The 72,089-nt window shown below is 31.4% G+C and overlaps 7 protein-coding genes and 1 non-coding gene across 13 annotated transcripts; 5 read left to right on the forward strand and 3 right to left on the reverse strand.

Annotated features, from left to right (window-relative positions):
• Positions 1–4,993: 4,993 nt before the first annotated feature.
• Positions 4,994–6,440, forward strand: LOC107421210 (ethylene-responsive transcription factor SHINE 2). The gene is made up of 2 exons (XM_016030392.4): positions 4,994–5,382; positions 5,634–6,440. The coding sequence occupies exons 1-2, from the start codon at positions 5,303–5,305 to the stop codon at positions 6,247–6,249; spliced, it is 696 nt and encodes a 231-aa protein (XP_015885878.1). The 5' UTR covers positions 4,994–5,302; the 3' UTR covers positions 6,250–6,440.
• Positions 6,441–20,599: 14,159 nt separating this feature from the next.
• LOC107421211 (RNA-dependent RNA polymerase 6) lies at positions 20,600–27,999 on the reverse strand. Of its 5 annotated transcripts, none has more exons than XM_016030393.4 (3): positions 27,842–27,999; positions 22,408–25,198; positions 20,600–21,826 (listed from the first exon to the last, which is right to left on the reverse strand). In XM_016030393.4, the coding sequence occupies exons 2-3, from the start codon at positions 25,123–25,125 to the stop codon at positions 20,951–20,953; spliced, it is 3,594 nt and encodes a 1,197-aa protein (XP_015885879.3). In that variant the 5' UTR covers positions 25,126–25,198; positions 27,842–27,999; the 3' UTR covers positions 20,600–20,950. The 5 variants fall into 5 exon arrangements, with proteins under 5 accessions (XP_015885879.3, XP_015885883.3, XP_015885880.3 ...); XM_016030397.4 differs by having other exon boundaries at positions 27,814–27,964; XM_016030394.4 differs by lacking the exon at positions 27,842–27,999 and adding an exon at positions 25,684–26,268.
• A 5,455-nt stretch (positions 28,000–33,454) lies between these two features.
• Positions 33,455–37,067, forward strand: LOC107421204 (SPX domain-containing protein 2). Its single transcript, XM_016030387.4, has 3 exons — positions 33,455–34,000; positions 35,859–35,985; positions 36,370–37,067. Exons 1-3 carry the CDS (start codon positions 33,665–33,667, stop codon positions 36,807–36,809), a joined length of 903 nt encoding a protein of 300 aa, XP_015885873.3. The 5' UTR covers positions 33,455–33,664; the 3' UTR covers positions 36,810–37,067.
• Positions 37,068–37,593: 526 nt separating this feature from the next.
• On the forward strand, positions 37,594–37,666 carry TRNAR-CCU (transfer RNA arginine (anticodon CCU)). The gene has a single exon. It is a non-coding gene; the product is annotated as a tRNA-Arg (tRNA).
• Positions 37,667–38,047: 381 nt separating this feature from the next.
• LOC107421207 (probable carboxylesterase 17) lies at positions 38,048–39,492 on the forward strand. The gene has a single exon (XM_016030390.4). The coding sequence runs from the start codon at positions 38,372–38,374 to the stop codon at positions 39,302–39,304; it is 933 nt and encodes a 310-aa protein (XP_015885876.3). The 5' UTR covers positions 38,048–38,371; the 3' UTR covers positions 39,305–39,492.
• Positions 39,493–39,635: 143 nt separating this feature from the next.
• LOC125422897 (protein BUNDLE SHEATH DEFECTIVE 2, chloroplastic-like) lies at positions 39,636–40,914 on the reverse strand. The gene is made up of 5 exons (XM_048475374.2): positions 40,733–40,914; positions 40,524–40,609; positions 40,319–40,382; positions 40,095–40,191; positions 39,636–39,867 (listed from the first exon to the last, which is right to left on the reverse strand). The coding sequence occupies exons 1-5, from the start codon at positions 40,788–40,790 to the stop codon at positions 39,789–39,791; spliced, it is 384 nt and encodes a 127-aa protein (XP_048331331.2). The 5' UTR covers positions 40,791–40,914; the 3' UTR covers positions 39,636–39,788.
• A 2,047-nt stretch (positions 40,915–42,961) lies between these two features.
• On the reverse strand, positions 42,962–50,048 carry LOC107421212 (DEAD-box ATP-dependent RNA helicase 15). Of its 2 annotated transcripts, none has more exons than XM_016030399.4 (12): positions 49,856–50,048; positions 49,572–49,690; positions 49,003–49,103; positions 47,963–48,135; positions 47,604–47,835; positions 47,379–47,497; positions 46,683–46,739; positions 46,419–46,603; positions 45,370–45,514; positions 44,490–44,573; positions 44,305–44,368; positions 42,962–43,276 (listed from the first exon to the last, which is right to left on the reverse strand). In XM_016030399.4, the coding sequence occupies exons 2-12, from the start codon at positions 49,685–49,687 to the stop codon at positions 43,266–43,268; spliced, it is 1,287 nt and encodes a 428-aa protein (XP_015885885.2). In that variant the 5' UTR covers positions 49,688–49,690; positions 49,856–50,048; the 3' UTR covers positions 42,962–43,265. The 2 variants fall into 2 exon arrangements, with proteins under 2 accessions (XP_015885885.2, XP_015885884.2); XM_016030398.4 differs by having other exon boundaries at positions 49,572–49,696; positions 49,856–50,047.
• Positions 50,049–53,385: 3,337 nt separating this feature from the next.
• On the forward strand, positions 53,386–57,939 carry LOC107421196 (probable polygalacturonase At3g15720). The gene is made up of 7 exons (XM_048475643.2): positions 53,386–53,391; positions 53,434–53,547; positions 55,282–55,489; positions 56,310–56,391; positions 57,234–57,342; positions 57,447–57,566; positions 57,697–57,939. The coding sequence occupies exons 1-7, from the start codon at positions 53,386–53,388 to the stop codon at positions 57,937–57,939; spliced, it is 882 nt and encodes a 293-aa protein (XP_048331600.2).
• The last annotated feature ends 14,150 nt before the right edge of the window (positions 57,940–72,089 follow it).

Raw genomic sequence — 72,089 nt, forward strand, 5'->3', positions numbered from 1 at the left:
GCATGGATTGGTTGGCAAAGAACTACTTAGTCAAGGAAGCGACATGGGAGCCTGAAGCGCAGGTGCGTGATCAGAACCCTTGTTTGTTCCAGTGACGGGCGGAAATTTCGAGGACGAAATTTTTGTAAGGGGGGAAGGCTGTAACACCCCGTCCCAAATCGCACCGGAATCCGTGCACGTTGACCGAGGTTGACCGTTGACCGTTGACCGAAGGGGGTCAAAAGTTGACTTTTTGACTTGGTGAGAATTTTGAGTTGACTAGGGTACCGTGGCGAAGTGCACGATGCCACGAGTTCGTATACTGGTAGCACGTCGAAAACGGAGCTACGGTTTGAAAGTTATGGACGAAACAAGTTGCGGTCCAAACTGTCCAAGGGGTGCCGGAGTTGACTTTTTGTTTATGGGGAATTGAGCTTTGACTCATGTATGGTTGTGAAGTGCTCGTCGATACGAGTTCACAGACTAGCGGCACGCTCAAAACGGACATCCGGTTAAAAAGTTATGGACGTTTGAAGTTTACCGGATACCGTATTATTTTAATGTTTTTGGGTTGGTGAACAGTGAAATGCCACGTGTCAGCTTCTGAGTGGTCCACGTGGCATGAACAGTGTCACACAGGGGTTTTATTTGTTAAAACACTCGGGGAAGAGAGAGAAAGAGAGAGAGGAGAGAGAAAGAGAGAGAGGAGAGAGAGAGAGTCACCGGCCGCCGGTCATTTTCACGTTTTCCGGCCTAGTTACTGTACACGCGCCGGCCAGCCAGATTGCCCACCTCATTTCCGGCAAAACCTCCAAATTTCACGGCGAACGGCCGCCGGACGCGCCCGGATCGGACCTCCGAAGTTTGGCGGCGATTTTTCCCCTTCCACCGCCGGCCACCGCGAATCGGCACTATTCCGGCCGATATACAGTACACGCGCCGTACACCCATCATCCTCTCCTCAAGTCCGGCCTACCCACCAAAAATCACAGCCATCGGACCACCGACGCGCCGGGATCGGAGCATTTTCCGGCGAGGGGTCGGAAATCTTCAAACGGTGATTTCTCCGCCGTCCGACCTCCATTTTGCTCACCGTCGGTCCCGTTGGATTGCTCTCCTCACGATCTACAAGTCTGCAAAATTTCACAGCCAACGGCCACCGCACGCACGCGCCGCCGGCGACGGTTGCCGGTGACCGCGGCGGCCTGCTGGAAAATACTGTTCCGGCGAGTACCCGAAATTTCCGGCCGGCTCCAGTCCGCTGTGTTCGACCTCCTGAATCCGAATCCGGCTTCCGTTTCCGCCAATTCGCGACGGTTTGGGAGAATTGCAGAGCCGAAACTCGAAAAGCTTTCCGGCGAGATTCCGACCCCGTCGGGTCCGATCACCGGGAAGTAAGACCGAATCTGTGATCAGCATCACTCGAGCTTCGATTCGGTATATAACTCGTAAATTCTAGATATCGTTTGTGTTTTGACCCCCCGGGTACCGGGTATTATTTACCCGAATAAAATATTAATTTATTTGACTGTCTGTGAATTTTGTTCTAGGAGCACCGGTGAGTCGTAGAATTGATCCCGTAGTGGATCATGGGTTAATTGCGTGCTCCAGGTGAGTGACCCACCTTCAAATTAATTTTGGGAAATTAATTGGTGAATATATTATGTGTGATTTAAATATTTGGAATTTAATTCCTATGTGCCAAATATTTATTGGATTTATTGTGGAATTGTTTATGAATTTATTGGATTTAAGAAAATGTGCATTATATAAATTTATGCCATGTGAAATTATTTTATGGTTTTGAGGATTTTGAAATTGGTGTGGTTTTAATGGTAAATTGGGCACGATTTGATTTTCAAATATTTCAAGGAAAATATTTGGTTATGTTGGTGATTTCAATTTTTATAAAATATGCCCATGGAATATTATGAGATTTGATTATGATATTTCGAGAAATTATTTATGTTTGGAAAAAATGTGGATATTTGAATTGATGGATTTGGGAGTTGGTAGATTTGAAAATCATGGAATTTATGGTGTTGATTATAAAGAAATTACGGAGGATTTTCGGGTTCAAGCGGATGGATTATGCCCGCTATGCTTATGAAAAATGTGAAATTTGTTTTATAATTTAAATTTGTGGATTTTATGATTTTTAGATGCACCGTGCACGTACTGGTGTTCTGTTTATATGTGATATGGTTAGTGTGCACACGGTTGTGATTAGCGCGCAGGTGGGTGTGAGTAGCGCGCGATTGTGATTAGCGTGCAGGTGGGTGTGAGTAGCACGCGGTTGATATTATGAGGGTGTCCTGTGGATGCCATCGGAGAGGGTGGCCACCCCCCATGACCGGGACACCAGGTTAGCAGCGGCGCAGTGGGACGCCACGCGACTGTATGCCGGTTTCTTTCTATAACCTCCTGTCTGGCGGTACCTTGGGACGCTGGGTACTGTTGGCGCCACTGGTATATAGTGGGTGCATCAAATGATTTTCAGAACTGTGTTTTAAAAATAAAATGTTTGGAAACTGTATTGAAATTAAAAATATAATGATTACTGTTCGGATATTTATTTGATGTCTTGGTTTTTCGGGGAATATGAATAAAGGGTTTTGTGAAAATGTTTTAAAAGGGGAACCTTTCCAACTGAGAGAATTGTAAGGGTTTTGAGAGAAATTATTATTTCCAAATAATTATTATTTATACTTATTAATGTGATATTATATGGTATAGTAGTAGGGTCGCTCACTGAGATGATTAGCATCTCACACTCTTAAATTCCGTTCCTCTAGGTACCAGGTTGTCGGTGTTCATCCAGAGCGGACTTGATCTTCATCGCTGTTTTACTTCGTGAAGTACCCTGTTCTTCTTTATTGCAGTTGTACTATTTCTTTCACTCTTGTTGTATTTATCTTGCACTGGATTACTGTATTTTTGTTTTGAAGTGCTGAAATTTGTGGAACCAATTTGTAGTTTGTGGGAGGAATAAGGGGATATTTTTGAAGTGTGTTTTCAGTGCAGGTAAATTTGTGGTAAGTAAATCCCTTAGGGGAGGTGCTGCCGGATTTTCCGTTGGAAGGTTCGGTGGTATTTCCCTGGGATCAGGGCTGTCTAGGGTTCCGGAGGAGGATTTCTGGACGGGTCCTAACACTCTGAACATAAAACCTCATCACTCAAGTGGTTTAAGCAATCCTAGGATGTCATCACTCAGGTGGTTTAAACAATCCTAGGATGAGTAACATCCTGGGAAGCTTTGAACATAAAGAGAAGCTTTGAACATAAAACCCCATCATTTAAGTAAAGATGATTCAAAAATAATAATAGTAAATCTCATAACACCAAGGTCTTTTTAGAACGGTTAGAGATCTAGAAACCCCTAACAAATTGCACCTATTGATGTATATAATAATAGTTGTTCTAATAACATCAAAGCCTCTTATAATGTCGAGGTCTTTTTAAAACGATTGACAATCTAGAAACCCCTAACGAGGATGAGTGATCTTCTAGGAAGTAAATTGGGGATTATACCAAATGCAATGGTTAAATTATAGACAATATCACCAAAGAATAGCAAATGTTAAATAGGTAGAAACCAGAAACCCTAACACGAATTGCCATCTAAAGTTTGGAACTTGGCCACCAAAAACTGCACCTATTGATGCAATTATTAATTCCAAAACTGTGGTTTAACTAACTTTGTACTTTTTTTAAAATTTTTTGGCTAGTAATCTAACTTTGAACCTTGTTCAATAAATTATTATCTGAATGTCATGTTATGCCGGCAAATAATATTAGAAAATGTAAAAAAAATGCACTTCAAAAGCCATATAGTCTTTCCTAAGTAGAAATGGAAAACTCGGTATGCCTTGCCCCTTAAGTTAAGCTGTGACAAAGAGGGGAAAAAAAAAAAAATATATATATATATATATATCATTTTTTGTTTTCTTCCTCGGTGTTTCCTTTGGCTTTATTTGGAGCATTAACTGTGGGATAATATTAGGTAGACTGTACTAAAAAAGTATGAAAAAGAAAACTAGCAAGTACACAGCAAATTTCAAATCCAACAATAAAGTAAGAGAACAAATCCTGTAACAATTCAGAAACCACTAGCCAAGTGTGTGACCCCAGACACACGGCATATACAAGAAAAAAGTTTCTCTTTTTCTTTTTTTCTTTTTTTTTTTTTTTTTTTGGTATAATATAGAAAAATTTTAAGGAATCATTTTTCTATGCTATATACCAAATATGCTTCATAATTCATGCACCAACGTGAGGTAATATGCTGTTTGATATTTTTGTAGGGAAACATATTTCCTGATGTTAAGCTTTAAAATTATGATATATACTTTACATGCACCATAATAATAAAACTGTGATAACCAGTATCTCAAACTAAAATATTGTTACCAGTTGGAAAAAAAAAAAAAATCAAACTAGAATCATTTTGGCAAAGAACTTTCAACATATATGTACGTCTATTGTCATCCATTTTTATCTTATAAACTAAAATTTTATTTTAGATAATTTTTGTCTACAATCCTATTTAAGATAATTTTTGTTTAATTTCTTATAAAAGAACTTTCTGAAAAGCTATATGTTATTAACTTCAGTTAGAAATTTTTTTGAAGCTTGAAGCTTTTTCAGAAAACCTAGCTAAAATACTGTCAAAAGCTACTTTCCTTAAAATCCAAAAGCAGCAGTCATTGTGCCAAATGGTATCATCAAAAAATAAAAGTCATGCCAAATAGAGCTTAAAAATACTTTTTAAAAATCCTTTCAAACATGTTAATAACATAAATAACAAAGAAAAATTCCTGACTTCTCAGCTTTTGATCTTTTTATTATTTTGGTTGACAAGAGAAGGTGATCATCATGATTTGATTCATGATGCGATTATAATACAAGATATATATATAAATGCAGGTTATTTTTCTGAAATATATATATATATATATATAGACACACAAATTAATACAAAGCTGAAATTTCTTTTAAAGTGGGCATTGAAAAAGTGTGGTACGTACAGTTAACATGTGGATCATTTAATATTGAGTTGGTATGAAGTGAAAGGAGTTTTGGACATGGCTTTTTGGGAGCACTTTGAAGCAGGTGAAACTTTTATTGCAGCAAACCCAGGTAGCAATTATTCAAACCATGACTTTCCCGACCAATCCACCGACAATTCATATAAATGTTCACCACTACTCCTTCATTTCTAATTACCCTCTTTATTCACGCACCAAAAAAAAAAAAAAAAAAAAAATCTCTCTAAACCCTCACCTTGTTTCTCTTTCTCTCTCTCTCTCTCTCATATCTGATAATGGTACAATCAAAGAAGTTCAGAGGAGTCAGGCAACGCCAGTGGGGCTCCTGGGTGTCAGAAATCCGCCACCCTTTACTGTAAGTATATCTATCTTTATATCTATACGTCTACATATATATATCTTCACCCACTCACATTATTACAATATGCTTCCATACAAGAAGTTTTTATTTTTCAGTGGGCTCTGCATTCCATTACCCGTAATAGGACCTAAAAAGAACACCCATTGAAAAATGAACCATCTCGTCAAATATAGTAGTTCTGTATCCATATATATGTATTCAGAGAGTCACATTTTTGTTTTTGGGTTTTGAATGTGTATCTATAGGAAGAGGAGGGTATGGCTCGGGACATTTGAGACGGCAGAGGCGGCAGCTAGGGCATATGATCAAGCAGCTATATTGATGAACGGTCAAAATGCCAAGACCAACTTTCCGGCCACCTCCGTAAAGAATAATGCCAATCCCGTCGACGACGGTGATCAATCCCCGTTGTGTCCGAAAGCACTTTCGGAGCTGCTAAGTATGAAGCTGAGAAGGTGCTGGAAAGACCCTTCTCCTTCTCTTACTTGTCTTAGATTGGATAATGATAATTCTCATATTGGGGTTTGGCAAAAACGACCTGCCGGTTCACGAACCGGCTCCGATTGGGTGATGAGAATTGAGTTTGGGAAGAAGAAGAAGACTGCTACGACAACCTCTAAAGGTGATGAGGAGGAGGAGGAGGAGGAGGATGAGGAGTTATATGGGTCAACGGCGTCGTTGATTTCGTCATCAGGCCGGTCTTCGCCGCCGATCAGGGTCGTCGGTGACAGTGAAAGCGAAAACGGAATAATGGAGGTTGTCGAAGAAGACAAAATTGCAATGCAAATGATAGAAGAGCTATTGAACTGGAACTGTCCAACTTCTGTACCTCCAAGTAATATCCAAGAAGAAGGGAAATAAACTAATTGAACCTCTTCTCTTTTATCTGCAACTCCTTGAAACAGCATGTTAATATACATGCAATGTGTGTGTGTGTATATATATATATATATATATGTATACCTAGCTTCTTTTCTCTTTTACTGTTTTTGACTCTTTCAAAATTTGTACTTAGAAAGGAAATTATGGAAAGGGCTTTTCAAGTTCTTGTACATGAAACTTAATGGCCTGAGAAGATATATATAATCCATGGAAATTAAGGTGATAATCAATTTAATAAGGATGGTTTTGCTTATTTTCTCAGAAAATACTGCAGTCATAATCAAATAAGCCAGTGTTATTTTTCACTTTAGCAGAAGAAAAAGTAGATGTAGATGACCTTAATCGTCGTTTGATAACTGAGATCTAATATTGAAAGAGAAAGATGCTACCTGATTGTGTTTGATGTCGATCTTCGAAAATGGAAGCTGCAGTACCAAGGTACATGTTTCTTTTGTGATCAGTCAAAAGGACAAATCCTTCCTTAATTATATGCTAACTTCATGTAAAATTAATTTATTTATTTTTTAATTAGGAAACATTTATTTTTATGCATTATATTTTGGATTTACAACTTATCTGTGCTTTTGTCACTTCAAGCACCAACAAAAGACTGTTGATATGCGTCTAACAACCTGTCTGGCAATTGAAAAGAACACCCGTTGTTGTTTTAGGTGATAGTATTTTTGATAAGACACAATTTGTAATCCAAAAGAACAAAGGGATAGCGATCTATTCATGTTTAAGATTATATATGCAAATGGTAATGCTACGAGCAACAAATTTATATACAAATTTATTTATCAACTACGAACTAATGTGCAAATTTTATGGCTTTAAAAAAAAAAAGTGAATTTTTAAAGATATAAGTGAAACTCAATATGGACTAGTAAAAATAATATCACATTTTTAGTCACATTAATTAATATATGTCTTGACGCTCATAACATTGTTGTTATATAAAAGTTCTTCAATGTATTTGTTCTGGTAAGTTTTTTGGCTTTTTTTTTTTTTTTTTTGGCGATTATTTATAACTATATAGATAAACTTAATGAATTTGGTGGATGGATAAGCCTTTAATTTCCTAATATCTTATACAGCATTATTAGCTGATAAAATGTAGGTTGCCACCAGCTATATAGCTAGGTAGCTTGTACATGGAAAAGCGTCAACGACATTAAATAAATGAAATTATGGGAGTTGAAGATAGTGAATACGTTACAAAAGCATTTGCTTGAGCCTCAACTTTTGCACCGGCAAGTCATATATGTTTTTGGTCAACATTAATAGCAACTGGGGGGTCAGCTTTAGATTTTTCTATGAACTACTAGCTGTGATCATGAACCGTCCAGTAGCATGATATTGAAAATCATGATATGGATAGTTTTTCTGTCAAACAAGGGTGGTACACACACACACACACGCGCGCGCGGTACTTCTGTTAACATACTGATAATTTTAATATCATGAGTCGTCTTTGTTATTGGATCCACTTCAAAAAGTGGAATTTATATATATATATATATATCAGAGGTCTTTATAGGTCTATTAAACTACTTAAATGCCATACGAATAAGTAAATCCTATATAAACTTAACTAACCACTAATATATTTTTAAATTTAATTCTTTAATATAACATTCAAAGATAAATAAAGAAACTTGTAGTTTTTTAAGATCATAACTTAGAATTCTTTCATATTTATAATCACATTCCTATCAAAATATATACACCAATAGTAAAAACATTAAAACTTCATTTATCAATCTTTAAATTATCTTAAAATGTGAAATTTTAAAAAAAAAATATTTGTAAACTATAGGAGTCTGAAATACTAAAACTTTTGAAAGGAAATTTGAACCTTATTTGGAATCAAATGTATACATTTCCAAATCTCAATTTTTGAAATATTCTTATTGGCAAATAAAGCAGCCTTAATAGAAAACAATGAAAATGATTTTTATTTGAAAATTCCTATACATATATATATATATATAGAGAGAGAGAGAGAGAGAGAGTAAGGCTTATATTAAGTCAATATGATTGTTTATATATTAAGTCAATATGATTGTTTAACTTTTAGATTGCTTCAATAGTTGAAATTTATAAATTTATGGGTGTAGTGAAGTACTAATACCCTATATGGACAAATGATTGTTATACCCATACAGATCACTAATGTATTTTTAAATATATGTGCTTTAAACAATTTAAGAGTTAATAAAGAACATCGTGATAGTAAAACTTTAAGAACGACCTAATGTATAAGTTTGATTAAGGTTATCCAACAAAAATTTAACATTGTAAAGATTTCATGAGAATATTAAAATAAAAACATTCTGTATGATCCATATCATCTAAATAATAACATATCATTTAAATATTTTTCTATTTTTTATTTTATTTTACAAATAGTGAATGAGCAACTCATAGCATATTTGCATGGATCCATTGATAATTATTATCAATTGCTGATTGGAAGTTTTTTAAACTTGATTAAATTGATTTTTTTTTCCTATATCAACTAATATTCATGATTTGGATTTCCAACATATAATGTTTGTACCATAGGTTTTCTTTTCTTTTTCCCTTTTTTTTTTTTTGGCAGAATTCTTGCCATAACAAAATTATATATAAATATATATGCACAATAATTTTTTATCGAATCAATATGATAATATTAAATTATGGTCTCTTATCACAGCCATCAATTTTGTTTTTTTTTTTTTTGTGGATTTCTTTAATTGGGATGAGTTTATATTTTTTAAAAATTTTAGCTTATAAATAATATAAGTGTTTAGAAGAGTATTATATTATTGATTTGATTAAATATTGATTGGATATATATATATATATATATATCTAGGAGTTGTTATGTTGGGAACATATATTCAATATAAGGTATGAACATGTTGACATATCAAATATTAAGAATATCATCTCAATTTATAAGCTAATATTAATATCCTAGTTGTCATATACTAGGTGCTAAATGTAAGATGATGACTATAGTTAGAATCACATTAAATTAATATGTTGCTTTTAGCATCTAAGTTTTTTTCTTTTTTAATTAACCTTTAGATTATTTTAAAACTGGGATATAAAAATCAATTAATAGTTTAATATAGATTACAAAACATATTAAAATTCTACAGAAGAAAAGTGATCCTGATTCGCGGAATTATAAATAAATTTTTAAAACCTTTTCAACTATTTAATTATTGATAATGAAGTTTTGATGGTAAAACCATCACATCGATCTGCTCTGAGTTTGATTATATATACAATTTTTTGTTAGAGATGTTAGGGATGTTAGGGATATATGATAATACCCTTAGTTAGTTCTAATAGCACACATATTATTTGTTAAGTCTTTCAGTATATACAATTTTTCTACAAAACACATTCAATTATATGATATCAAATATGTGTATGATAAATTATATGTAGTCTGCTATCATGTTACATATGAACCGTAACAAATTATATATATTAATGTGTATGTGTTTGATATATACATATTTTGTAGCGACAACTTTTGATACATATTAATGTGTATGTGTTTGATATATACATATTTTGTAGCGAAATTAGATATATATATATATATATATATCTGACAACCCAAAAGTTAGAGATTTGAATTGGGTTGAACCTTTTATTATGATCATCATCGTGTCATCCTATAAAGAAGTCTTGATATACAGAGTCACACATAAAATACACACAAAATATATATTGACTCTTGCACCATCGGACAAGTGTGTGTACAATATATAGGCTAGCTTGTCTAGAAGGAATCAATTTACCGGCAATAATTTGAAAGAATTGGACCACAAGAAATGGTATGGTTGTCAAGTTTCCAAGGCATCGAAAGTAAATGGAAGTCCGCATATAATATATATATATATATATATACATACATACATATAAACATTTATAGTTGAGAGGATGATACTCCTGTGGTGTCAGTTGATTAGTGCAAATGCAATAGAGCTGAATCCGTACAAAATCATTAAGACAACATTGACATAATGGACATAGTATAGTGGGGGGGCCAAACTCTTTGGGGTAGTTGGCGACCATGAATACTGCTTTTAAAAGGCTACATGAGCAATGGGCAAATTAATTGCTTCAATGTTGACGTTTTGTTTCAGAGAGGGGGTTGAATTTTCAATGCAAGTATTAAAGCGAAGTTGATACTGACCCTTAATCCAATAGAATTTAGATGGGTTTCTTTCACTGATGATAAATTGCGCCAATGACCTGTGTGACTACTCTATCCCTTTCAGAGGCCCAGCCTTTTTTCATTATTTTGTTATTTTATTTTATTCATTCATATATATATATATATATATTATATTTTTTGGGGTGTTTGGAGAGCATCATTTATTACATTGACAAGCCGATCTTTTGGCAGTGCAAAATTGTTTCAGTTTAAATTCATCATCAAATGCAATGTTTTTTTCTTTCCAAAAATAATAATAATAATAATTTTTTAAGATTATATTTGGAGATATTTTATGGTGTTCTTTTTAATTTCCAAAAGTTAAATTAGCATTGTTTTAAAATGAGATAATTATTATTTTCAAATACTTTTAGAAATAAATAATACAGAATTTGTAATACACATTGTGTGTGCATGCAAATAATAAGGATGCAGAGGAGGCAAGGGGCATTGATAGTGTTGTTTGTAGGGTTATATGGTAAACATGTACAAGATTTTGACTGTTTTTGTGTTGTATGGGTTGTAACATTTTAATGGTTTATTATAGATTTAGAAAAACTTCTGTTTGAGGACTATCTCTTATTTATAATAGGTAAAATAGTAATATAACAACTTGTATGAGTAACGTTTCATTTAATTAAATTTAAAATTAAAAACTTAATTAAAAATGTGTAAACTTTTAGCACTTCATCATTAATAAATGTCTCATTATAATTTAAAAAATAATTTTCAAAAAATCAAATCTGTATACATATAAGTATTGATTTAACAATTGACAAGGAAAGCATTAACTTGACAATCGATATGATATATTGTTTTAGTAGATTAATTAATTGTCAGCTATTAATGTACTTTTAGAATATATAAACGTCTTATAGATATCTTAGAGGTAAAAACCAAGCAAAATAATACTTTTCATTTTAATTTATTCGTATTCTTTTTGACATTGTTCATTGAGCATACCTAATTTATGGCTACACCATAGATCTCTGAAGTAATGTATAAAAACTAAACACGTCAAGGTAGATCATGTGACACTTTAACTTGATTTCGTCTTTTTTGTGTTTGCATATTTGACACGTCTTTGATTGTTTGGCCAAATTTTACTAAAATTTTGATTTGTTTTTTTAACTAGCATCTTTCAAGTATAATGTTTTTTATTTTTTTTTTAAGATAAATTGTATTTTTAAGTTTCACCAAGCAAAGATTAATTGTATTGTAAAATAAACAAATAAAAACCAAGACATTCAGAGATTAGTCATATTATAAATAACGTTAAATACATTTTTACCCTATACAAATGTACTACTATTGATCTTTACCCTCTATACCACAAAACCTTTTGGATCACCCCTAAACTATTACTTTCATTTTAAAAGATAATTTTGAAATTAATTCTACTCGACTTATGTAACTTTATTTAAAAATAGTCTTATTTTATTTTATTTTACTTATAAACAATATGTATGATTGATTTGACAAATTTATTAAAGGAAATTGCTTGATTAAACTACTGGTAGAAAAATAAATGTTATGGGGCAATGTGAGGGAGTTTTGTAGCTTAGGTGGCAAAGTGCAAAAATAGTATAATTTATATATTTTTATGGTAGAAAAAAAAAATGTAGTATAATTGAAGAGGATAAAATGTAGTTACCCCATATAAATATATTCAATCCGTAATGTAATTTGATAATTTTTGTCAGTGAAAATGTGGGCTCATAAAAAAAAAAAAAAATGATTCGCAATATTAGAAAAACTTAGAAGGAAAATGGTTTCTAAATAGGTTTCACAAATTCTCATATTTTCATTTAATATATTTTTTCAATGACAACCAATTTTACCCTTCTTTCTAATACAAATAATTTTTTTAATTACATTTAAATATTTTATTTTTCTATTTTAAATAAATATTTTTTATTCTTTTCTATTATTATCCAAAGAGAAGCAAAAAGAATCTTTTTTTATTAGTTATAATAATTTTACTCTTAAAGTATCTCGAATATACAATCTCACAATATACATGTATATAAGAGGCTTACCACTAGTCTACCTCACTTTGACAAAAAAAGAGGAAATAAAAATCGATTCTTTGAAAAATTAAAATATCATAAACTAGTTCACAAGAAACAATTTTTCAAACTTTACAAGAACTTTCTCCAAAAAGAACTGTACTATAAACTAAATTGAGCGGAAGTTTATGATTGATATTGGTATTAAAAAAATAGTGAAAAAAACAAAAAAAACAAAATTTTACACGGGCCAATACTGCATTTTCTTTTATAACCCAAAAAAAAAAAAAAAAAAAAACTTTTTTTGGGGCAAGTTTACACCAATTTTAACAGATAGATACTTTTATACTTCTAAATTTCCTAATTTTTAGTACTTGAAAGTTAGGCCCAGTGATAAAACCACAGAGAATACATTTCTAGATCCGGTAATAAAATCACTAAGAATATATCTCTAGTTTCATATTCAATCGATGAATATATCTCTAGTTTCATATTCAATCGAAGTCTTGGGTAAAATCTTCCTCTGTTTAATTGATAATATATTTTAATTTAGATTTAAATATATATAGTTAAAATCATTATTTTATAGGATGTCCTAATGAGAAAACTATCCAAACCTTTATCATTAGCTTTTAAATTACTTCAATGGTTAAAATGTAAAAATGTTTTAGTGGATTAAATTAGTTGGATGATACACTTAAACTTTAAAAAAGTAAAATAAACATGTCTAAACTTATTTAAATCACAAAAATAATTTTGCATCTAAAACTTTATAGTAATTTAAGGGCTGAAAAGTGAGATCATGATGGAAAACTATCAAAATATCCTGATAAAAGAATTCTCCTATATAGTTAATTAGTGTCTCCATTTTGTAATCTAGACTTCTAGCGGGGCTTATTGTAGCTCAAAACTGGAATATAGTTTTGTGAGCAGCCAAACTGATCCGTTACATAATCGGAAGATATACGATTTCTTTTTTCAAAATTAGAAGTAAATTTTATGTTCTATGTTTATATTGGCATCTGATTACATATAATAATTTGAAAATATTTCATCCGACTTACATGTAATTGAGCACCGGTCAATACCCAACAGAATGAAATTTATATATAGTTCTCCTATATATTATGGACAAGGTCGCCCAAAATATGGTAGGTATCAACACCATATTATATGTAATTTGCAATTACATATAAATGCAGGGATACATATATGTTTATAGTGATTAAAGATGTCCCAGTTTGAGTTTTTTGCAACTTGGAAGCTTTCTACCTTTGAAGACTTGTTGATGAAAAGAATAGTTTATGCATGGTATACAAGGAAGAGACATCTTCAGCTAAAAATCTTTCTCTCCTTGATTTTCTACTCATACCTTTTCGGGCAATGAAAATACATGATTCAAAGTCAAAACATTTACCAAGAATCAAATATGAGAGTTTTGCACTGCAAAATTTTTATTGAAAAAGATTTGGTATGTCTTCCAAGTACCTGCAAAAGTACATGTTATAGCATTCATGTATAACAAAGTTATGTAAAAAATAAGAGAAAAAGAGCCGTCATTTATCATCAAAAATTGGCAAGGAAGGGTTACTTTAAGAGAACAATTTTAAAAGAAGTGACTTTATCATCCATACTTACAAATCTACAGCAGTATATCCTCTTGTTTAAGATCCTTATGTGGCAAAAGTTTATATTGTTTGCGTTCTTGGTTGTTGATAGGATCACTCTCAAGATTTCTTCTCAAACACTTGAAATAGTCACATCTAGGGAAAGATCCATTGAAATCTCTAACGAAATCTCGATAAAACTTTTTCCATAAAATCGTATAGTACCATAAAAATAATTTATATTTTAAAAAAAACACTTTTAAAATATTTCCTGATAACAATAGTAACTGCAATAATTTCAAAATCAGCACAAACAATAAAAGGGCTCTACTTATATTGGTTAATCTATTAGACTAATCTATAAGCATAAATGATCAAATGCAAAATATTGGAAGTGTTTGATATAATTTATACATTAGAATCGGCAAAATAAGAAATATAATGTCATCAAAGTCAAAGATAAAGAATAATACATCTGCATCAAAATAATATACAAATATTGAAAATGCCTAAATGTGATGTATGTAATCTGTTATTTGAGTCATATGGAATAATTAAAACTAAAATTATGAGACAAGCTTAATGAGTAAATAATATAAATATCTGAAAAATAAATATATTTAATTAAAATCATTTCCCTCAAGATCTTCTGATCCCTCTTTCAAAAAGTCTAATGTTTTGGAAAATAATTTCGCAAAATCTAAATAATATCACAAAACCCAAGTAGATCACATATCTCATAGGCAAAAATAATAATATTGGTAAATTCTAGAACTTTTTAATAAAATAAAACTTAGATTTTATATAAGTAACCATAAATATAATAATCATTTTATTTATAGTCCAAAATATTATAAATAAACATTATAACTAAAATCCAAAATATCATAAATATATTATATCCATAATCCAAAATAATTATCAACAACCTCTATACCATTTCTATTATCAAATCTTGTCATACAACCACACCTATAGTCTTAGTGTGTTGCAGAGCCATAGTGAGGGTGAAATTGTCTCATAGTCTTTTACGTCTTGAGGCACCGTAAAACTAGAATCTCACATTCAACCTCAATGAAATACATGATTAGAGCAGAGGATGACAATATATATATATATATATATATATAAGCGCAATATCATAATCATCATATCCAAATCCATGGCATGGTAATGGTATATATCAAAAAATCCATAATTCATATCTGATACCCCAAAGATATAATATCATTTCCAAAATCATAATTTAAATATATTCATAATTGTCAACATACTCAAAACACAATCATATCAAAAAATTTCTCGTGATCAATATTTTAGAAATAATAAATTCTCAAACCATGAATGCATAATATAAAACCATAAATATTTATATTTCCAAAAACATAATATAACTATGTAAATAATGCATATCACCCCAAATCATTTTTGAAAATAGAAATTCACTTACACATATAAAACCATTGAAATTCATATATATATATATATATATATAATAGCATAGACATATAATCCATAAATATATATATATATATATATATATGTGTAGTCATTTTATGATGCAGACATCTACATCTTTTTATCATGTACACGTTTGAAAAAACAATGATTTTTTAAGAAACTATCATAAATACTATTACATAAAAACAACGATTTTTTCAAAAACCGTAATCTTTGCGGATGTTCACACGATAAAAGATATGAACATCCGCAACGTAGAATATCTATATATATATATATATATATATCCCAAATCAGTTGGAAAATAAATATTTACTCATATATGTTAGCTTGAACCCGATCCAATATAGGATTGCCTTTACTATTGCTATCGATTTCTAAAATAATATCAAATACTAAATTAGTCTCAAAAACCAAAAATTCTAAAATCAAGTATCAAAAAGTCTAATTCCAACAAGATGTCCAAAATCCATAAACCTCAAAATTAGGGTTTTTTATTATTTTCATAATTCCAATCAATTAAACTTTTTGAAAGTATCTAGGAAATACATGGAACCTAACTGGTTAAGCTAATTCTTTGGAAACCACCTTGATAATTGAAATTTGGTCCACCCAGCTTGACCCGAAACCCTCAAAATTCAATTTTCTCAAAATTTAACCAAAATATGCAACATATATATATATATATAAATGAAGCTTGAGAAATGTAAAGTAAGAAACGACCTTCAAATTAACTAATAATGGCCAAAAGTTGCTTGAAAATCAAGTGTTGAAAATTAATTTTATTGTTAGAAAAAATGGAAACATTTTTAAACTTGGAAAATGCCAAAAATAAACTTAGGAGTTAAAAACATATGGAAAATGATTTTTTTTTCATTGCCAAAAGTGTTTGGGTTGTGAAGATCAAAAAATAAAATTCATAAATTTTCTAGCGAAATTCTGACAACTATCCGATTAGATTTTGATTAGGAAATGTAACTCGTGACACAAGCTTTCTAACGCCATAAACAACAAAGCAAACAAAGGTCGATAGAGTAAGCTATAAGGCTTTAATGTTATGGGTATAGAGAAAGAATTAGAGAGAGATAATAATGATAGTTGATATTTTGGGTAAAAAAAGGGAAAATGATAAGTTAATTTAACCTAATTTTCATGTCTCATAATTACAAAAATGTTACTAACTTGTTTTAACTATAACTTTCAAATCATAACTCTGATTTTGGCATTTAAGATGTTCACAAACTTTTATTGACAAGCTCTATGCATTGGTATAAAAGTTAAAATCAAATTTCATTTTCTAAAAACGAAAAATAATAATAAAACCTAGCCCCATTTAAAAAATCAAATCGCGGTCAAACTTGATAATTCTGGGCATTTTTCCATGATAGGTTATTACAATTAAGGGCCGGCTTAAGACATAGGCCACTAAAGCCCATGCTTAGGGCCCCCATTTTCTTGGGGCCCTGTAAAAAAAAAAAATTATATATATACATATATTAAATAGAATATAATTATTGATTTATTTAAAAGTATAAAAATTTTGACTTAAAAAAAATTAAATTATCTTTAATTGATTATTTGTTTTTAAATGAATTCTAATTGATTATTTATTGCAATAATCTTCTTTAACTATTTTTATTTTTGAAAAATAATACAAATTAAGTTCAATTAAATATTTTATATTCTATAATTGATTATATTTTAATAATAATAAAAAAAAACATGTTAAATATTCCTCTCATTTATGCACTTTTTCTCGTTTGTTCATGCATTTTTTCTCATCTTACTCACTCGTTTTCATCCTTTATCACTCACTCATCTTTTATATTTGTTAAATCTTGGTATCCAATCTATATCATTTGCAATTTTAATGCAAATGACTTTAAAATAAAAGATAAGTTTGTGAGTGATAATTTATTTAATGAATTTGTATTGTTCATTCTCATAATAGTTTTAATTTATATATTTTTTTTAAATTTATGATTTTAATTATTTACTAATTATTTTTACTGTTTGCAAAAAATTAGACTTTATAATTCTCTAGTTTTTGCTTTTATTTTTTTTTCTTTATATCTTAATTCAAATAAGTTAATTAAATTTATTTTGAGAACTAAAACTTAAAAAAAAGATTTAAATTCTTTTCTCTATGCATAAATTTATTATTTTTTGTTAGTGCAGCTTCAGTGGAAAATTTTTTTACAAAATTGAAATTAATAAAAGCTTATTTATATTTAATTATATATCAAAAAGATTAAATAATTAACAATTTAATCAATTGAAAAATATTTATTATTAAATCTTGTATATAAAAATTTAATTAGTAATTTTACATCTAAAATGATAAAAATATAAATAAATTTTATATAAAAAATCTATTTTATAACAAAAAAATATTTAATTATGACCCCAACTATTTTTTTTTGGGCCTAGGGCGTTAAAAATTGTTTGAGACGGCCCTGTTACTTTTTTTGCTTGGTTTTTGGAAGTACCCAATTAGATCATATTACTCTTGTCAAGTTTTTGATTTCTCTTGTGTGGCGCGGTGGGGGGAGGGTTTTAAACTTGATTATATATTGTAGAGATAATTTATTATTAATATGGTCGAAGACTTAATTGCCAAAAACAAAAACAAAAAAAAACAAAAAAAAAAAATGGTTGAAGGCTTTTGAGAATTTTACATGTTATTGATGGGCAACGGAGAAAATTCAGACTCGTAAGCATTGTTTTGAAAAATAGTGACAGTGACACTAGATTATACTCGAAAGGGATGAATTTCATATGTATGTTAATATATGTTTTTTTGTAATTCTTAAGCACTTTCTAGCATAGTTTCTTAAATGTTGTGCTTGATTTTTAAGGTTCAAAATGAGCTTTTCAAAGTGTTTTGATAGTCTTTTGAAAAAGATTTAAGCCTTCAAAAGAATTTTTTAAAAAGTTATTAAGAAGCAGAAGCAAATATTATCCCAGACATACCCTTAAATCTTCACAGATCAAAACGATTGTTAATTAATGTTCAACATCTCAAAAAGAAACATTTTTTTTTTCCATTAGTGGCCCTTTAATAAGTAGTAGTAGTAGTAGTATCTCTTCTCCATTTAATCATCCACACAAAAGAGTTAAAGAAGGAAATGTACTATTTACCACTTAGTTAAAAAGAGTTTTCAAAGTGATTTGGCTAATAATAAGATCACAATTTAAATGCATTATTTGTAATTTTTAGTCAATGTAAATTATGTAAATAAATGTTTCTGGTAAATAAGCTCCAAAGCCCTCAATGGCAGATCCAGTCTATTTAAAACAGTATGTATTGGAGAAATTAGTAATCTGCTCAAATTCATTGTTGCTCAGTTATTTGGTTTCATTTCATATTTTTATTTATTACTCATCTTTTTCTTGTTTCCAAGTTTACTGAAAACATTGAACAAGTCAAAGAGCAAAACAGAACCACGGAAAACCTACACAAAATAAATATAACTATCTATAATAATTCTCTGGAAAAAAAAAAAAAAAAAAAAGGCAAAGTCGAATATTATAAAACAACATCATTTTTACCAAACTGAAGAATGAAATGAAGACAAGAAACAGAAAAGCACAACTAATAATAATAATAAAAATAAAATAAAATAAGAGTTGGCCTGGTTGGCACAAATCTTAACTTGTGAACTTGGCTCATATGTCAAAAGCTAGCTCAAAATAAACCGAAAACTGAACCTTTTTTTTTTTTTTTTTCCAGACGTTCAAAAAGAAAATAAAAAGGCATTTAGAAGTAAGTGCATAAAAATTGCTCCACTTGTGTTACTATGCTCATTTTAGCTACCAGATGCCTCCAAGCTTCTGTTTCAGTAAAATGATCCCTATCATCCAGTCTATTTATGCTAAACCATTGTTTTTGTTTGAAATCTAACAACCTATGGGAGGTGCTCTAATTTTTTTTTTTTTTTTAAATAATAATAAGAAACAACCTTTCATTGATAGGAATTCAATACAAAAGGCTTTGAAGGTGCTCTAATGACATTTGGGCACTATTTTTACAAATTTGAATATCTAAGTATTTTCTTTTATAATGTTGGATTAACTGGATTGGATAGGATTGTTTCAAAATTTTTATTGAATTGAGCTTAAAATAGTTTAGTCTAATCCATTATAGTTCTGCATTCCAAGTGGATCTTTTATGTGAGAAATAAAGATAGAAATTTTACATCAAAAAATTGCTGTCTCCAAGATGGTTCCATCTACAAGTGCCAGAAGTTCAAAAAACCCAATCTCCCACTTTCAACTAGCAGTTACCCCATATTGTATGGAAAATTTATTTTCTTCAACAATATAAGATCTGAAGCTGACGTTTATTCTTTTTCTTTTTTTATGGCAACTTGACAAACAACAAAGAGAAAATACTAAAACAGAAGAACATGAAAACAAGATTATGAGAATGAGAGCAGAGAAACAATCCCAAAATACTCACTTAGACCATTTAATACCATGGAAGTATCAAATACTTTAGCATAATTTATAAGATCTGAAGCTAAGCAATACCTTCTCTTTCTTTCTTTTTTTTTTTTTTTTTTTTTCATGGCAATTTGACAACAAAGAAAACAAAAGAAGAGAAAATACTAAAACAGAAAAACATTAAAACAGCTTATGGGAGAGAGAAAGAGAGCATAGAAACAATCCCAAAGTGACCATCTATACCAATGATACTATGGAAGTAGAGTTAAAATGGTCGACATAGATATCCATAGAATAGGAGCTGGTATTTGAGAGGCTACTTTAAATCTTACTTTCAGAAGCAAATGAAAACAGGACAGAACACAGATAACAGGATTTGGATGATGACATGTAATGAATGGAATAGAAGTGAACAACTATGGGAATCCTACCTATCCCAAACCATAAATAGAGCACCAAGATCTAATGGAAGAAGTAGAACCATGTGTACTATAGTTATTTGACCTTATTTGCTCTAAAGCCTCTAATCGAGTAGCACGGTGATGATTTTTTAATTATTGAAACAGATGTAAAAGCTGATGTCATATCTTTCAATGCTTCAATTTATTGAACAAAAATTATGTATGCCTTCTGCAACCTTGTTCAATAAACAGAGGAAAGCAAAGGTGACAACACACACTTCACCAATCATATCACTTACATTACACACAAAAGAGAATTTTCAGAGGCATAGACAGATTTTGGAGCAAAGTAACATCTGTTTAATAACAAGTAACATACCCTTGTAGCTCTAGCTCTTATAATTCAAAAGGAATATCCAAAAATAGTAAACCAGGCTTACAAAAGCTTACCTACGAATTGGCAGAATGGCCTTGCCACCATAAAGATTGAAGCAGCAGGAGACATCTCTCTTAAAGCGAGTCAAATGCTGGTCACATCCGATCAGAAAGATACTTCCCCAGAGCGTTGATTGGCTTATCACAGTCAACATTTCCAACTCCACGGCACCTAATCTTGATCCGTGTAAGGTAATCAGCTGCAATCCATGCGAAACTTAACATCACCGCATACCTAGAACCATCTGGTTCTTGCAAGTCCAATGATTTCTTCACCCATTCAGGATGGTAAGTGACCTGGTACCATGCCGATGCCTTCTGCTCATAAATAATATTTTTCTCATCATCAGAGAGTTCCTCAAACTTTTCTTCCATCTTCTCAAAAATTTGCCTAAATTCCTTTTTCAGGGCACTGTAAGAGTGCTTCAGCCTCTCCTTAAGTTCCCCTTGCTTCCTGCTGCTGTACTTTGGCATGGACCAAATGTGCCCAGTTACAACCTCTTCTTCTCTGTTTACTTTGTATTGTCCCAGTAAACCATTCAGCTGCCCATCATAAGAGCACTTTTGCTCCCATGCATCAACGATGAAATCAGATGCTCCTGATACCTCAAGATCTATATCGTAAGGGATATCACTAGGAAGAAAATTTATCTCAGAAGATGCTGTCACATCTTCATCATAAGCATCTTTAATCTTCCGATAGAGTTTTCCCAAAATTTTATTTGACTTGTAGGACTGGTACTCATCTTTTCCCATAAAATCTGGGTATAGCTTGGGTTTAAGATTAAAAGGCATGGTAACAATTTTACCAGTTTTCGGAAAATCAACTGCTGTAGCTGCCAAGTCTGCTAGTTTTAGGCACTTCTCATCCAATGCCCCATGCTCGCTGAGATCAGCGTGAACCACATGGGCATTGCAGATGGTCCCAAGGTTCTCATTTACCATGTTTTTGGAGAAAAATTCTATTATGTCCTGAGGATAAACAGAATGACAATAAACTTACCCACATCAAACTGGGAATGTAAATAATTATAAACCACAGAGAAAGGCCTAAATTGATCTAAAATTTAAAAACTATGTTAAACCGACCAAGACAGATTACTGGCTTTGAGAAATGATTACAGTCAGACATTCTTAGAGTTAGTAGTGCCATGCCATCAACTAAATATGTGGTGCCATCTAACATGTTAAAATGAAGGTAGGAAAGAAACTTGTTTATTGTTAAATCAGGATACAAAAATGTCCTGGAAGCACAAAATTTAGATTATGCTAATTGTTCATGGACTGTAACACTAAAATTGTCAACATGTCAATGAAATTTACTTAGAATTTAGGAGTATGGCACCGGCTTATCCAATGTAATGAAATTAATCTCCCCTAAAGTCTTGATTATTGAAGCATACCTAGGTATTGAAAGGATTTGTATTTTAAGAATTTTTTATAAATTATCTAACATTCAAGAAAGATTTTATATGTACAAATTACATCATGTTCCGAAAATATTCCAGCATAGAATTTATATCTAAAACTAATGGAGGTAGGCAGATAAATACCTCTTGAGTGACTGGACGTGTCAATTGTTTGGTTTCAGCAGCATCATACTGCATCGGTATCCAGCTCTTCTTACTAGGAGGAATAAGATTTTCATCCCATGTGACAAAGTAGAGGTCACCATCAAGGTCACTTCCAGAAGCTTCATTTGTATGAGGCCTTTCACCCTTTTGAGGGAAAACAAGGCAATCATATAAATGGTGCAAGTCAGGGACATCTACTGCCTCCAAAATCCTTACATCTCCTGGGTGTAGACAAGGATTCTTTGCTATCACCACAAAACCCTTGATGACTTCAAGATTATCATTTCTCTCATTAAACCTAGAACCATGCTTTGAGAAACAATTTTCAAGCGACGGGTTAGACACTTGGATAAAGCACTGACCTTGTTCAAGTACCCCTAGCTCATCTAGACAGCCCATGAGCCATCTCCCAGAAGGAACAAAAATCCTAGCCTTTTCCCGTAGGCCCCAAAGCTGTGCAGCTCGTATGCAGGTTAACATGCCTCGTAGATGAGGTTCTTTTTGGGGGCTGAAACCTGCACTCAACATTATTGCTGCCACATTTCCTTGCTCAGCACAAGATGCTGTGAGAACATCAAAAGCTATGTCTGTGTCTATAAGCATCTGGTTTAATTTGAAAATCATAGTTTCCTGCATGTTCCAGAATATCTCATCTGAAACATTCAATGCTGACAGCAAGGTGACAATCTGCCTGTTTAGGAAACCAGGCTGAAACCTAGTCCAAGAACAAATTTCCAAAATAGTGTGATTGGACTGAAACTTGTCCATGCTAGGCCTCAAAGAAAGTCGAGCCCCATCATCATCCGTTGGTTTCCAGCAAGCAACGACCCCTTTAAAGCCAGCATATCTAATCTGATAAGCGCATGGTGGATTTCTTTCCAGCTTCAATTTCTGTGCAACTTCCAGTGCAAGATCAGGAGTAATCTTACCAATCCCATCAGAGAAAGTGTATCCATTTCTCTTAATATCAGGAAATCCACGATTGACCTGCGTTGATGGAACTTCTACAGAAGCATATGTGGACGAAAAGCACAGACCCATCCTAGCAGCACACTTTGCAACATTTCTGTTGGTGAACCTCCCCATCCAACTTTTAACTTCGAAGACATTTATGTTCTTGTCTTCAGCAAAAAACCAGACAGAGCGGTCCCTCAACTGATTGGAAGAGAATGCCAAAAAAGAGTATTTCCGACCACATAAGTAAAATCCATTGGTCAGAATGCTCTTAATCCTTTGGAATACTTTGGTTTTCTGAGGAAAGGAGTTTGATGTGATTTCCCTTACAATAGAAGCTACATGATAGGTAAGAACATTTGAATTTATCGTCTGCATGCCTTCATCCATAAAGGTAACCCTTAAAAACCGATCAGCCACTTCTTTATAGTTCCTAAGAACCCTATTGGAGAGTTCAACTTCTGGTGGAAGACAATAGGCTCTAGTTGGGGTAATTACTAACCGACGAACTTCAGCAATATCATCCAACCGTTTAGGTTTCTTGAAAAGCTTTGGATCCCTTAGCAACCATTCTTGTACAACTTTCAACCTCCTACAGGCATCAAAAACTGGGCGCTTGTAGGAAGATATGTGCTTTAGTGCAGCCACATTGACCTCCTTCATCTGGTTTCTCAATAAATTAAAGAAACCATCAGAAATCTGGTGCTGATTAAATATACCCTTGTGTATCACAGCATTCACAAGGAACATCGTCTCAAAGTCAATATCTTCTTTATAATGAATACAGAAGAAAGGATCTGACATGGGCATATCGAAATCAGGTTCTTTCTGGATCCTAAGTGGCCATCTGAGGCTGTCATGATGGACCCGTCTTTCTCGAAGATAACTTATGGCCTTCTTTAACTTTGCACCATGGCGAGGTGGGATTGAAATCCTGTATGAATTGCTACGCCCAATGGCCCCACTAGGAGTAAAATCTGTTGTTCGGATCCAAGGATCATCATCATCCAACATATCATATGGAACTGAATCATCAATATCATCATCAGCAGTTCTATACCAAATGCGGGGCGCTGAATTCAGCTGCAACAAAAGGACTAGATATGATGTATCTGTATATTGTTTGAACTCATTGATGTCTCTGACCAGGAATTCCATTTTGAAATCACATTTTATTACTGCATGATTGAGTGAACCTTTAAATGAGAAAGCAGTATCCCTTGTGAAACAAAACTTGCATGTCCCATCAAAAGGATCGACAAGAAAATCAACCCCATAAGGAGGTCCTCTCCAAGCAATAAAGAACTGATCTCGGGTTACTAAAGTTCCAATATCAACAACCACATCAGACAACTTAATTGGAGTAGTGGTTCTCCTCCTTTGGTTCAAGCGATATGGATTCTCTGGCCCCAAACTTACCTTCAATGGTCGATCATTCAGAATAAGCTCACAACGACCTGCAGCATCTAGAATCCATTTTGCTGATTCAGCCAAGGCAAAATGCACAAAAGCATGGGGCTCCACTTTTTTATAATCATCTTTTCTCTCGATAGCTGCAGTATCAATGGTATAATCTGGATAGGACTCTGGAGGTGTCGAAGAAGTTTTCAATCTACACCTGTAAACAAGCCCAATTTCATCTTCCAAGAAGTCCGAAAGATCCTTTGCTCTGACATGACGGTCAAATCCACCAAGACTAACTTGAGTTACCACCATCTGTTTTTCATTTTCCTTAGATCCCATTTTCTCCCCAAAAAAAAGTCTGCTAAGTTATTACCCTGCCACTACTCTTTTCAGAGTAAATTACGGAGCGAACCTGATATGGAAGACACAACATTCACAACACAAGTAATCCAGAAAAATAAGAAACAAATAGAAACCATTCACCTTGAATTACAAATCAGATAACTTTAACAGATTCAACTAGAATACTTATTTAAACTAGTCCTAGTCCTAACAAGCGTATATAAAACTAAAACCACACCTTTATTTTCTTACTTAGCCCTCATCCTCATAAAATAAAAGACACAACATTCACATAAGTAGTCCATAAAAGTAAGAAACAAACAGAAAACCATTCATCTTGAATTAGTAATCAAATAACTTTTAACAGATTCAACTAGAAAACTAGAACACTTATTTAACTGGTTCTGGTTCAAACAAATGTATGTAAAACTAAAACAACAACTTTATTTTCTTACTTTGCCATCATCGCAACTATTCCATTAAAAAAAAAAAAAATTACTATCATGTTATTGTATGATAGACTTCAAACAAATTTAATACCCAGACCATAGTTACCACATTCGCTCAACACCCCTGATTCGTCAATATCAACGACCCCCAATTGCCCAAAAAAATTAAAAAAAGAAGTAGAAGACTGGGATTTTGGATTAAAAGAGGGGATGGAGAGAAGTCCAATGACTAACACGCAGAGGCTCAGTCAGAGCTGTGGAGGAGCTTCTCCAAATCAAAGCATCCAAATCAGAACAGCGATGGAGGTCGTTAGGAATCGTTCACTTAAATTTGAAGTTTCCCCCAAAAAATAAAAATTGCAGTTTTGAGACGTAGGTCGCGTGAGGAAGAAGAAGTGTTGAAGTTAGAACCCTATGAATCACCTAAACAAACGATGCGTTTTGGAGGAAAAAAACAAAAAGCCAAATAGAAAATGGAAAAAAGGGTAGCATTTATAGACACTTGTATCTTTCTCCATTATTCTTTAAATATATAATTTAATTTTTAAAAAAAAAAAGCTATTAATTTTTTTATGAAAATCAAATTAGTCATGTATTTAATTTAAGGGCATTGCTCGTGAGCTTCGTTTAATTGAGGACAATGCTGGACAGCTTCAATTTATTATCACCTAAACTAATTGTTTGAAAAATTCAATTAGTTGTTAATTAAAAATAGTTGTTTCAAAATTTGTAACTAAAAATAGTGGTAAATGTATAAATTAGTTGTTTGAAAATAGTAGACATAATTTAATTTGTCGTCATTGAAAATAGTAGATATAATTTAATTACTTAATTATTTATCTTTGAAGAAATTAAGGATTTACTTTTAAACTAATCAAACAAATGAACATAATTAAAGGTGATAATATAATTACTTAAATGAGTAATCTTGGAACAAATTAAAAGTTTTTTTTTAATTATTTAATGAATAATATTCAAATAGAAACTATTTGTCTTGTGCAAAAAATCTTATGAACATAAAACTTTATGATCCTTAAGACACATAAAAATATGGAGTCTACAAGTGGAATCCACCTGATATTTTGTGTGTTTAAAAACCATAAAAATTCTAGAACCATCTAAATTTTACTGTTCATTTTGAATTACAAATCGAATAACTTTATTAGATTCAACCAGATCACTTTTATTTTCTTTCTTATCCATCCTCATAAAATAATGAACAATATTTAACAAGTATTGCATAAAAAAATTACCATGATGTGATTGTAGACTGACTTCAAAAATTATAATATACTCAGACTTCGCATTTGATGATTAGAAAATGTAGGAAAAGAATACAGGTTGTAGACCCAAAAAATTAAAGTTCCAATGCATGAAATCAGCATAATTTTGTAGTTGCAAACAAAACATTTAGAAAAAATTAATGTTGTTTGACCTCTGACCTGATAAAGTAGCCAATAATTAACTTAGACAGGTGAAATATGAAAGGTTTAGGACAAAACAAAAGAATCCCTCCAAACAACCCAAAGCACAAAAAGTTAAAAGACTCACATAAATCTCTCAAAGGCTAAAAGGTAAATTGGACTCTAATAGTTTGTGTCCTAATGAACAATATGAATTTAGAGAATGGATATAGACCAGTATAAACCATATTAAACCAATTTACCAAAAATAAAAATAAAAATTAATAGTAATAAAGCATTTTATACATCTTCCCCTTCATGAATCTTATAACTTTCCAGTCACATACCCACAGTGCACATACCAAAAATTTACCCCCCAAAACAAAAATAAAATAAAATATTTCAAACTTCATCATTAGAAACCCCTGCCTTACAAAACAAATATTAATCATTTCGAACCTAGCACAATAATTTCACTTTTTTTTTTTAATGCCTCGATTTAGAAAATTAAAGTGTAATGAACCATCTTCCATATTCTTGAAACTTTGTCTTAATTAACCGAAGGAAAAATCGAGTTTTCCACCATAAATTTCCATTTCAGATTCTTTTCTTTCTAATTTTTCATACACCCGTCATTTAGAACCAAACACAAACCTATGAATTTCCACTCTCATTCTCCATCTCTTCACATTTCATTCAATTTCTTTGGAAAACCAGCAAGCCAAAACCGATAATTAAAAATGACAAAATAAAAAAAATTCAATTTTCCACACAAAACCCATATCAGAATACATAAAACAGACTCTGGTTGAAAGAAGAATTCGATAACTTACTGATCAAATAGAAAAGAAACCAACTGACCTCTAGAGCTTTCAGAGTTAAAATCGAAACCAAAGCCAGAAAATGTTTCAATGTATGAGAAAATGAGCCTGGAGGAGGTACTCATAGACCAAACAAAGCGTGTTTTTTGCCTTTATGGTTTTGGTTAGCTTCGTAACCAAGTTGTTTAGAGAGAAAGAGACAGAAATGTCTTTTTTTTATTATTATTATTATTTTTTTTTTCCCCGCTTTGTCTTGTTTTCTATCTTTCTCTCTCCGTTTGGTCTGGTTTTTTTATATTCTATTCCATTTGCTTTGGACGGAGGCTCAGGATCACATGGGAGAGATTATAGTGTGAGAAAAGTTTGATGGTTTGAACAAGAGTCAGTGGGGTCCACTGTACTGAGCGTTTACTCCTACTTGAACTGAAATTTTATCATAATTATACTTAAATTTCATAATTTTAGAACATTATTATTAATTTTTCCTCAATCTCTATATTCATCAAAATAAATATATATGGCAGCAAATTCACTGAACATTGTTGAAATCTGGGAGAATTATTGAGAACCCAAAAATAAAAAAAATAAAAAATGGTGGAAGAGAAAGTAGGGAGAAGCTGCGGAAGAAGACAATTTACCATGAGAATTGCGTGGGTTGTAAGTTAGACAAAGCATAGAGTGTGGCAACGCGGTTTACTAATTAATGGTCTCTTTTAAATTGAAGTTACAATCAGATCCAATGGTTTGAACTGAAGATTATTATATCTTATATGCAAAAATTTTGGATTCTTTCAAATTTGCCCCTATATTTAAACAATGTTACTGGAAATAACTAAGGCTAAAATATGGTAACTTTGGTATAAAAATTTTCAGATTCAATTTTTATTCTCACTTGTTTGATTTCTTCTCTTATTTTGAACAAAATACTACTGAATTTCTGCTTTTTCCAATTCCCATGCACTCTTTTCACCAACCCACTTTCCCACTCAAACCCCTTCCATCTTCATCAATTTTTATTTTTCAACACTTTGCAACATATTAGCTCCTTTAGTGGCCCGACTCATAAAAAGAAAAGATTGCAAAAATTGACACTAAAATATTCTCATACCAACATTAACTATGTTAGGTGTATACAAAAAAATCAACCAACTGGTGAAATCGACCAATCTAATTCAATTTATTCATTTCAATTTTTTCAATGTAATTGAATTGAATCGGTTTTGAAAATTAAAAATAGATTATCGATTCAGTTTAATTTAGTTTTTAAATTAAAAAAACCAATTAAACCGATTCAAATTGAACCAATTAATCATAAAATATAATAAAATTATATTATTATTATATATATATATATACTTAAATTTTATTTTATTATTTATATATCATATCTTTGTTGTTGTATGGGCTTAAAAGTTGATGTATAATTATTATTAAGTTTTAAGTTATGTTTTTTGTTTCAATATTTTTGTATTTATGTATTGTTATTTTTCTTTCTTTCTTTTTTTTTTTTTTAAAATCTATCCATAAAATAATATATATATATATATATATATAAATATATTATATAATAAAAAAATCCAAATTGCTGTCCAAAATTTAAAACAAAAAATACAAAACTTTTCCAAAAAGTCCAAAAATTTTTAAAGAAGCCTAGGCCCAAAACCTATAACCCAAACTGAGCAAAACTGATTATTAATTGGATTGGATTTTATGTACGGATTAGTTCGATTTGGATTAAAAAGAAAAAAAAAAAAAAAAAGCAAACCAACTAATAATTTGATTGGTTCAGTTTGTATAAAAATGTGTCGGTTTGGACTGGTGAACACCCCTGACCGTGCACATACCAAGTGTAAGAGAACCCAACATTCTTTTCTTCTTTTTATAATAATAACAATAACAATATAATAATAAAAATAAAAATAATAAATCTGAAAAAAGTATCTAAGGAGCATAATAATAAGAATAATAATAATAATAGTAATGTTGGAAAATAGGTGGCTCAAACAGGTTCTTATGAACTTACGAATATAAGTTTAATTTGTTTTATTTTATCATAAGGGGGACCCGCTTCAAGATTTTTAACACAATAATGATAAAATAAATTAAATTAAATTAAGAATGGTCATAGGTCTACCTTAATAGAGGAAACCAAAATAAAATATCCATGCAAGTGTATTATTTATGTAAAAAAAAAGTGATAATTTGTGTCATAACATAATAACACATTTGAAAACGACTCGAAATTAATGTATTTTGATTTATTATAAATAAGTTCAGTTTAAATTGTGATCAGCTAGTTTAATATGATTATTAAACATATCTTTTTTAGTTAACATGCTTAATCCAAAATTAATCTGTATTGATCCATTTAATTAAACATATCAACCCAATCCAACATAATTATAACATATTTAAATTATAACTTTAAATATTAAATTGATCATTGATAAAATTTTAATTTAATAAATTTTTATTTCTAAATTACATATTATTGAAACTTATATTATTAATTTTCTTTCATCAATTAAAAAAATAAAGAAATAAAATTGTTAAGATAAATATTTATTCATCTAAATATAATATGTTTAATGAATGTATGAACTTATGAACACCAAAAAAAATGTAAAAATTAATATACCTAAGAGTATTATGGATGTAGAAAATTAAAATATGATTATTAGATTTTATTTTTATGTTATTTTTAGAGAAGTAGTATTATATTTATTATATATATATATGTGTGTGTGTGTGTGTGTGTGTGTATTTAACTATTACGTAAGATTGTGTTTATTATGTTAGTGTAAATCTATAAGTATAATTATATAGTTTCATATATGTTTTTTAACTTATAATTAATTAATAATTAAATCGATTTTAGTTTATTTGAAATAATTAATTTAAATAAGTTGATTTATGTAATTAGGTTAATTTTGTATAAATAGGATTATTTTGATCCAAATTGACCCATTGAATAAATGAATTATACGGACTATATCAAAATACTTATTTATCAAATGAATTGTGTTTAGGTTGATAGCTTTTAATAATCAAACAGATTGTGTCATATTTGAATTGAACAATTTTAACATAATTAATAAATAGTTTGACTCCAGAAAGACAATTAAATAACATAAATTGCTACCCTAATTCAAACTTATGTTCTTATATTATGCTTAAACCCACTTACTTGAACGAGGCTCATCTACATGCAAACCTAATAACTTAAATTGTCTCACTTGACCCAATTCTTAAACCCAAATCTTTGATTCAACACCAAGCATTTTTATTATTATTTTATCACTTTTCTATTATTTTAAATGTTTATGCCAATGTATATATATTCATTTACATATTAGAGTGCTGCATATAAATACATATGTATGCATACTTTTCCACATTAAAATTATATTTGCTTATATATAAGTGTATTCATTTTATGTATTTCAAGTTATATATTTATTTTGCTTATATGTATATATTCTCTTAGTTTTGGCATATATTTATACAATCCGGTTCCAACGAAGATGATAATTTGAGGATAACGTAGGGATGCACATCCCATAATATGGTGTAGGACAAATTCACTTTCAAAATATGTTGCGTGATGTTGTAAAATGTTGCAGGATATTGTAAAATGTGCATTTTCATTATGTCCTCAACTTAACATTCTTATTAGAATTTAGCTATACGTCTACATATCTATATATTTGTATATATTATATAATTTCCAAGACACTTTTAGCATCTTTTTTATATGAAAATAATATATTTTATTGAATACTTTAATTTTACAATTAAACATTTTTCTAAACATTTTTTTTTTTTAATAAAATCCTACTTCTCATTACTAAGAAAAGAAGGCTCTTTTGTCTTCTCAATGAGCTTTTCCACCTTATCAGGTACCTTAACAGAAAGAGAGAGAAGTATGAGGAATAAGAGAAGCTATCCCATTTGGATCTCCTCCCCAACCCAGATTGAAAAAAACACCTATATATCCTAATGTCCTCTAAAATGCTATAGTCCATCATATTTCATCTTTTTTAATACCAAACGAGGAAAACAAACCATCTCTACCACTTTACCTCTTTTCTATACATTATTTAGGGGTAGATATAGATTGAATTAGTTCGGTATTCAGTTCGGTTTTGGACTGAAATATAATCTAATTCATACTGTTCGGTTTACGTAATATAGAATTCAATCCAAACCATTAAAAGCTTCAAATCCAAACTAAACCAAACCACTTATGATTGGTTTAAAAAAAAAAAAAAACTCTTCAATGCAAAATAAAGAAAAAAATGTAGCTGAGTTTTTAAGAGCAGAGAATGAACTTGGTGGTGGCGATAGCAAGCATGTTTAGGGCTTCATATTTTCGTTTAGGAATTGGGAATTGGAAATATGTTACAAAAATATTAAAAATTAATGGATATGTTAAAAAATATTAAAAATTAATATATAAGAATAAAAAAATATAAAAAATATATAATTTTTTAATTATATAATATATGGTTTAGATTGGGTTTATATCATCAATTTTAAACCAATCCAATCCAAACAAATTTTGATATTTTTGAATCCAATCTAATCCAATTTATGTAAAAATTCAATTCAAACCGCTAAAAGGGGATTGGATTGGACGGGTTGGATTGGATTTTACCACCCCTACCATTATTATTGAGTTTCTATCTTTGTTTTGTGAGTAAAACATGTTTTATGGTCAAAAATCAATCCAAGAGAGGGGTTTTAGCCTTACTATTTAAGGAGAAGCTTTTCCTTTCCAAAAGGATCTCTTCTTCTCCCATTTTTTTTATTTTTTTCTTCTACTTATCAAAAACGAGGCCTTAAAAGGCTTAGTAATAATCATTTTGTATATACAAATCCATATTTTTCTTTCATCAAAATGATAACATGATGCTTTCTCTTTAACAAGTTATCATTATTAGTTATTCCTCTTAGAAAGAACTACTCCTTTAACTATATTATTAACTTTGCTCTCTACCTTTTCTTGAAAATTTTCCTTTATTTTCCATTACTATGGAAATGTTTCAATATATATTTATATCACATTCACACAAAAAAAAAAAAAATTGCATTTTTATGGCATATAAGCTGATTCATTTTATGTTTAAAAAGATGGTACAATTTCAACCAATAAAAAAAATGGTGTAAATTTCATTTTTAAATATACTGTATTATACTAATTTTTTTTTTTAAAAATAAAGAAACTTTGTTTTTTGTTTTGGATTTCTTTAGCATTTTTCTAGAGTTTAGGACTCGGTAATTCTTCAAAATCAACATAAAAAGGAAGACATCCGATTTGGATCTATCAAACCAAAAATCCAACATGTAAGAAGGCCTTCCATACAACTCCAATTCAAAAAGTCTTGTAGAGCCTGTAGCACACATTTAGACCCCACCAATTATAACCTAACTTTTTTTTTCCGAGAAGGAATTGACCAATAAACCAAATAACGGCTAAAAGAAATACAGAGAAAAGGGAGAATAAAAAAAAGTACAATACCGCGTAAAGGAAGAGGCAGAGGACTCAAGCAATCAATTCAGGAGGAAAAGAAATAAAATAAATTTAATTATTTATAATATAACATATATTTAAAGAACTATTTATACAGAAATAAATATTTTAGTTTATCAAACAAGGAGTATATTCCCTTAGAACCCACTCGACGAATATTCTAATTCCCACTCTTTATAATCTATTTTACATCCTCTTTACCATTTTTCTCTTTCTCTCTCTCTAAACTCCGTCGTTGATCGAACGCCGGAAATTTTGTTGCCGTTCACCCAGCTTTCCCGCCGGCGAGAGTGTAAGCAAGTTAGAGCGATTTGTCTGTGCGGCGAGACCATGAAGTTCTGGAAGAGCCTCAGCAACCTGATTGAAGAAACGTTGCCCGATTGGCGGGACAAGTTTCTGTCGTACAAGGACTTGAAGAAGCAGTTGAAGCTGATTTACCCTAAGGACACCGGAGATAATAAGCCTCCTCCCGCCAAAAAGACCAAGCTTTCCGACACCGGCGACGGTGTTGGTGGTGGTGGGGATTCCGTTGAGGCTGAGATTAACGAGGAAGGCGGCGAGGTGACGAAGGAGGTCAGCGATTTCGTGAGGCTGTTGGAGGAAGAAATCGAGAAGTTCAACGGCTTCTTCGTTGACCAAGAGGAAGAATACGTTATCAAATGGAAGGTAAATTTTTTTTTTTTCACATTTCTTGATTGGGATTGGAGTTTTTGATTCTTTTCTTGTGAAATATGGTTTGTGTATAGGAAAATGTTTAGGGCATTTTTTTTTTCCCCTTTTGTTCAGCGGGAATGGAAAAAAATTTGTTGATAAATTGTACGGCCGTTTCTTTGTCTGGAAAATAACGAGAATTTGTTTGTCGAATCTTGAATTTGGAGGTTAATCCTTTCGTAGATTGAGATATCGGCATTATGGGGTTTCAGAGGATTGCTAAGAAATGTTTTTTTTTTTTTTTTTTTTTTTTGGTTTTATATTTATTTATAATAAGATTCGTTTGCAATTCAATACAAATTGCTTAGTCCTTGAGTAGTTAACTTTGAAATTTGAACCTGAAACATGTTCCACATTTGGGATTTTGGAGTTCTTTTCTTTTTGCCATTCTTTATTCCAGTCGCAGTTATCTTACACAGCCACTTAAAAATCAGGGACAACTTTTGTTTTCATTAGCTTTGCTTATCTATGTTGTAACAGAAAGCATCAGAAATTGTCATCATCTAGTGCATGAACAGCAAGCGGATAAATTAGATTATTAAAAAGTATTATTCACTGATATAACTAGTAAATGTTTGTTAGCCCTGATAAAATAAATAAATTATTACTATAAATGATAAAGAAGTGCTTTTCCGAGCTTTTTTTATTTTTTATTTTTTTTTTAATAATGTTCCAGTGGCAATTATTCCATTTCATTCAGGGTAGAAACGACTAAGTAACTTGATTCATTAAACAGTTATCCTTCCACTCAGCATTGTTAGATAGTGGTCTTGCAATCAAGCCCCTTTCTTCTTTTCCTAGCAAAAAAGGGCTTCTTTCTCTGTCGGGCCCTATTATACATTTCCACCCTCTGTTACCTTTTGCGGTGCCTATGCCCCTATTGGAACTGTCTACCTGAGGCTGTCCCTTGGCCGTTAGGTCTTGACACAAGGTTAGAATTATTTCTCTTCCAAACTGTGTGTCTCACTGATGGCTCAGGCACCACTAGACGCAGGCCTTACAAGGCATTTATCATCCTTACGGAATTTCTACCAAGTGTTTTATGCATTATATAGGGCTTCTGTTTTTTTTTTTTTTTTTTTTTTTTTAAGTGGGAAATCTGTAGTATAGTCTTGTTGTATTGGTTTGCAGACCAACTAATTATGTTATTTGTCAAGCTAATCTATATATATATATATATATAATTTTTTTTTCTATATATATATATATATATATATTTTTTTTTTTTCTAACTTTGTGGAGAGCGACTTGAGTCCATTTATCCATGTTGGATGGTGTGGTTTTATTTCTATTTTATTTTTTTCCTTTTTTAACTGGAGGGAGGTAGGGAGGGTAGGAATGCTTATCGTTGTCTTGATTGTTTTTGTGATCTAGGTTAGTGAGTCAAATGTCCACACCTTTTCAGAATTAAAAATCTGTATTGTTGCAAGCTAAGTTTCTCATTGTCTTGTATATTGCAACATTTTAATTGTCATTACGCTGGTAAGTTGGATGCTTAAACAAATTTGCATCTGCTTAAAGTGTTAAATATTTGTTTGATTCACAAGCACATTCAAGTATTCGTTCTGCTTCTTACATTGGGTGTTTCTCTTTGTGTGTGGTTATGCACTTGTCTTTTTGCAATTTTATATGGTCGCTGCTTTTTATCACATTTTCACATGAATTGTTGGATCTCATCATAAGTATCTTTTTAGAGTTACCAATTGTCATGGATGCTGTTGGAACTTCACTGGGTGGTTAAAGGTTTTGTGTTACAGGTGATTTTTTTTGTTAAGTTTGTTTATTTTCTGTCTTTTCCGCTTTTGGAATGCAGGAGCTGCAAGATAGAGTAGCAAAGGCTAAAGTATTGAATGAGGATTTGACAGATGTAGGGAGGGAAATTGTGGATTTTCATGGAGAAATGGTTCTGTTAGTAAATTACAGCACCCTTAACTATACAGGTAATTTTGTATGTCTTCTGGCTGTGAACAATGTTTCTAATGATCACACTATTTTAATGTTTTCAGTCAAAAAATAAATAAATTGTTTGATTCTTGTTTGAAAGGATGCAGTGTGGGGTTTAAGTAATTTATTGCATTATGATGATTACGGTAGTTTTCTTTGCATAGAGATAATTTAAATCCAGGATGAGTTTTGATGCTTGTAATAGTAGAACAAAGTACATGAGAGTAAAAATCTAAAAGGAAGACATTAGGTAAACTATGAAGAGATTGGTTAAAATTTGTTATTATGTTTACATGTTTAATTTTGTTCCTCTCACTCTCTCTCTCATTCTCTCTCTCTCTCTCTAGATCTTGACTTTGGTTCTGATATGCTATTCACAGGACTAGTGAAAATAATGAAGAAATATGACAAGAGAACTGGTGCTCTTATGCGTATGCCCTTTATCCAACGTGTACTGCAACAACCATTCTTCAGTACTGACCTGCTTAACAAGCTTGTGAAGGAATGCGAGATGATGCATGATCATCTCTTTCCCAAAAACGATACACCAAACTCCCCTAAGGCAACAACTGTTGGAGAAGGCTGCGATTCCACTGTTACCAATGATAATGGAGAAAGGCCGCTTAAAGTTCCAAAGGAGCTTGCTGAAATCGAGAATATGGAGAGCACATACGTTAAGCTAACTTTATCAGCTTTGCGAGTCTTGAAGGAGATACGGAGCGGAAGCTCTACTGTCAATGAGTTTTCATTGCCCCCTCTGCAGGGTAATGCAGCAGATGATTTGAAGAACATACCTGTTATAGAACAGACTGCCAAATAAATCACTTGAGCAAAATTTGGGATTGGAGACGCTCTTATTCCACCTTTTTTGTGTTTTGTGATATCGTCTTGTACATTAATTGATACCATGAGATACCAACGTAGACGTCTACTAACCATATCCAATAGGACCACTTTTCTTGTATTTTTTTTTTTTTTTGGTAGAAAAATGCTTCAAGACATTAGTTTGAATGTATAGACAGTAATCAGGCTTTTGATCATTATGAAATAAGGCGAGTGTAAATCCATGCTTGTTGATCAGAGTCTTGATTTTTTTTTTTTTTTTTTTTTTTAATTTTTCGGTAATAACGACATTTCACCCCTTCTACAATACAAAATTGTGCACTTTGCCTCCGATATTATAAGATCTCTCATATTGTCTCCTAAAGCATTACTTTTCTATCAATTAAGTTCAATCATGCATTTCATATATTTATTGATGAAATTAAACATACACAACTCATATAACTTTGCTTATAAACTGTCTTATGTAACTTTGTTTACAAACTGTTTTATCAGATATATGCATATCAACGTTTGCGAAATATACTAAGGAAAATTGTATGATTGGTCTAAACTAATAGCAAAATAATCTTTTAGGGGCCAAAATGAAAATACTTTGTAGCTTGTAGGGGGCAAATTTGCAGAAGGCAACATAATTTGAAAGGAGTAAAATTCACCCATTAATAAAAGTTAAATATGCCTCCATCAACCCTTATCAATCTTGTTTTCTGCTAGCTATTACAGTTATTTATATATATGTATATAATTAAAGAGGACATCAGGCGCCTGTAGCTCAGTGGATAGAGCGTCTGTTTCCTAAGCAGAAAGTCGTAGGTTCGACCCCTACCTGGCGCGTTATGAAATTTTAATTTGAACTCAAATAAACATATTTAGGAGTTCTGATTTTTCTTTTTTCTTTTTTTTTTTTAAACCCTTCTTTTCCTAATTAGTTTTGGCATGAATTAAACATATTTCCATTCTGACTCTAATATTATGTTTGTTTTGTTTGAGTTGTAATCTCATTTTCTTATGATTTGAAAACAGGTACCCTCAAAATGTTTCATTTTTTGAGTTAATAAAAAAACTATATTCACTTTTTTTATTCATAAATTTTGTATTAGAAAACAATATACCGAATTTTGAAATTTATCATAACGAAGTATCATTTTTGCGACCAGTAAAACTAATTTGGGATGATAAATAAGACACAAAAGCCCAAATATTCCAATGCACTTTTTTCATGACTGACCTAACAAATTCCTCATTCAATTATGCAAATAAATTTGGGCCCTGCCCTACCAAACTCAGGGAACTTTCATGTGAACACAGTGTCATATCACCTACTTTCTGTACTCTTTTTGCGTGAAAACAGGTTTTTTAAAAAAATAAAAAAAAAAATTGCAATCTACCATGCATTTACCAATCCAAATTTATATCTATACCCTGCAAATATTTCTCTATTCTACTAAAGTGGTTTATAATAACCCCACCAATTCCACGGACTTTTAATGTTAATCTGTTTGTTGCATAAACATCTTCCACCATCTAAAGAAGAAAAGAATGTCCATAGTTGCAGAAGCTCCAGGCTTTCTCCAAGTTTTTTCTGATGGATCTGTAAAACGCTTTGCACCACAAGTAGTCGATGCCTCAGAAGAATCATCAAAGGGATATAGGTTCAAGGATGTGGTAATTGACCCATCAAAACCAATAACAGGAAGGATATTTCTCCCTGATACTCCAAGATCCACTACTCAACTACTTCCACTAGTAGTCTATTTCCATGGTGGTGGATTCTGTTTTGGCTCAACCACATGGGCTGGCTACCATTATTTCCTTGGAGATTTCTCGGTTGCATCCCAATCCATTGTTGTTTCTGTGGACTATCGTTTGGCTCCAGAGAACCGGCTACCAGTAGCTTATGAAGACTGCTATAGCTCACTTGAGTGGCTTAGTCACCAAGTAAGCACCGAGCCTTGGCTGTCTGGAGCGGATCTTTCCCGGGTGTTTCTTTCCGGGGATAGTGCAGGAGGTAACATTGCACATAATGTTGCTGTCAAATACATTTGTGAACAAATCAACAATGTGAAGATCAGAGGATTGGTGTTGATCCATCCTTACTTTGGAAGTGAGAAGAGAACCGAGGAAGAATTGGATGAAGGTGCAGCAGGGCATGTGGCAAGCAATGATATGTTTTGGGGACTGAGTATACCCGAAGGCTCGAACCGTGACTATTTCGGCTGTAATGTTGAGAAGGCAGAGCTGTCTGAGTCTCAATGGAGTCAGTTTCCAGCTGTGATGGTTCATGTGGCTGGTTTAGATTTTTTGAAACAAAGGGGAGTGATGTATGTAGAGTTTCTGCAGAAGAAGCAAGTTAAAGAGGTGAAGCTGGTGGAGGCCGAGGCAGAGAATCATGTGTTTCATGTATTTTTCCCTGAATCTGATGCAACTCGTTTGCTTCAGCAAGAAACGACTGAATTCATCAAGAGCTATTGATAATTCAGATGATCGACACCACAACAAGCAATGCAACAGATTGAAAATGGTCTTTTTTTTTTTCTTTTTTTCTTTTTTTTGCCAGTTCTCTTATTACCTTGACATGGTCATATGGAAAATTGTCATGAATTTTCATTTTCAATCAATGGAATAATGCATTGCCATGGAAACTAGTCCAATTAATTTGTGACTTGGAACAAATAATCATTCATTCGGCTGTTTTACATGATAGAAATGAGTATAGATATGTTGTAAATCATACAAAACGTCCCAAATCTCCTAAATCTATATGTAACAGATTGAACTCAAAATGCAAAGCATATCCTAAGAGTTATATTAGGCTGAAATATCATTTGTGTATTTCCATGAATTAGATTTTGTAAACATATAATTCATACATGCCTAGGTACAAAAACTATATTCAAAATGTACAAACAGATATACAAATCCATGAGATTCCTTAATCACTATACACAATTAGTTTTTACTCATCAAAAGTGCTCATGAAACCTCCAACGAAGCCAGCTCCATTGCAATTCCCACATAGCATATCCTTTTTGCCTCTGCAAAGGCCAAAAGAGGAGATGAATGTAACAAGCAGAAGAGGCTTATTTCAATGACTTCCACTATTCAGACAACATTTCCCATGGCAATAAGCCAATAATAAAAGACATGCGCACACACACACAGATATACAGTTTTGTTTTTCTGGGAACTATCTCTTAGATTATTAAAACACTGTAAGTGACAACTTACTAAATGACTGAAAATTAAAATGAAGTGGAATTACCCGCAAAGCCAGCACGAATCACCGGCTTTAAACTGTCCATTGAAGAAATCAATTGAGTTTACTCCACTACCTTTGCACTGTGAGCACAGAACTGCACCTGCCCATTGAAGAACCCACTTGAATTTCACATATTATAAAAGATTTATACCTCTTTCTTTCAAATTCTTTTTTTATTCCTTTTTTATTTATTTTTTTTTTCCACCTCTTTTCAACAGTCAGCTTACCGTTTCCACCGCAATCAGGACAGATAACACTATTTGGTTTGGTGCTCTTATTATCCTTTACACCCTATGGAGAATCAAAAAGAGAAAAGAAAACCTCAAAACGATATAATAAAAATTTCGGGGTAATCTATAAAATTCATAAAGTTGGTGAAATACCCATTATGAATTCATGCAAAATAAAAAGGAGTAAAATAGAAAAAAGAACCTTAGCTTTCACTTGGCCAAGTTTAGCAGCTGGAAAATTTTGTAACAGGTTGAATCTTGGAACAAGCTTCAGATTTCCATGATTGTCTGTATACAATTAAACAAAAATGTAAATGTGGATAGCTCATGAACAAAAGAACAGGAACATGCTAGACATATGTGCATATAATACATATATATATATATATAGAGAGAGAGAGAGAGAGAGACCTGGTTCAAGTGTGGCTCTCATAGAATTTACAGGTGCTGAGCACAGAAGACAGGCCATTGAAACATATGAAAGCTAAGAGTTTCAGACTCTGTGGTTGAAATGGCTTTGAATCGTAACAATAGGATTAGATTCCGACGAATTGTTGATTTTTCTGAAGGACTGGATTTGGTTGCTGGCCATTATGCTAACTAGGATTTGGGTCCGTACTTTTTGGGCGGTTGGTTTGGTTGGAATCCAAGCCCAGTTACTTAGCAGAAAAAAAGGGGCATGTTTAAAAAATTGAATAACAACCCCAGTTTTTTTTTTTTTTTTTTTTTTTTTCCCTTCAAGTTACATCCAAATTTTTACAATTTCATTGAAAAGGGAATGCTTTTAATGATTATGAATTACCTTCCAAAAAAAAAAAAAAAAAAAAAAAAAAACAACAAAGGTTTCTTGTATTTAAATTTGCTTGTTATTTGCCAATGTGTCAACTATTAAAGTCCTTTTGGTTTAATAAATATGTAAAACCTAGTTCGGATCTTGGATTGATTAAAGTTCAATGGAAAAAGTATGGAAAACTCAAGTAACCAACGACTCATATTGTATCAGCCATAAGGTATAACAACATTAATTCATCCAAATTCTTGCTTCCCTAAAACTACATTCTCTCGGGAAGAAAAGACATGTAAAAAAAAGGTCTGAAAGATTAACCTTCAAGCTAGTTAGACCAAAAAGGAATCCTGAAGTGGTATACAAATGATCTTTTATACAATATTATTTATAATTGTTTGTTTTGTGGGAAAATCTGGGGATCAACAAAATTTGAATTTATTTGACCAAAAACATTTGTTGTATTCTGAATCATACGTACCATACTTCGATCAATCTTCAAACCTACCGGAAACACTGGTTCTACAAGAAGATGGAATCTCACTTGGGACTTCCATGGACACAGTCACAACATCCAACGTATGCCCTCGAGTGAGTTATTGGGTGGAACAGACCCCACAAGGATGAAAGAAACATTGAATGTAACAGTTAAAAACAATCCCAAATGTTGAGCTAACTTGTCCACCAGGACAGGAACATTTCCAACCGAACATTTCCAACAACTTATTTGCAAGTTTAAGAGTTGGTGAGCCTCTCTCTCTTAAAAGAGGTTGAGAATTCATAAGAAAACGAAAATCTTAAAAGATGAGTTCTAAGTATGGACCACAGTCACAACACCCCTGTTAATAACAAGAGATTATTGATCTATCCAGAGCAATCTTAGAACAGACACTTTGGACACTGAAACTCTGCCTTGGACAACCTCTATAGCTATAAAGTTCTACCATAGAAACGGAACATAATGTACAAAAATCTAGACGATGATTTCTAAAATGGAAAACTCATTTTATCTTATTTGATATATTATTACCAAAAACACATACTCCACATTTGGTAACCAAACCGAGCAACCCCATATTATAGTATTCTTAATTTCGACGGTTTGTCTTATGGTAATTTTTCCTGAGGTCCTTACAGTAAATAAAAATAGAGATTGAACCCAACGGCATGTTTCCCAAAATTAGCGACAGCAAAACCATTAAATAATATCTTTGAAAAAGATTAAAAAGGTTTAAGCCTCTAACATAAAATGAAATTAAAAATTCACACACACACACAAAAACTACAGGACTTCACAATTTTTTTGTTTTTCAATCGGACGGAATTACTGTAATGAAAAATATCATCATCCAGAACATCTTCAAATATGATTGGTGAGCATGTCTGTCCTCAAATGCTGAACATAAATAAGCATAACCTATGCATTCAAAAATCGTAAATTCCAATCAAGTGCCAAAAAAGCATTCAAATATCCCAATTAAAATTGACCATTCAACCTATTAAAGCAAGCAGACCTAGCTAACAAAACCCCTTTAGGAACATTTATCTCTGATTCAGCTATTAAACCGCTAGAAAATATTAACAGAAATTCCAAGTCCAATTTGAGAAACGACATTCATCTCTGATTTAGCTATTAGGCCACTTGAAAACAGAAAAAGAAATTACAAGTCAATATAGACCTGCCAGCTACGAAATTGTTAAGCACTCGTACAACATTTTATCTTTGCCACTGCTTAATGCAAACCCTTTATGGCGAACCTTTCTTAATCTTCAATAAGCTGTGCATACCTGGTTTTCGTCCAACTGCTTTGGACCCCAAGAAGTTCTCAAAAACAATTGATTTAAACAACACTCAATAAGTCAAATGTAAATGTATTTCGGATTAAATTTAGCCAGCACATAACACCACAAATCTACGCCACAACTTCAAACACAACTATATGGCAAATCCCTAGCAGAGTACAACCTACTTCCTCATGCGCGTCAGTGGACCAACAGTTTTTGATGACTACAATAATCCAAAAATTGTACACTAGACTAGAACATCTGCCCTTGAAACCATCAGATACTAGTTTGAAAAAAAAAAGCAATGGGGGCGTCCAGCACCCTCTAGCATATTATCAGAGCACCGGGAATTCCAATCCTGAGCATAAGCCTTCTTTATGATGGCACTGCAATCATGAATGCAAAACCAATAAGCAATTACCCAAGCACGGGCACAAATACAAGAAACGGGAGGAAAATAATTTAAGATATTTCAACAACCTTGAATGACAATCACAGATCATACGCATATCATACAAGTTCCACACGTTAAAAGCATTCATAACAAGAAAAACATAGAAAGTACATCTACCACAAATATAATATAACCAGACATGATTCCCATCAAAATATGATAAATATTCCATCTTAATATAATAATTAGGGGAAATTTGAGTGGTCAATTATAAACAAGCTTTTGCATAACGTTATGCCCATCTCACACTTGAAGCTCAGATATGTTCAGTCCTCATAATATTGGAAAGGAATATTACCAGAGAACCTGCTTGTCCATTAAATCGAATCTACCAAACCCCCAAAAGAACAAGCTGAACAACAATTCAGAAGATAGAAAAAGTATGTTTGACATTTATGAAGCGATAGACAAATTTCAAGTGCAAACAAAAATGTTCAGGATAATGGAACTAATATTGATAAAACCAGACCAGCACAAACATATTTGCTGAAGATGACAGGATTTCATGCAAATCAGACATCCAGTTAGAGAAATGAGAAACCAAAAATTAAGATTCAGAACCTATTGATTTAAGCCCACAAACTCAACCAAAAGAAAGAATTAGTAGACAGACCATCAAATAAAAATTGTATGCTGTAATTGTATGCTGTCCTACTTTCTCGAAATTACTAATCTGAAGTACCCATTAGCAACCAAGGGGACATTCCAACAACAACGCTGCAAATAACTTCCTAATCTAATGAAATCTCAAGTAAACAGGAATAATCAACATGTAGCTTTGAAGCCATACGTTAGAGTTTTAACAAATGTTCAAATGTTCCACAGAGTTTGAAGCTATTTAATTTCCATCATTATCCATGATTCAGAATCCAAGCTAACCTAAAACCAACCTAGAACAAACAAATGGAATACCGTAGAAAACTAATAATCAAACAGACAAAATCAGAAGAGGCAACATACTGTATGTAGAAGTATCAATTTGGTCAGGAAGCCCCTTTATATCCACCTCAAATCTCTCTTGAACCTGTATGAACATAATAATCATTTAAAACCAAAATACAAAATAAAGGCAGAAAAGAAAGTGTAGTATATTCAAATTACAAAATAACGGCAGAAAAGAAAGTGTAGTATATTCAAACTCATACATCATTCAGAACATCAGAGTCGGAAGCAGATGACACAAATGTGATAGCAAGTCCTTTGGTGCCAAATCTACCAGCTCTGCCGACCTGGCAAAGGTTTTGGTTAAAGAACACAAAAAGTTAAAGACAGCTCAAAAGAAGCACCAAAATCGTTTTAAGTAACAACACTATACACCATATGAGACCATCACACAATAATTCATATAATGAAGAACACATTCCATCATAAAGCAATTTATATACCAAACGTCTGCGATGCAATGCAGCATTTAAGGACAGCAACAAGAGTACGTATCACAGTTAGAAAATGTGTAAAAGCCAAACTAAGAAAACTCCCTCAGTACATTCAGAGAAAACATAAAAATAAAAATATTAGTAAATTCCATCAATATTTTCAGAATAAATTCTTAGGCCTTTATATGAAACATCAGATCACTCATGGATTATCACAACTTATGTACAACTGCAAACTTGCAGCTAGCTTTAAAAAATTTTATGCATTCCTCTTAAGAAATATGATAAGTATTTTGGTATGGAACAAACCAGTAAAAGAGAAATAGAGGGTTTGAACAGGAGACGTAGAGAAAATGAAATTGACTCCATTACATAATTCATTTGAGCAATATGTATAGGCTGTTTCAAAATTTTATCAACATTTTTTAATACTTGATCAATATTATAAAAAATTTTTTTGAAGATTTTTACAAGAGCACAATAAAATAATGTTAACCATCTCCTGAAAATCTTTATGATAACAAGCAAGATTTTAACTGTGTCAACAATATGTGATCTCTCCTCATTAATAACTATAACATCAGTAAAGCAAACGCCCGGGGGGGGGGGGGGGGGGGGAGAGAGAGAGAGAGATTAGTGGCAAACCTACCCTATGCAGATAAGTATCAGCTGAATCTGGCATATCATAATTAATCACAATATTAACACGTTCAATGTCAATGCCTCTTCCAACCAAATCTGTGGCAACCAGAATCCTGTTCTGTCCCTCCTTGAAACCTTTATAGCGCTTCAACCTACAAATGGTATATCATTAAGACAAACAACCACCCAGATTATTCATGCATGAACAAGACAGGGGACAGACACAGACAGAGCAATGCATGAAATATTCTACTTATGGTCCTAATAATGACACACAATATACACAACGGAACTGAAAAAAGAATATGCATATATATAAATAAAAATAAAATAAAATAAAAACCTACAAACTTATTCAGTATATCAAAAGATTAATCCAATAAAAAAAAATTCAAAATCATGAAAAAATTCATCATTCAAGTAACTAATGTTAGGCAGGAGGAAACTATTCAACCAGATAATTAGACATCTGTTGGAACAGAAACGTTTATAATTTTAGTATACACCACAAATAAATCAGGTATACAATCATTATACCACATAAGCAAAACAGTACAGCAATGAAACACCACACGTATAATAGTAGCATGAAATAAATTTACCTATCAAAAGTAACTCTTGTACTAGCAATCACTTGCCAAACAGAAGAATATTTCACATTTTCGTTGTGTTATGCCACATTGAGAAGTTAATTCTTTTAGTAAATGCCATTACAAATTCACTTAAATGAACATAGCATCATGACCACGTTCACAAAGGTGATCTGATTAACTAAGAAATTGATTGTGTGGAAGAAAATATCAGAGCCAAATTTCCAAGAAAAAAACTCAGCATTCAACTGAACAAGATACATGCAAACAGTATACACTGCTAAGACAATTCAAATTCATGACAACTTTATTTGACTCGTATGCACCACAGGATGACCTAAAAGCTAAAACCATAACCAAGACAAACATACAAAATATGAGCTCTAGTTTTTTACTACAGTTATGAAACCACAAATTCTAAAAGCACTATATACAACAAGCCATAGGGTTCCAAGCAAATCCAAACCTTTCTTCCTGCGACATGCCCGAGTGGATACATATAGAGGGGAAATTACACTCAGCAAGCAACTTGTTCAACTCTGCAGCTCTGCTCACACTTTTGACAAAAATAACAACTTGGTTGAAATCCAACGCATCAAGGAGATCATTCAACTTGCGGTTTTTCTCCGACTCACTTAACTTGATGTAGTGCTGTAATTTCAGATGAAAAAGGTAAGATTAATATCAAGAGCAAGCATAATTTAATTAAATAAAAATGAAATTCATATACCTGCACAAGTCCATGCAGAGTCAACTTGGCCTCATCATCAACATAAATTTCCATAGGCTGAAAGGAAGAAATGTCACAGGAAATCATATTAGGGGCCTTCCTCAAGCTAACTGAATCCAGAACGAAATGAATGACGATGCACATCCCTTGGATCAAGATTCTGGTCCATATCTTTTGTCTCCCCCGAAGATACTTTTCTAAGCTAGACCAAGCAAGCACCGCTGACGCACAACCCAATCTATTAGGCGATGGACAGCAGCCCACGGTGGGACTAAAACCCCCCAATTCCCAACCATTCCCAACTCCCTTGAAACCAGAAAATACTTTCTACACATAATTTAAAACACCTACCCCAACCTAATTAAAAGAAAGAACCCTAAACAGGTGATAAATTAACACAAGGAACAGAAGAGTGGAACACAATACTAATCCCACACAACTGCAAAGGGTAGCCAGATATTTCTCTCTTTTGTTTCTTTTTTTTTTTTTTTTTTGGTTTACTCCAGTAGGAAATCCCTAAGAGGCACCAATACCCACGGAATGACTCAATTAAGCAGCATTTTAAACACAACACGAACGGCAAGCAAATACTGGCATAAAAGCACCAGATTCTACACATTTGCATAACTCTCGGAAGATAGTGGGATAAAGAAAAAGAGACTTCAAAATTGAGTAGTAGTGGCCATGGAACATTACATCTTGCATAAATTTCTTGCAAACTGGCCGGATTTCTTTGCTGAGTGTAGCAGAAAACATCATAACTTGCTTATCATGTGGTGTCATCTTGAAAATCTCTTGCACATCTCTCCTCATGTCTGCAGAACATAGGAAAATGAGTAAAAATAGAACCAGCTACTAAGTCATCAGTAAATTAAAAACCAAATATGCCCAAAAGAAAATAGTTTTGGAAAGTATTCATACCAAGTGACTCAAGCATCTTGTCACATTCATCCAGGATAAAATGCCTCACATTCTTCAAGGAAAGATCCTTATCTCTTGCTAAAGCCAGAATTCTTCCAGGCGTTCCAACAACAATATGAGGGCACTCATTCTTAAGCAAATCTTTGTGGAGTTTGATGTTGACACCTCCATAAAAGACAGCAACCTTAAGATCAGGCAAGTAAGTGCTGAACCTCTCAAACTCGTGACAAATCTACACACAAGTTGGGTAACTATGTCAGGCAATGGATAGATCCAGGAAAATTAAATAATAAGTAGCACACATAATACTAACTTTAGTCTCTCCAGAAAGTGAGAGAGAATACAGATCCTTAACGTACCTGGTAAGCCAACTCTCTTGTATGACACAGAACCAGAGCAGAAACTTGACCTGCAACAGGATCAATCTGCTGCAGTGTTGACAGAACAAAGACAGCAGTTTTTCCCATCCCAGATTTAGCTTGACATATGACATCCATCCCCAGGATAGCTTGAGGGATACATTCATGTTGCACTGATGAAGAACCAAAGAAAAACCGGATCGAAGGAACCATTGGTAAGTAAAACATAACCTCTCCGATCAGTATATTGAAAGGTTTTAACAACCCAATCAATTCTCTGAAATTAAGATAATGATAGTATATTACCTGTACAGCATAATATCAAATGATCAAAATTTAGGACTAAAAAATTTGCAAATTATAATTTAATCATGGACAAAAAAAACAATATAAAAGAAAAGTTGAAACTACATTTACACTGAGTTATTCAATCTTACTCGGTAATAATAACAATAATCTCCACCAATTCCCTCTCTTGATACTACAACATATTAATCCAAAATGCTAAAACTAACCACCATTCATCCAAAAGATGCAAACAGAACAAGGAATTTCAGTTAAAGTTGAAGGGCTATACAGCTATGGGTAAAATAAACTTTCAAAAACATATCCACATATTCATCAATACTAACCGTAATTAGGAGGTGAAAATATTAACTTTTTTGTTGGACATCACCAATAACTATTGCAAGAGAAGGGGTCTATATCAATATATTCCTCTAATTGACCAAAAATATATGCACTCCAGATTAGAAATTCATCATTTACAATAGAACAAACAACTGACGCAATATCATTTGTAGAGAATAATCCCATTTTAAAGAGGACCATTTTGAAAGCCAAGTTTATACTGTAAACTTTGTCATCACTGCTACTGAGAAATGCTGTAAGACTATAATGAATAGTAGATGTAGTTTTCCAAGATCTAGATTATACAAGATAACATAGCAAACAGCTTAAATGACTGACTAGTAAAATATTCCTGGCAAGGTTTAGCTTCGTCAACTAAGAAGTAAAAGGCAAAGAGTTTAAAAGTTTGCCTTCAGATGGATGCTCAAACCCAGAGTCCACAATAGCTCGTAGAAGTTCTGGCTTTAAAAGGAAGTCTCTGAACCCTGAACTGTGTATTCCAACATAGCCCCTGCATGGAAATAATGATGTACATACACATTTACAGTCAGCAAGCAGCAGCAAGTAAAGCCAAACCAACTCAGAAATAACTGTATGAATATGTTAAACAGGACTAGAAAAACATAATCAAATTGGCCACTTTACCAAAAAGGGTTCAAAATTATGGGACAACATCATTTCAAGTATCCCAAGTAACCAAGACATACCATAAGAAAAAAAATCCTCCAAAGTCTTTCTAATCCCATAACTCTTTCCCATTTAAGCTTTCCTAAAATTATACACTTTACCGCTTGTTTGCATAAATTAAAAATAAATAATTATTGTAAACATCAATATAAATTTAAAATAAATCATTACTAATATTGTAAGCATCAATATTATTCTTAAAGAAGTCTACTTTCTTGTGCTTTCTAAGCAACCAAACAACAAGACGATCACTATCCATATCCAAAACAGGTAAATCAAGTCCGAAATATACTTCTTCGCGGCTTCGCCGTTTGCTTTGGCAGCGACGGAATCAGGGGCCTTCTCTTCTTCTTCTTCGTAGTCGACGAGCTCCTCATCGTACACATCGTTCTCCCTTGTTTCACCCATATTCTGCAACTGAAAAAAAAAAAATTAATAACCATAATAAACATCACGAATCAGTGTTTGAGAAGACCAAGACACAGATCCAGATGGAAATTTAGGTTTTTGAATACGAAATCAAAAGAAGAAGAAGATAATAAATTAGGGTTTTTGAAGAGGGACAAGTGTCCTAACCTGCTATAGAACTGTGAAATTGCAGATTTAGGGTTAGGGTTTTGAAAGTCTGCAAATGAAAAGGTTAGCTGATGAAACAAACAATTCGCAAAAAAGGATTTGATAGACCTCGCGAAAACCTCGACGATTGAGAGAGAGAAAGAGAGAGATAGAGAGAGAAAAAGAGAGACACAACGCAGTAAGAGATAGGGTTTCTGATGTGTGGAGCGCTCTATATATAAAGGGCCGCGATGTTTTGTTATTCCCCAAAATGCCATTGTCTCTCACTATTCTCATTTTATATTGGGAACATATTCCCAACAGATCATATAACTATCTCTCACTATCTCTCTCTCTCTCTCTCTCTCTCTATATATATATATATATATATAATTCACTTCTTATTTGAACATTCTAATTATAGTAAAAGGATGAGATTTAAATAATGTATTTATGGATAATATGAATTTAATGAAATATTAAAAATTTAAAAAGAATAATGAACTTTATGTTGACTCTAAGTAAACTATTAACACACTTACAAAGGAGATCATGATAGTTTTCTATTGAGACATCAACTATATAGTGAAATATTTAAAACCTTAAAAAGGCCAACGAACTCTATATAGACTTGATTAAACTATTAATGCATATTTAAATCTAAGTTTTTGAATCATTTAAATTCTGATCAAGAAAATAAGTTTCTATTGAGACAATTTTGACATGAGATCATGAACTCTATACAGAAACTCTCAAGTTAGGACCTTTTTAATGAAAGAAATCAGAACTTCCCTTATTAAGCTTTGAATTATTATAAGGATTGAGATCTAAAAATGTATTTGAGACTCATATGAGTACACATAATTCACTTTGTTATCCTACTTCCATGGTTTTAATATTTCACTAGATTCATGTAATTCACTAATACATTTTTAAATTTGAGTCTTATTAAGCAATTTAAAGGCTAAAAATAAAGGTTTTAATGACAAAATCATTATGACGTACTGATAAGAGAATAACTACATATATATATATTTTCATATTAATAGGTAAAAATGTTAGAACCCTTCTAGAATTTCCTACAAGAATCCTATGCCAGCCCCAACTAGTGGAATCTCCACTAGACCTTTATGCACAAAACCCAGTAACTTCTCCCTTAAGGATTGGATTTACCCCAAAGATCCCATAGAAAATACATTCCAATCATACACCATCTTATTTTTCCTACATTACTACACAATTTTTCTACAAAGTGCAACATGTCAATAATAAATGAAAGAGAGCTAGCACAAAATTACTAATTTATAAATCCAAAACAATAGTTATAAGAAATTACTATATCCTAACATTTAGTACCAGAGCATGTTACGATTTTAGCTTAAGGTCAAAAATAACACAAATACAAAGGAAATAATAGTAGCAATATTACAGGGATGAAAAAGAAGGAATATTCTTCTCCAAACACGACAACCGAAGGAAAACAACGAGCTCTCACCCAAGACAGTCAGTGTTCACTAATCACCTGGACCTAAGCAGATAGATTTAAAAATAGGAAACATAATGAGATGATAATCATCTGGTGAATGACACCCAACTAAGTACTAATATATTAATATTATTATTATTATTGTAACAGCAAGGATAATTAATAAAAAATAAATAAATAAGTAACTGAGTAAATAAATAAATAAATTAGAAATTAAAATTAAGTAATTTAATAAATTATTTTGAAATAAAAATTTCTCTTAAAATCCTCACTAATTCACTAAGATTGAAAGGTTCTTTGTTTTAAAATCATTTTTCACAAAACTCGTAATTTTTACAATTCCCTAAAAATTAAAATAATGGATAAAAATATTTCTTTCCACAATAAACACATATACAATTATACACACACACACACACACACACACACACACACACACACACACATATATATATATATATATTTGTATGTGAATAATTTAATTTTTCATACCCAAATTCCAATTTATACAAAACTAGACATAAAACAAACATAACACAGTTAATAATAATTTTTTTAACTTAAAATGAACCACATAATTTTATGCGAATTTAAACAATACAATTTACATAAATTTAATTACCTGAAAATAAACTTGGAAAATGGACCACTCACTTGAAAATGCAGATTACTTCCACAAGATTGGTTCCTCAATTTACACAGGTGCCTAAAATATCAACAAAACACAATAGCCATTAAAATAATATTTTAATTGGGATATTTTATATACAATTTACCCAGGGGAGCTAATATAAACTTTAACTAAAATTAAAAACCTATATACCAAAATGAAGCTTAAAACCTAAAGATTGTAAATCGGATCTTACCTGTCGGAAATCTAGTCAGCAGTGGCTGCGATCTAACTGGGAATTCCTGAGTAATTTGATGCTTCTAAATCCTACGATCTAGGTTGAATTGGACAAATTGAACCATGGATTTGAGCTTAGGGTGGTCAAATTTGGTAGGAAAGGATGGTGGTTTGGTCAGAAACTCACCAAAACTAAGGGAATGATGAGTCATTGCCATTGTCGGAAAATTCCTTTAGCACCTGTGCATCCAATGGCCACTGACCATGAAATTTAGGGAAAGGATGGCTTTGAGGTGGGTAACATAGTGGTGGTGGTCAAAGAGAGAGAAATCGACTCATGAAACAAACGGCAACTGCTAACAAAAACTGCCCAATCTCAATGCATTGCACGCGATCTCATCATAAAATTTGGATGGGTCAACCATAGGGCCTACTTGGTCAACCATGATAAACTCTGGTCAAACTTGGTCAACACAGAAAGTTCCAACATACTTCGGCAGGGGTGTTATGAAACAACTTTTACATAAATATATATAAATGTTGTTAAGATATTGTACATGCATGTGAAATAAAAATCTTGAAATGAATAAATGGCACCATGTTTTGAAAAACATTGGATTAAGGAGTACTAAATTTGTCCTAGCTTGTCAGGTGAGATAAATTTATATAATCCAGAAATTAAAAAAAGGAGGAATTCTAAAATCTAGGTCAAAAATTTTAAACCATTATTAAGTATATAAAAGTGATCTTTCCTTTTGTCAAGAGTAAGCCTAACAGCAAATTAATTAGGCTATAAAATGATAGATATTCATACATCTAAGAAATTCAAAGGCATTTTTGTTTTTCGAGAAATGTGTTTAAGATTGGAGCTTTAATGAGTAGTAGATTTTATCTTTTTAATAAATCTTGTCATCAAAAGAAAATCTTCATTGTCATGAAATATTGCTATAATGATATTAATGAGGCTGATCCTTTAAAGGCCATGTATATATATTATGATAAAGGAGTAGAGAAGTCGTGTAAGTCATTGAAAGCTAAATATTGTCTTTGAAATAATGTTGCTCCTTTGGTTGCACGTGCTGATAATGGTAAATAAAAATTTTCACCTAATTAAAAATTTGCAACCTCTTGTGCATATTTCATTATATATGTACTTTTAAAATTAAACTGTTTTAATTTTCCGTTGTTTTGTATGGTACATATCTAATAATTCAAACAATGCCGGTTTGCTTTTCACTAATTATTCTTATTATTATTACTATGCAGATGCTAACACTAAGTTTTGGAACAATGGTTACTGTTTCATTTGGATATGAGAAAAATAGACTTAATGTCTTTGATTTTGGTGCTATTGGAAATGGCCTAAGCGATGATTCCCATGTAAGGCTTTCTTTTACGATTTTTCAAGGGCTTTTCTTCTTTTTATTTTATTATATTATATATATATATATATTTTATGTGTTGTTGATTATGTGGAACTTAATTTTATATGGATCGGTAAAACTAACTATGGTATGTGTGTATTCTAATTATGATATCATATATAAACAAAGGCTTTCTTAGAGGCTTGGAAATCTCTATGTAGCAGTGATAAAGACAAACCAACCCTTTACATCCCAATGGATAAAGTATATTTATTGAAACCTTTGAGATTAGAGGGCCCCTGCCAATCCCAAAGCCTTCGAATTCAGGTAATTATTCACAAGATATTATATGTATATACACATCAGGTATACTATTTCACTTTTCAGTTGCCCTTTTGTTTTCATTTTTGTAATTTTATTTGGATTATTAAAAAAAAAACATTTGTATTGAAATTTTGCTAGGAATCATTTAATCTTAGTTGAGTTGAGTAAGTATTTTTAATATTTATCACGTCATTTAATGCTCAATATAAAATGAAATTATGCTCCTAATATAGCAAATCTGCATGTATATATATATATTTAGATACATATGCCTTTGCCATTAATTTAATCATTTATTTGTATTTACCATTAGAACATTGATTATGTTTTTGTTTAATTTAGTTTCATTAATTCTTGCATGTCTAACATAATAATAAATAAATCTTTACAAGTGTACATGTTAGCCAACTTAATTGCAATAACTTTGATAATTCTATAGTGGGTCCCTCGTGCTAAAAGAATCTTATATCTGAAAATAAAATTGATTAAGTTTACACATTTTTCTTTACACATTTTTCTTTGGTCATTTAAATAATTATACATAATGTGGAAATTAATTAAGGTTGACGGGAACATAGTGGCACCCAATGAACGTTCAAGTTGGGCAGGGTGGAAATATACATGCTGGCTTTGTTTCTTAAACGTTAAAGGTCTGCTCATCAATGGAACTGGAACTTTCAATGGCCACGGTCCTATTTGGTGGTTTCCAAAACGTTCAAGGACACCAAATGTAAGTGTCAGTTTCATTATTTAATGAGATAGTAAAAGTGTGTTTGTGTATATATTATATATGTGTATATTTTACTATAGTTTAGGCCTTCAGTTACATATAATTTACTGATTATATTTGATGTATTATATGTAATTAGATCATGAAATATGTGACAGCAGAATATATAAACAGCTAGTGCTCACCTCAGGTCAACCTACCTCAGTACTACAATATTTGTCAGTTTAGTATTTAAATCGTTTTAAGATTTTAAGGAATAAATTTTAAAAAATTATTAATGACTTACTGCATCCATGTAAAATTCATTTTGTGCAAATAAAGTTATGACATTTCACTAAATTCATGTTAGACCATTAATACAATTTTAAAATTTTAGTATTTAAAGCAATTTAAAAACTAACAAAAAAATTCCAATGCAAAACCATAGCTGACTGAAAATGGAGCTAGAATTTGATTTTTTTTTTTTTTTTTGTGTGTGTGTGTGTGTGTGTGTTTTTTTTTTCCTAAGAACGAAGTTAATATTTTTAAATTAAAAGATATTCATTACACCTGTTCATCAAAAAAAATATATTCATCATATTGAATATCCATCTAATAATATTACTCTGATTAAATAAATAAATATATATATATATATATTATATAAATTTGAGTATTAATAGATGAATGAGTGAATTAATGTTGGAGGCAATGCAGGGTCTCCAGTTCTATAAGTGTGACAAATTGGAGCTAAATGGATTTAGTTCCCGAAACAGCCCAAAAAACCATATAAAGATACATAATTGTAAAGGAGTGGGAATGTATAATCTTCATATAACGGCACCTTCTTACAGTCCTAACACTGATGGAATTGTCATTTCTTTGTCAACCCAAGTCAATATATATCATACCACCATTGGAACTGGTATGACCATTTACGTATTCTTTTAATTATTTATCATTAATTTCAATCTATAATGTTTGTTCATGGCAAAAATACATATCACCATCCTAAACTTGTTAAAATTTCAACTTGCTTGAACATTTTTTTGTTGCAATAATGCCTTTCCAAAACTTTGACATAATGTTAATTTGCTCCCTATTTAATTTTTTTTTCTTTTGCTAGAATTCAGGAAATTTGATTAGATAATATTGAAACTGCTTTCTTATATTAATAAAATATGTATAAACAAAATATGTTTGATCAAATTTGATAATATATAAATATACACACACACACATATATATAACATAATTTTCACATGGGGTAAATCCCGAATGAAATTCATCCGGAAGAGTGGTAAAGATGACATTTTTTAAAAACCCATCATCATTCGTAGATGTAACGGATGGTGATTTTTTGAAAAATCATATTTATTACTATTCTGGATGAAGGTCATCTAGAATTTCCCATAGGAGAGACTTTCTTTACATATATATGTAAATCATGAAAGATCATGCCAAAAGTATGTTGTTTTTGGTTTTTTTCTTTCAGCAATTTTGTTAAAAAAAAATGTTTAAAACATGTTTAATTAATATAAACATGCAATTTCAATATCAATTTGACAAAATTTTAATAAAAATGTTTTAAAAGGGGCAGAGTGTATTAGGGGGTACACTGCTAGAAAAAAAGAGAATGTTCATGGAGCAAATTGAAACTTGAATGATGTATTATGTAATATTGTCCCTTTCTTTATCCATCTTTCTTGATATATCAATCATTATTTATCTATATATGTATATAGGCGATGATTGTATTGCTATTAAGAATGGCTCATCCTATATAAACATCACCCGTGTAATTTGTGGATCAGGCCATGGAATTAGGTATGTCAAAATCCCTTCTTTTTTAAAGTGCTATTTTTCAATTACAAACTAATGGTTTCGACCAAAAAAAATTAATTGTTTTTTTTCTTTCATTAATGATTTTAACAACATTTTACTTTTTTTTTTTTATCTAAATTAGAAAGATTCAGATTCAAAATCATTGGGCAAAACCATGAATGTATCTTAGGGGATAAAACTATTCAACTTTCATAATTAATTTAGTAAAATGTTTTATCTCATTGATGATATTAATAATGTTTGTCAATATAATAAAAATTTTAAATAAGATACTAGCTTAACAATAACTTTTACATGGAAGTATATTATAATAATTATATTGAAAATAATAATCATTTATTTTATTTATTTATCTATTATGTTTACTAAATATTGTTTTTCTAACATGATTTATTCCTTAAAGTATAATTATAAATAGACGGTCATCTTTTGAAAAACCATCAAACATATTATATATGGTTGAACCATGAGATTTTACACACACATACATATACATATCTATCTACAGAGGATGATATATACACATCTACATAGGATGGGATTTTACACACATTACACATGTACACACAATGTGGCTCATATAAAATTGATATATGGTTTTATCATCATCGTAACTTTGTTTTATTAGTTTTTGAATCATCTAAATAAAAAAATTCAAAAATGCATTACTAACTTCCTATATTATATTAATAAAAAAAATGATTATGATACTAAAATTATCAAGTCAACTTATATAAAATGATTAATATATATATATATATATAAGAATTAGTTTTATGTTCTTACAGTTATATATATGTTTTAACAATTAATTTTACGATCAGTGTGGGAAGTTTAGGAATTGATGGTGCCAATGATAGAGTTGAAGAAGTGCATGTTCGTAGTTGCAGCTTCATAGGAACTAAAAATGGTGCCAGAATCAAGACTTGGAAAGTAATTATTATTGTTGTTATTGTTTTTTTTTTTTAAAGAAATTACTTCATAATCTTTACTTTCCAAAACCATAGATATGTAAAATGTTTGATTTGTTTTTAAAGGGAGCTGGATTGGGGTATGCGAAGACTATCTCCTTTGAGCATATCACACTTACACAATCCCGAAACCCAATTATTATTGATCAGAATTATTGTAACCCCAGAAAGCAATGCAATTCAAGGGTAAACTTAATTATTAAATTTTATATACATATATATATATATATATTTTTTTTTTTTCTATATTATTAATTTATTAGAGATTTTTATTTTTTATTATTATTTTTTTTTTGTTGATATGATATATATTTAGGAATCTAAGTTGAAGGTGAGCGATGTGACATTCAGAAGCTTTAGAGGAACTTCAACCAATGAGCAAGCAATTACATTGAATTGTTCAAATTTGGGTTGCACAAACATTTTGATGGACAATATTCAAATATTCCCAGCTCATCCTGGAAAGAGACTTCGTTCATTTTGTAGGAATGCCCATGGAAAATCACATTTTACTACACCTAATGTGCCTTGCCTATCCAACAACTCAATCTCTGGCTAGCTAGCATCTTTCTTGGTCATATGACTCTTAGATTATTTTAAAATTTTTTTTTTATCAGTGCCTTCCATGTGTCTCGTGCTTATAGATAAGTAACATATACATATACATAAATGTGAGGTTTCAATCAGGACTTCCTTAACTTTTTAAAGTTAAGGATGGTTGGGTCCAATCATTCAAAACTCTTGGGGATAAATAACAATAACATCAAATGCAAAAGTTTTTAAATGATTGGGTCCATCTATTATTAACTTAAAAATTTTAAAGTTAATATTATATAAATCTATATTGTTGAGACTAGTAGCTAACTAATCTAACAAATCTAAATTTTCAGATTAATAAAAGCATCAAACTAGCAGTTTATCAAAAACACTAAGTATTCTTATAAAACAATATTAGATAGTATATATGAGGAAGAGAAATCAAACCAAAGAACAAAATATCTAACATAGTTCGATTATCAACGTGATAACATACATTCACGAGCTAGCAAAGGAGATATCTAATTTTATTAATAGAGAGAATATCACAATCACCACAATGAAAATCTCTGTTCTTCAAGGTAAAAACAACCCCTTTGTTTTTACGGACAAAACTAGTGAATATTAACAGCCCATGTTTTCACACAGTTTAGTGTATTACATTTAAAAGCCTTTTATCTTAATGACTAGCATATTTAGACTATTCCACACACTTCACACACTCACACATTTTCAATCCTAAAAAATAATGTCCGAGTAAGCTATTTATAAGCAAATAAAATGGTGCTTACTCGTCCAATAATGATGTAACACTACACAATTCTCACATATACATTACTATGAGAAAAATAAGCTCAATACATATGGCGCAATCATAATTATTTATTTTCAAAACCATTAAATTTCATGGTGATAACTAAAAACTATTAGTTATAACTATTGATATTTTAGTTGGTTGACTATCAGCCAAATAGAATAGGAACTTGGTCTCGTCTACTTGATCAAAAATTAGCTACTAGAATCATAATGATAATTCTGAAATTTCAAATATCAATATCACAAATATAATATAGTAAAATTTAAAGTGTTTGAAATTTGAATGATAAATGATAAACGAGTATAATATCTACCTTTGAATTAACTATCAATTGTTTGAATAAAGAAATAGTTATTGATATTTAATAAAATTCCATGACTTTTTCATGGTTAGAACCAAGATAGTTTAAAAGGCACCACCATCTTCAAAGGCCTATACGCTCCTATAAATATACCTTTGTTCTCTCAAAATAGTATGATCTAAAATTATTTCTATTATTTTCACATTAAACACTATTGTTGCCTATAGATTAAAATTGCATTAGGAATGGGTTTCTCTTGGTTTCCAACCATAGTTTAACAAGGATTTGAAGTTAGAGTCTCATTTTTGTGTGCAGTGCTCTTATGTTAAGGCTTTATTGGACAACATTGGTGTTGTGTGCAAGTTTACTTTGGATTTACTTGACTTAATGATTAATATGTTTTAAAAAGCCATTATGGTTTCATTAAGTTCTCCAATTCATAATCTTGGGATTTTAGATATTATCACTGGTTTTCAACTACTTGTTATTCTTGCAATCAAAAATTATATGAGGGAGTTTTTATTCCCTTGGCTAGGTCTTGGCTTTTGAGTGCACATTTTTTGAGAATCAAACTCTCTGCAACACGATTTCATGCATAATTCAGTTAATGACTTTGTGTTTCTTCATCAAATTAGAGTGCTAATGTTACCTTCTAAGTCCCATAATCATTTGGTGTTTTGATTTCCTCCATCTCCTAGTTGGATTAAAATGAATATAGATGGGGTTGTCTAGGTTTAGATTGTGCGTGTGGTGTTTTTCAAAATTCTTATAGATCTATTAGGGGATGTTTTTTTATTCATTTTTAAAAATATGTTTGTGTCAGAGGATTAGTTCATGTCCTTGAGTATGTCAAGTTCTTTTCATGGAATTGGTTGTGGACGGAATGTGTTTTCACATTTGTGATTCATCTTTTTTTTGTTCGTTATTTTAATGTGCCTAGGCATTTGGGAGCTCATCAATCATGGTATCTACACTATACTTCTCTTATTCAATTTCATATTTCTCATATTTATAGGGAAGGTAATAAAGTTGTAGATGCAGTACTTCTGCTACTATGGATTGGTGATTTACCTTACCATAAGTTTGTACTTATCTTGTAAGGGGTACAAATTATCATCTCTGTAACTTTCCCTTTTAAGTTTTTTTCCACGGGAATTTTTCCTCTAAAGCCAAATTAGAGAAATATTAAAGTTTAAAGGAAAACTAATTTCTGAAATTTAGTTTCCTAGTAATCAGTTTTATGGGAATCAATTTTGCTATTGTTATGTTCGGTATGTAATATGAAAGTTAGAAATTGTAAATAATTAAGTTTAGCTTATATGATAAACTAATGGTAATTTTGTATTTTAAAAAAATCCTAAAATTATTTTTCTATGGATTCTTAAAGCAACACATTTATAAGTAAGAACAATTTTCCACATACTTTTCCACATAAATAAAAATTTGATTTTACAAGCCCACATTTTTGTACCTTAAAATAAATATCTACATGTATGAAAGTTACCAAACGGCGCATAAAAGGGTTTTAATGTGGCTAGGGTAGGGGAGGGTTTGCCTTTTGGCTTGTTTAGAATTCTTGCTTATTATTTTTCCTTTTATAATAACTGTTTTTTTGTTTACCTTTTCTATGTTGTTATTTCTTATTAAAAAAAAAATGTTGTTGTAGCAATAATTTTGGTAACTCCTTTAATGTTGACTTCATAATCTCTATTATGCATTTTTTATTATGTAGCGAGTTAATGCTTATGAGGTTTATTATTTGGACTTTTGGAGAAAAAAACGTCAAATGGAAGCCACTTCTTGCATTAATTAATGATGAACATCTGAAGGAGCCTTTCTTTATGTTCATTTCTCTCATTTTTGTTTGTTATGCCATAAGTAGTATTTCATTTAACATTTAATTAACATGACAAAATTTTGATGCACAGCTTCACAACTATGGCAATTAACTACCAATATATATATATATATATATATATGTATATTTATTTCATTTTGACTAGACTAACTAAACTAAAGAAATTACTATATATAAAACTACAATTATAATAAGTAAATTACCATTTAACTACTTATGTTCTCCTTAATTTAATCAAAAGAAGACACCATAGACAACAGTTTTGGCAATAGCAATAGAATGATGTTGTTATATATGTTTGACTTTTCCCATAGTCTTATTTAGTGAGGCTTAAATTAATACAACCTAAAGGTTTTAATACTAGATTTTTCTTTATTAGCCATTGAATTATATTAAAAGGTAGAGTTTAAATTCAAAATGTTCAAATATAAGTTCTATTTAGAAAAATGACCTTATCAACAATTAGTGATTAATAAATATAATTTTAAATTTAAGCTTTCGATGCAATTCAAAGGCTAAAACAAAAAATTCTTGATATTGGTCCTAATAGTAAAGATCTAATTTGAGCCGGACCGAAGTCTTATTTATTTAATAAATATTATCACATCTCTTAAATCCATTTTTTAATGCTTTTTTTAAAAAATAAAAATAAGAATTTATTGGTATACATTTAATATTACTTATGTTATATTTGAAAAAAAAATATAAAGAAATAAAATATTGAAAAAATAAGACAAATGAAATATCTTTATTTACAATTAGATAAAGCTGATAGAATACAATATTGCTTAAAAAAAATATATTATCTCAATATAGTAAAACAAAACCAATAAATAAAATATAATAAAATAAAAAAATGAAAATTACTAAAAATTAACAACTTGTAATCCACAAGAAAAATTCACAGAAGAACAAATTAATCTGAGGTGTAACATCCCACATCGGTTGGAGAGGGGCACACCTCTCCCTTCAAGACACGTTTTGACAAAACCTTGAGGCCAGGGGGGAGAGAAGGAGTGAACCTTGGGCCAAAGAAGACAATATCTTGATGCGGGTGGTACTGGGCTGTTACAGTGGTATCAGAGGATTGTAACATCCCACATCGGTTGGAGAGGGGCACACCTCTCCCTTCAAGACGCGTTTTGACAAAACCTTGAGGCCAGGGGGGAGAGAGGGAGTGAACCTTGGGCCAAAGAGGACAATATCTTGATGTGGGTGGTACTGGGCTGTTACAGTGGTATCAGAAACGGACCCGGATCGGTGTGCCAGCGAGGACGCTGGGCCCCAAAGGGGGAGGATTGTAACATCCCACATCGGTTGGAGAGGGGCACACCTCTTCCTTCAAGACGCGTTTTGACAAAACCTTGAGGCCAGGGGGGAGAGAGGGAGTGAACCTTGGGCCAAAGAGGACAATATCTTGATGCGGGTGGTACTGGGCTGTTACATGAGGCCTATGGTTCAATAGCTTTTTTAAAATAGATTCACTCCCACTGGTGTTAGTGTCTTATAAGCGTCTATATCTCAGGATACAACGGATATCAAGAGCTTTGATATGCGATATCTACAAAGCTTCTTCTTCGATCTAGATTTGTGCTAGAAATTAACCAAAAACTCTAAGGAACATTTAGATAGCTATACGGAATGGAAGAAGGTCTGGATAGATATATGAGGATACTATGTCATATATTTCATTTGACAAGGAAAAGGTTTTTATAGGATTCATACAAGAGATGGTTTTTAAAACATAACTTTAGTGCCCAATTGTTATAAAGTTTTAAATGGGCTGTTACAAAATTTAATTCAAATAATAATAAAAATGTAACACCCAAATAAATTGTCCATATAACTCCCAAATTAATAGCCTTTTAACAAGCATTAACAGGACTATTACTAAATTGAATTATTTCAAAACCTTAATTACATAAATCAATTTTCTTCAAAAACCATTTAAATATAATATTAAAGCTATGTTTTCCAACAGTATTAGTTTCATCAATGTCAAGTAAAATAGTTTATTGACTAAAGTACAAAATTAAGAAAAATTCATGAGGCATTGATGTAAAAAAATCCTAAGGAATATTATAGTATTATCAATTGAGACCTATACAATTCTCCTTTGAAACGGTCTCTTTTCTCTCTCATATAGGTGGTTTCTTATCTAAGAGTGACCTACATTACTCTGCTCGGATTTTCCGATACATAAGAATCATTAAAAGCTTTTCCTCACCTTATCTCCAATGGGTATTACTATTTTATTATAGGAATGGACAGGAGATTAAACCTACACGGTAATCTAAACGAGTCTTTACAGTTAGGTGGTCCCTTTGAAACTAGATCTTGGGATCTCCAATTAACAAAATTAGGTTTCCATAGTATCGACTATCTATCTTATGTGCTTTAGTCTCATTGCTCTCTATGACATCATAACTAATTTTCTATTTAATACTTTAGTTAGTGGATCCGCAGTGTTATTATTTGATTTAATCAACAAAGATAACTCAGATTAAAATTAATTGTCTAACAGTATTCTCTCTACAACGTATGAGTCTAGACTTACCATTACACATTATACTTCATGCGCTGCTTATTGCATATTGTTTATTACAATAAATGCTTACTACAAGCACAGGCCACCCAAGGATGTCCTCCAAAAATGACATAACCATTTTGTCTCTTCATCACATTCATCTATAGCTTTGAATTAAAATTCCATAATGGATTGGGTAATAATTGATTGATTCAAGGACTTCCATGGTACAGCTACACTTACTAATATGAATGCATATCAATTGTATGCTATAAGTTTTTATCTTAAATATCCAATTTGTATCATTATATCCTTCCAAAACAATTAGATATCTTATATAGTACAATTCATAATTATGAGTATATTGCAAATAGCTCGATACTTTTATAATTCATTTTCAATGATCATCACTTAGATTACTATGTATCTACTCATTTGCTAACTGTCTAGGTTATGTTTGGTCTTATACAAATCATTAAGCACATCAGAATTCATCCAAGAAAATTCCAATTGAGATATACTCTTTCCATTATACTCGAAGAACCAAGAATTTACTTTTAAAGGTGTTCTAGCTACACTAGAATCCTCTTTATTAAATTTCGCCTGTATTTTGTCCATGTAATGTGATTAATTAAAACTAGTCCATTAAGGGTTCTCAAAAGTTTAACTCCTAAAATCACATCGGCAAGTTCCATGTCAAATCATGAGTTTAAAATTACCTTGGTAGACTTAACCATTTTGTCATTACTAACAACAATGAGCATATCATCAACATATATATACAAAATGGCATAGTCATTTTCTGTATCTTTGACATTACAAATTTAATACACTCATTGATTTTAAACCTGTTGGCCAAAATGACACTATCAAACTTTAGATGCTACTAATTTAGTGATTATTTCTTGCCATATAGGGACTTTACAAATTTGCAGACTTTTTTTTCTTAACCTAGAGCAAAAAATCCCTTAGGTTGCTCCATAAAGATCTCTTTATCTAGATCTCCTTATAGAAAGACAATCTTTCCATTCATTCAGTAGATCTCAAGATTTTGCAAAGTGATAATCGCTATTGCTATCCTTAAAAAATTTATTCTCATTGCACGAGATTATGTATAAGATAATCAAGGCCTTCTCATTTTTCATAGCCTTAAATTACAAACCTAGCCTTATACATATCAATTGTTCAATATGCTTTCATTTTCCTTTTGAAAATTCATTTATAACCTTGTGGAACGTACATAGTTCCCAAGTATGCTTTTACAATATAGATTTAGTTTCACTCTTTAGTAGCCTCTTTACCATAAAAAAACCTTTAGGATAGCTCAAAGCTTCTTTAATGCTATAAGGTTCACCTCCCAGCAAATAAATCAAAATAATCTGGACCAAAAGATTTTTCTATTTTTATTCTCTTATTGCATCTAGGTTCATCCTCAACCTTTGTTTTTTGGTCCTGACTATTTTTATTTATATTCTTACGTGTTCTTTTAGACAAACTCAGTCTTTTTCCAACTGATAGGGTAAATCATTTTCATAAATAATGTGAACCTCTATTGCATAATTGCATTTTTGTGTATATTAGTGATTTTAAGCTTATACACAAGAAATTGAAGCATTAATTTCCATGCATTCAATGATGATGTAATTAAAAATTTGAACTATTTCATCTCTTTTAGTGTAGGTACAGCCACATTTGGTAAGACATCCCTACATTTGTAAGTTAGCACGCTGATACAAAGATTGTCTTCATGTCCATATCTCATATGGAGTATTCTATTCTTTCTTGTGAGCTCCCACAAATCATCTAGAACTTCCAATATTGCATTATGATTTTATTCAAAGTATAATGTTTTTGTTCAGTCACATCATTTGACTAAGATGAATAACAATATTCATCGACTGGTGTAACATACTTGCCACTTCATTAATCATTTTAATTTCCTAGTTGAGTTAATTCTAAGCTTTATAGAAAACATTTTTCTCTTATCATTTCATCTTTGCTCTTAAGCAAATCACAGTAGTTTGTGCTACAAAATACTTATTACCATCCCTTATTGATGCAAATTTTATATCGAATACATCTTAATGGTCTAAGTCCAAAGGTTCATTATTCCTTTCAAATATTTCGAATAATAAGTCCAATAGTTTATCTCAACACAAGTCTCACACATAAGATAGAAATTAATTGTGGGAATATGAATTAAATTAATTCTTCTTCTTAAAGAATCATAATTAACATACCATAGTCTACCAAGCCACCATTTGGAAAACTCAAGCAAGTAACATAAAATACTAGCTTTTATTCATATTTTTATGGCCTTTACATTTATTACGTTATGCTTATCAAGCTTTTCAATCACAAGTACAAAGCCTTTCCTCACAAAAATTCTTACCATGAAATGAATCTCATTCATTCAAACTCCAATACCCATCCCATTTTTCTTGTGCTTTAGGTAGCTCTTAAAATTCTCCCAAGCAAGGGATAGCTTCTTTATGATATTTGTTACTTGGAAAGCCTCATTCATGGCCATCTCTTTAGAGCACGAATTTCATAAAAGATCTCTAGGTTCTCATGAACTTGACTTATGATAGTCTTCAATGCTCCCATTTTATAGTCCAGTAACCTAGTCCATACCATACTTTTTAGCCTAAGACCATCAGTTTTATAAACTTAGTCTGAAGATTCCCATAGTTCTTTAGCTGTTCTCTTCGTTCTGTAAACATCATCGAGTGAGTCAGCTAAATTGTATAAAATATTATTTCAACATATATAATCTCCATTGTTCTAAGCATTTAATGCCATGAGAACTTCAAAATGTTTCTCATTTTCATTTATGACTATATAAAATATTATTTTGACATATATAGTCTCCATTTTTCTAAGCATTTAATGCCATGAGCACTTCAACATCTTTCTCATTTTCATTTGTTAGTGGTTTATTTTCAGTCAAAAACCTCACAAGGTTCAAGATGGTCAAATAGTACACCATCTTTTGTTACCATCTTCTAAAGTTCAATCCCTTAAATTTCCCAGGTTTCTCACAATAGTAGTCAAGAACTATCACATGTGCCATCTTTGAGAAACTCTCAAGAAGAAAATTAATTTGTCTCCAAAATATTAAATATAATAAACATAAAAATATATATCTATTGTTTTCTTTATCTGATGACATCATTAATGATGTCATCATACTGGCGTTAGTAGGTCAATGCTTCTACATGTCCACAAGCCCAACATTCACAAGGCCCAACTTAACCCAATCAGCAACCTACAATGCCAATCAACCTAGCTTCCTCCTTTAGCTCAACGTTTGGGCTCAAATCAAGTCAAGTCTAACCTAACTTGCAATAAGCATAGCTCCAATCTAGAACCAGCGAGCCCCAATGTGCATGACCTAGCCTATCATACCTAAGCCCAACCTTTGTTCGCCAACCCAACAGGCTCATGTGACCTGCATGTGCCTATCTTCGTCAACTTTTAGCCAAGTTACAGGTTAACCCATTTTCTTGGTTTATGGGTTGCAAACCTTTTTGGAAGGTCCAGCCAAATCTCCATTTCTTGACATAGATTTCAGGTGAATTGGACCCATTTTCCTCATTTTGACTTGAGGAATCTAATTTGGTGACCAATTTAGCCAAAACATATACTAAAATTAATACGCAAACAAATTTATAAAAACTCCTATCCATGGTTTAGTTTCAAAATTAGGTATTTTTGTGCTAACTAGATCCCAAAATCGTACATCAATTTCAACAGTTATAGATGTACAACTAAACCCATATTTCAATTTTCCCAAAAAAAAAAAGTCCCCTTATTTTTCAAACATTTAAGTATCATATCTGGGTCATATATGATCTAACTAGTTATATACATGGGATTTGTACAAATTTTTCCTTCTGATGAATAAAATTATCCAGATGTAAAACAACACTGTGATTTTTGAAAATTACATAATGAAAAGTCCTACAACTAAAATGCTGGAACTAAACGATTAGCCATAGAACAACAATCATAATATGCTCTATATTGTCTTTACATAATTTGGAATCAAAATCTATTAGCCCAAATAAATTTTAGGTTTCGTAAACCATATTAATCATCCCGAAAATAAAATTTCCACAGCAAGTAATATCGTTGGATAAAATTCTAAAATAAATGTTAGAACTTAACAGCATAACAACTTGCTCTTTATGAGAACTATGTGTTTGTCCTTACAAAGTTTGAACCAAAAAAAAAAATGTTGGCCAAAATAAAAAAGCATAACTACATATAACTAATAATGAATAGAAGCCAAATCAACAAATTTGAAAATATAAAACCACATAAATGTATGTATATATATATAACGAAAATGATAAACTTGATTTAATAAGTTAAGAAAACTAATAATATATATAACCTTGAATAACATAAAATGCTTTTCATGTGTCAATTTTTTTTAAATCGAATCTGTTTTAAGTTTGTAAGAAAAATAAGAAATAAAATATTGAAAACAGATGAAATATTTTAATTTACAATTAGACAAAGCCGAGAGAATACAATATTTTTAAAAAAATAAAAATTATTGAATATAACAAAACAAAACCAGAGATAAAACATGATAAAATAAAAAATAAGAATTACTAAAAATTAATAACCTGTAATCCACGAGAAAAATTCATAGAAGAATAAAAAACTCGAAGGCCATAATTCCATAGTTTCTTTAAAACAAATTCGCTCCCACTGGTGCTATAAAGTATTTATTTTCCAAGATACAATGGATATCAAGAGTTTTGACATGCAATACCTACAAAGCTCCTCTTTCGATCTAGAACTATGCCAAAACTCTACCAGAAACTCTAAAAGTTTTCATAGCTTTTCATAACTTTTCATAGCTATAGATAATGAAAGAAGGACTTGATAAATATATAAGACTGCCATGTTGTATATTTCATCTGAGAAGGAAAAGGTATTTATAGGATTCATACAGTAGGGGGTTTTAAAACATAACTTCAATACCAAAAAATTATCAAGTTTTAAATGCACTGACAAAATTTAATTCAAATAATAATAAAACACCCAAATAAATGTCCATATAACTCCTAAATTATAAATAGCCTTTTAACAAGCATTGAGGGAAACAAACTATCATTTGTGCAATTGACCGTGGTCTCTATTGAGGTTTTCCCCACTAGGATTTTCCTCTAAAAGTTTTTAATGAGGCCAAAGTGGGGACGAGGTTGCCTTTTGGCTTGTTTAGGCTTGGTTTGGGATTATTGTGGATTATGTAAGAATCAGCAAAAGCTTTGTTAACATAAAATTAACTTTTCTACAAATTTGATAAGTGTTTGATAAATTGTTACTTTAAAGTTGGTAAAAGCTACAAAATTAGAATTTGAGTGTTTTGTAAACACTACTTAACAATATTAGTATTTTAAACATTAAAATCTTGATTCTACTTCTCGTAGAATCTCAAAAGCTACCACTGGCTACTTTTAAAATTTTAGCTTTTGGAATGGGTTACTTATTGAAGAATTTGAAATATACAAATTTACCAAACATTTACCCAAAAAAAACATATTCTCTAATCAATTTTAGGGTTCTAGAAGCAACCCCAAACTTAAGCTTAGATTATTTGCTTATTGTTTTCCTTCTGTGATAACTATTTTTGGTTTTTATTATATGGACTTATTTTGGGTTAAGGGTTTAGTGGTTGCCAATGCAGCTAAGGTTATAAATGAACTGAGCTAAACTGAATAGTAGGATTCTCAAGCTCGGCTCGGATAATTTTAGTGCAATAAACTCACTCAACTTGTAAAATTTTAAATTCTTTCCTCAAGCTTCACTTGGCTTGATAATAAAATGCTCAAGCTTAGTTCGACTTGGCTCATTGTAGAATAAAAGCCTAAAACTTTTGAACATTTAATTTAAGGTTTATTGCACTTTACTACTCTCTAGTTTTAGAGTTGTTCAATTTAAGTCCTCTATTTTAAAATCCCCCACATTGGACCTTTGATTTTTTATTTTTTGCATATTAATCCAATTGAGCATCATGCTTAAAGGAAGACTAACTTCCTGTTAGCAAATGCACCTCACATGCCTTCCATCTCCACCTCCTTGTTGATATCACTATAGCCATTTATGTTATGTTGAACGTCAATAGCATCCATTAACATAGCTCTTATTCCATGAAATCTTGAAGTTGTTGTTGCATTATCTTAAACGCCTCCCTGTTTACACCACCAAATAAGAAACTTCAATCTACACAACCAAAGTTCACAAAGAAATGAATATGTGTGTCGACAACATTCAAGTAAAGGTTTAAAAAAAAAAAATTGTTCTAAATCTAAAGAATTGGTGTATTCTGAAATTTAACTCACCCTAAAAAGCAGAGTTATCGTTAACCAAATAATGATAATAATAAGTAAAAAAATCCAATTCATGCATAAACCCATCAATCTCTATAGAATTTGAAAAAGAGAAGAAAAATAGAGAAATCCAATAAAGTTGTTAAAAGGTAGAATTAGAGTATCTCATCTTCATATCTCCTATTAAAAAGGTAATGTTAGGCTACATGTTTATTAAGTTTGAGAAAAAGTCTTTCTCGATTTGGATAAGCATCGAGTAAACTAAGATTTTTTGTTTTTAATGGTGAATGAAGAGCTTGATGAGTTGATTTTATATCAGCTCAACTTACCCTCTAAACTATATAATTTGCAAGTTCTTGAGTGAGTTCTATTAGTTTTATATGCATTTTGTTGTTTTAGTAGGTTTGGTTGTGTTTGGTAGAAAGGAAAATATCATCCTCTATTAATTAGTAAAGAGCCTAGCACTCAATCATCAATGTTGTAGCATTGTTGAGAGCCTTAGCACTGCCTCTTCATAGCCACAGCACTCCATCAGCCAGCAAATGAAACTAGTTTTCTAGAAACTAGAGCATCGTAGCAATAAACCTTCAAAGTCACAATGATGGTTGGTAATCATGAATAGTTGTTTTTCAAAGAGAGTTATGTCACTCTAAAGAAAAAGCTGAGGCAATAAATCAAGTTTTAGCATCTAGATTTATTTTTGTCCAAAAATTCATGGAAGAACCCTAGACAAAGGGAGAGGTCATTATAGGATAGGATTCTAAACTTTTTTGAAGGAGAACATATAAAGAGAAAGAAAACAAAGGTTGGCATTCAAAGAGAAGGAGAAAGAACAAGGAGAACATATATTCAAGAGTATTGCAACTTCAAGCTTCTATCTTTAATATAATCTTCTTCCTGAGTTTTCTTATCTTGTGAAATACTTGTTGAACATTAATTTTTATTTTCTTCTTTTAGTTACAATGGTTGATTATGTTATAGATATGTTTATGCCTATGTAAATCATGTTTAACAAAACAATCAACTAGGGCTTAGATCTAGTATGAGGAACTAGTATGAATTAGTTTTGTGGATGATTATTTGATTTGCTACCTATTAAAGTTTAGTTTCTATTTTATTCTTAATGCTTTTAATTAGATTAGCCAACTATGTGAATAATTTGAATGTGTGAGTTTAATATTGAGAAATATAGATTTGTACTTTGATCCATTATTGAAACCCTAAACAAAATTGAGACTAAAAAATGCAATTAAGTTTTTGCCATCTTTATAATTTGAACTTAATAAGATTATTTGTTAATCAATTTAGACAAAGAGATTTGGTAATTTGGTTAGTATTCAATTGATTATTTAAATTCAAAAAAGATGATGGTGAACTTAAGAAAGTTAAAATTGGAATTAAGTAAACGAATTCATACTAGGGAAACATTAATGAAGTCTAAAGTCCTAGTTCTTCAAATTGGTTTAGACTTACTTAATTTAGCATTAATATATTTTTAGGTTTGTTTAATTTAATTCGCATTCTTCTTTATTTGATTTTTCTTAATAACATTAAAAGTTGGACTAGGTTAGTAGTTAATGGTAACCAATTTATATGAGATGATATTTTATATACTACTATGAGCAATTTGTATAATTGCAAAGTATCGCAAATTTTTTAGCACCACTATCGAGGAATGTGCTATTTTCTATTAATATCAATTTAAGTTTTTCTACTAATATTAACTTTAGTTTTTCATTTTGTTAATTAAGAACTTTAATTTTCTTGTTGAAAAATATTGTTTTGTTTCCTTTAATTGGTGTTCTTTATTTCTTTTTCTTCATAGGTGCTATCAGTATATGGGAGTGCTAAGATCAAGTAAATCAACACTTGAGCCATACAACCCTAAAACTGAGCATGCATTCAAGAACTTGAACAAGAAGAAGAAAGAAAAGTTAAGCTAAGTTACCACTTCTATCGTTAGTATTGAGGAAAATAAAGAGGCCCTAACGGCTAAAAGAGAATATCAAGCATTGAGAGAACAAATCTAGCTTTGAAAAACTATGCTACATCTAAATTTGATGGAGATTTGGCTAATATAAGGAGGCCAATAGTGAATGCAAATAGTTTTGAGATCAAGCTTGATGTGATTCTGCCCGAGCCCGCTCAATCGATAACCCGCTGGGGTGCTGACCCGATACGGATGAAGACTAGGCCAATCACAAGAGCTCAAATTAAGAGATTTAAGGACAATCTGGGAGCATTTATACAGGGGGTAATCAATCTCAACAGAGCTTGCCCATAGTTGAAGATACAAAGCCTATTCTAAGCATCCAAGTGGTG

Source organism: Ziziphus jujuba, chromosome 5, assembly GCF_031755915.1.
Source record: "Ziziphus jujuba cultivar Dongzao chromosome 5, ASM3175591v1".
In the NCBI taxonomy this organism is placed as follows: Eukaryota; Viridiplantae; Streptophyta; class Magnoliopsida; order Rosales; family Rhamnaceae; genus Ziziphus; species Ziziphus jujuba.

Bases quoted from the DNA above. Each gene is read 5' to 3' on its own strand.
- LOC107421211 (XM_016030393.4), bottom strand. From the start codon at position 25,125: ATGGGATCTAAGGAAAATGAAAAACAGATGGTGGTAACTCAAGTTAGT. The intron at 21,827-22,407 runs GTATTTATCTGC...GTTTATCCTCAG, and splicing joins CACGTCCAGTCACTCAAGAG to GACATAATAGAATTTTTCTC.
- LOC107421204 (XM_016030387.4), top strand. From the start codon at position 33,665: ATGAAGTTCTGGAAGAGCCTCAGCAACCTGATTGAAGAAACGTTGCCC. The intron at 34,001-35,858 runs GTAAATTTTTTT...TTTGGAATGCAG, and splicing joins AATACGTTATCAAATGGAAG to GAGCTGCAAGATAGAGTAGC. The intron at 35,986-36,369 runs GTAATTTTGTAT...TGCTATTCACAG, and splicing joins CAGCACCCTTAACTATACAG to GACTAGTGAAAATAATGAAG.
- LOC107421212 (XM_016030399.4), bottom strand. From the start codon at position 49,687: ATGGGTGAAACAAGGGAGAACGATGTGTACGATGAGGAGCTCGTCGAC. The intron at 47,836-47,962 runs GTACGTTAAGGA...ACTTGTGTGTAG, and splicing joins CAAGAGAGTTGGCTTACCAG to ATTTGTCACGAGTTTGAGAG. The intron at 46,740-47,378 runs GTAATGTTCCAT...TCTTCCTTTCAG, and splicing joins GCAAGAAATTTATGCAAGAT to CCTATGGAAATTTATGTTGA.
- LOC107421207 (XM_016030390.4), top strand. From the start codon at position 38,372: ATGTCCATAGTTGCAGAAGCTCCAGGCTTTCTCCAAGTTTTTTCTGAT.
- LOC107421196 (XM_048475643.2), top strand. The intron at 53,548-55,281 runs GTAAGGCTTTCT...GAGGCAATGCAG, and splicing joins GCCTAAGCGATGATTCCCAT to GGTCTCCAGTTCTATAAGTG. The intron at 57,343-57,446 runs GTAATTATTATT...TTGTTTTTAAAG, and splicing joins CCAGAATCAAGACTTGGAAA to GGAGCTGGATTGGGGTATGC.
- LOC125422897 (XM_048475374.2), bottom strand. From the start codon at position 40,790: ATGGCCTGTCTTCTGTGCTCAGCACCTGTAAATTCTATGAGAGCCACA. The intron at 40,383-40,523 runs GTTCTTTTTTCT...GATTCTCCATAG, and splicing joins TTGGCCAAGTGAAAGCTAAG to GGTGTAAAGGATAATAAGAG. The intron at 39,868-40,094 runs GTAATTCCACTT...TGGCCTTTGCAG, and splicing joins GATTCGTGCTGGCTTTGCGG to AGGCAAAAAGGATATGCTAT.
- LOC107421210 (XM_016030392.4), top strand. From the start codon at position 5,303: ATGGTACAATCAAAGAAGTTCAGAGGAGTCAGGCAACGCCAGTGGGGC. The intron at 5,383-5,633 runs GTAAGTATATCT...GTGTATCTATAG, and splicing joins GAAATCCGCCACCCTTTACT to GAAGAGGAGGGTATGGCTCG.